This window comes from Cupressus sempervirens, chromosome 7, assembly GCF_028749045.1.
Source record: "Cupressus sempervirens isolate cs-2001-9-10 chromosome 7, ASM2874904v1, whole genome shotgun sequence".
Taxonomy (NCBI): domain Eukaryota; kingdom Viridiplantae; phylum Streptophyta; class Pinopsida; order Cupressales; family Cupressaceae; genus Cupressus; species Cupressus sempervirens.
Window position 1 is genome coordinate 165,675,179 of NC_143124.1, and position 72,089 is coordinate 165,747,267.

General features: G+C 35.1%; 2 protein-coding genes and 1 pseudogene across 2 annotated transcripts; 1 reads left to right on the plus strand and 2 right to left on the minus strand.

Annotated features, from left to right (window-relative positions):
- Positions 1–11,938: 11,938 nt before the first annotated feature.
- On the minus strand, positions 11,939–20,190 carry LOC149546037 (peter Pan-like protein pseudogene; annotated as a pseudogene).
- A 10,556-nt stretch (positions 20,191–30,746) lies between these two features.
- On the minus strand, positions 30,747–47,899 carry MTHSC70-2 (mitochondrial HSO70 2). The gene is made up of 5 exons (XM_089790962.1): positions 47,655–47,899; positions 33,447–33,523; positions 33,226–33,304; positions 32,507–33,073; positions 30,747–32,387 (listed from the first exon to the last, which is right to left on the minus strand). Exons 1-5 carry the CDS (start codon positions 47,733–47,735, stop codon positions 31,128–31,130), a joined length of 2,064 nt encoding a protein of 687 aa, XP_089647088.1. The 5' UTR covers positions 47,736–47,899; the 3' UTR covers positions 30,747–31,127.
- A 6,785-nt stretch (positions 47,900–54,684) lies between these two features.
- On the plus strand, positions 54,685–55,086 carry LOC149546039 (uncharacterized). Its single transcript, XM_089793883.1, has one exon. It carries the CDS (start codon positions 54,685–54,687, stop codon positions 55,084–55,086), a length of 402 nt encoding a protein of 133 aa, XP_089650009.1.
- Positions 55,087–72,089: the final 17,003 nt, after the last annotated feature.

The following is a 72,089-nucleotide window of genomic DNA, read 5'->3' on the forward strand; positions in this document are numbered from 1 at the left end:
AACTTGGTATAAACTAAATTCCTTATTTACCATGACTATACTCGGTAGACACTATTTTCCATTCAACTCAGTTAACACTGGCTTTGCTTGACCTGAGTTGTTAACTCGGTAGAAACCTTAAAGCTTGGCAAACAATGAACTACTCAGTTTGAACTGTAGTGCTTGGCAAACGCTGAATTGCTTGATCTAAACTGTAGTACTTGGAAAACACTATATACATAATCTAAATAAGTTTTGTCACTAATAAAAAACTTGACTGAATGTCAACACCTACTAGTATTGGGGGTGAATTAGTACAAACTTTTCTACCAGTTAATTAAGCCATCACAGAGTATATTCTTAACATCAGTTACCTTAACAATAATATAACAATAAAAATAGTTAAATAGAAGCATAAAAAATCATACAAAAATGCATACATCAAGTGACACAATTATTATGTATGTGGAAACCATTGATAAGAGGATAAAAACCATGATGGGAATAATATACCCACTAGCCCTTATCATGTATTTAAAGGGTTTCCTAGTTAACAGCTAGTATTGTTCCTTCTAGGAATGAAATATGTTATGAGTGCTTATAACCTGGTTAGAGGATCTACAAATCTCTTTCTAAGAGACACCTTGTTAGAGGATTTACAAAAGCTTGATATTGATAAGAGTGTATAAATAGATGCAATGGTAAGAAAGCAATCTAAGTGAGTGGTCTATAAAAAGCACTATATTGTCTTGTAGATTTCTACTGTGTATTCTTGAAGAGGTGTTGATCTTCTTCTTTACTCTTCTTTCTTCATGAGCTCTTCAGAATCACCTATGTCTCTCTCATTGTTTGGAATAGCTTGTCTATTATAATACTTCCCTCTTCGATGATTTTCTTCCCTAGCTTGCACTTCAAATGACAACACTAATACTCTCTTGGAAGTAGCAACAGCATTCAACTTCTCCAACCACCAACTTCAACTAGATCAACTAATTCACAAATGAAGTCTGGATGCCTTTATACACTCTACAATGTTAGGATGTAGTTACCCAAAACAAAATCTCACTCAATTTAAAATTTACAATTCATACCTGAATTATTCACAAAAAACCCATGACCCCTACTCGTAGGATATAGATTGGTAGCCCTATATGTCTATTTGTAGCACTATGTGTAGCCTATGTCCTTACATCCTTTTGTTACTTTAACATGTATCTCTGTCACATCAACTCTAACTGACCTTGTAACATCTTCAGCTTCATTGACTTGTTGCCAATCAATGACAACACATTGGTGTGCTAAGTGTTAACCTTGCCCATTTACAATATTCATGCCAATGAGACTTGTTAGTCCAACATGTTCTCATTAGTAAATTTTGAAAATTCACCTTACCAATAATATATTGGTAAAAGAAAGAAATTTCTAAATTAAGATAACTATAATGCAAGTACCTAGACCATAACTTCCAAAAATATATTTTTTTTTAAATTATAACATAATGATTCACATAGTCTACATAGATTGATTAAGAAAATCAAAAATTTTACCTATTAGTTTTAAGTAGATAAACACAATTTTTCTTAACCTAGTGGCCAATATGACAACAATTTTTTCATAGACCTTCATAGATCTCTTGTAGTATATATAAAGAGCCAATAATTCATAAAGATAATATTGGATGTTGGTAAATTCTTCAAAACTTACATTGGTTTAGGGTTAAATCCTTTAGCTAAGATAATATATTCTAGATGTTCTCACTTGGGATACTTTACAATTAATTGGTATTTCTAAAAGCGTTAGAATACTTGATCAAGGTAATTAAGATTCTTTTCATTTTTTCTTGCAAATGATAAATTTATCAAAGAATACGAAGAAAAAATCCTACTTTAAATTTTGGAATGTAGACGGAACATTATAAAAGCCAATTGATATAATAATAAAATTATAGTGCCCCTCACTAAATAATATAGTCTAGATGTTCTCATTTATTGTTCTATATACAATCAATTGGTATGTGTATAGGAGAGGAGAATTTCATCACGATAAAGTAGGCTATATTCCCAAGTTTACTTTTAGACGAGAAGTTTATCAAAGAGTTCAAACATTAACATCCTGAGGAATAGTCAAAAAAATATTTTCCACTAAATTTTGGACTGTAGAGAGGATATTATTAAGGTCAAATGACAAAAGAAAAATTTTAGTGTCCTTGGTGAGTGTAGAAAGTGAAGTTATAAACACCCTTTACATATAGGTAGATATGATGATAACTAGTTTATAAATCTATTTAGGAAAAGACAATCACCCTATAAAATCCATTGTCTCGTTTATAAAAAATTGAAAATTACCTTAATTATGTTTGACTAAAGTCAAAAAATAATAATGTGCTTATCATTTCTTGTACTATATGTTTAACTTCAATCTTCTACACAAAATTGTATTCAATGTAGCATTAAATTACCAAAATAAAAACAAATAAATAAATTGTATAAAAAAATATTGAGGGGGTAACCCATGTGTCTCTAAGAATATTGAGACATGTTTAATAATAAATTACTATGATATAGATGAGTGATTCAAGGCTTTGATATTTTGAATTTATAGAGAACACATCTAGTAGATAAATCCAAATAATATCTCCTTAAAAATTATTCAATCAACGAGAGATGATGATATTTGTTGTTCCTTTTTTAAACTTATGGAAGTGTAGTCTAGAACATTGTTTATGAATTGTATCTACATTTCTAGAAGAATTATCTCATGATAGATCTAAGTTATTTTTTTATAAATATTCACAAAAAAAAGGGTTAGGGGGTACAAGATCACCCCACAGAATTCACATGGCAAAGCTAGAAATCAAATGGTTATTCATTAAAAAAAAACATACGAACTGTCGTCAGGCGGCTAAAGCAATGCCAACTAAGGGAGGTGGATCATGTCGATCATTAAAACCCCATACATCATCAAGGTTGGAGGGTGGCTCAAGAGGATCCCACCTGTCATAGCAGCTGCATATTTCTCTTTATCTTCTTCTCTCTCCACCATTGGAGGCAAAATTATCAAGTCCAAGAGGGGGAATGACACTTGGGATTAGTACCAAAGGCAATCCAGCTAGAGGTAGTAGGAGAATCAAGAGGAGAAATCATGAATCAACCAAAGCCTCATCACGGAGAGGCAGTGCAACAGTGGCAGACATCTCATCCATCGCTAGGAGAGCAGCGGAGATCCTGGGAATGTAGCATCTACAAATTGTAAGTCAAAGAGCTACAACCCTAGTAGCAACCATGTGGTCGGGTTTGATCTACCAAAGTGGAATCTAATGGCTGATATCCCAATCACCACTAGGAGACCCATGAGTAGCCTGGGAATTTAGTGTCTATAAGCAAAGAGCTAAAGAGCTACAACCCTGGTAGCGACCACGAGGTGGAGTCTGATCCACCAAAGTGGAATTTGCCAACACCCAGGCGACCATACAAGGCATATTGGCCAAGTGATTAAGGAGCTCCTGTAGGTGGGCCACCTCAAGAGCCACCTTGTTGGATTGTACTTGAATCTACATCATGACATTATTACATATGCAATACTTAGAGTACATAGATGTATTTATATCAAGAAAGTTATGAGTGAAGAGAACTACATTTATATCCTTCCATAGTGTGAAAAAAATCTTCATCCTAAAAATGTGCCAAATGTGGGTATACTTAAGAAGGATTCAAAGGGAATCACCTAGTAGAACCATATGCTAAGAAGAGAGCTCTAACCTAAAAGGCTTGAAAAATCATGTATCTAGAGCCAATACTACTGAGCTCTATGACAAAACCAAAAGATGTGCAAGAAAGACTCTAGTTGCCCACAAAAAGGACAAGAGTCAGGAACACATAAATGCTTGAGTCGAGCACCCAGAGGCAATCCCTAGAAAAGGACACACCAAGAAAAGTGTGAAATCTTCTGCTCAATGATGGCATTCAAAAAAGTGTTGAACTTGTATCTCTGATTTCGCTACGAAGACTAGAGGTGCTAATGCTAGGTGAAAGAATCAACCGTAGGAAAGTGAGACACCAACCAAGGTATCCCATCTTGTGCTTGTAATTAACAAGAGTACAAGAATATCATTTTTGGCCTTTCCACCATAGTTTGATAGGTTGGACATCCAGCTTGTAAAGCATATAGGGTGGCAATGGAGAGACTAGTAGGTCAAAATTCTTTCAATCTGAATGAGACAGATAAAACTAGACCAACATATCCTCCTACAATCTGAGGCTCGTGACACTACTACATTTAGGCCCAAATTGAGAAGGCAAACCAACGCGATTACGATGACTATCCATCACCTGAGTGACAATACCATGAATTGGCTCCCATCGGATAGGCGTTGGACTTTTACTATCACAAATTGTGACAACAACGGCATTCATCGTAACTGTGACAGATAAAGGTGTCGTAACTTGGAACATGCAAGGGAAAGAGTTCATCTTCTTGCCCTCCCACTTGCGATAGTAGACTGTCACAATTATGATGGTATAAGCTATCAGTATGTCATTGGAATGATGGCTACTTGTTAAAGTTGTTCATCACAATTGTGACAGGCATGCTATGGAAGTGACAGTTATCTACTAGCGCATTCCATCGCAATTGTGATGGGGATATAATAGCAATGTTGTTAGTGTGACTACTATCTATCAGAACAAGCTGTCACAATTGCAATGGCTTATTGAATTATTAAATAAATAAATAAATAATTGGTGGAAAATGAATCCCAGCTACACGAGTTAAGATCCCTTTTTAAATGTGGATGGGAAAGGCTAAGGAAATTCAAGCTAATAGGCCTACACTATTTCAGTTCCATTATTTTCTTAAACTATCACATCAAACCTTAACCATCACTGATTATGGATAAACTCTCTTTTCTTTCCATGAGACAAATTTTGATGATTTCTTGGTAATGTGATCTTCTTGACACAACCTAACATGATCAGCATCTATGTCTGAAATGTTGATACAAAGATATGGCAGAATCTAGAATATGCATCTCTCTGATACGATATTAATTTTATTATCGTTAGTTAGTTGTCATGCAACCATGGGTTAATATTGAGATTCACTTGGTTTTGAGAATAGTTTAATATTCTCTACTAATTAGGGCCAACCATGTGAAGGTGGAAGCTCATTTGTCCGCCCCACCACCCCCCCCCCCCCCCCCCACCAACATCTAAATTCTCCATTAATAAATAAGATCTTTAAGAAATGATCAATCTTTAAGGTACAAAAAAAGGTTCCAGACCTACAAAAGTGACATCATTTTCCCATCTTTTGATGCATGTCTTTTTTCTGTTGCATGCAAAATAAGATTATGCCACTTTGAATTGAGAATGCACATGCAGTTGCGTTCTTTATGCATGGACAATAGAAGGAGCTGAAAAAACCTACCACATTTACATTTATTTAATAGGTCTATGCAAACCTCTAACAAAAATGCAAACTTGTTGAGTTTTTTTAGCTCCACTTGATGTCATATGCATATGAATTGAGATTGCATATTGAACTATGGCATTCTTCTACATTTCTTGAAACCAATAGATTGACATAGATAGTTGTCATACTATCATAGGTTAATGTTGAGATTCACTTAGTTTCAAGAATAGTTTAATATTCTCTACTAATCATGGCCAACCATGTGTAGGTGGAAGCTCATTTGGCCCCACCCACCCCCAACATCTAAATTCTTCATTAACATCTAAAATCTTTAAGAAATGATCAATCTTTAAAGTAAAAAAAAAGGTTCCAGGCCTGCAAAAGTGACATCATTTTCTCATCTTCTGGTGCATGTCATTTTTCTGGCACATCCAAAATAAGAATTTTCCACTTTGAATCAAAAATGCACATGCAGTTGTGTTCTATATGCATGGACAACAGGCTCAATTGAAAAAATATAGCACAATTACATTTATTTAATAGGTCTATTAATTCTTTAAAATTATAAACCATCATGAACATTAGAACTCTAGCTGTTATGGCCAACATCATGATGGTTTATAACTTAATATACCTAATTAAAGACCTCTAAAAAAAAATGCAAAACTATTGTGTTTTTCAGTTGCACCTGATGTCGTATGCATATGAATTGAGATTGCATATTGAACTATGGCCTCCTTTTGCATTGTCTAAAACTAAGAGATCCACATAGTTAGTTGTCATGCAATCATATAAGGTTAACATTGAGCTTCACTTGGTTTCGAGAATAGCTCAATATTATCTACTAAGTTGGGCCAACCACATGAAGCTGGAAGCTCATTTGCACCCCCAACCCCCAACATATAAGTTCTCTATCACCATTTAAAAATAAATAAAAAGGATCAATTTTTAAAGTACCTAGAATGTCCTCATCACCTCTTGCTACTCTTAGGGGAAGTCCATTGCACACAAGCAATTCATCATAATTCTTTACTGATTCTCATACATCTAACACGGGTACATCAAAGAATGTCCTCATCGCCTCCTGCATAAAATGAATCCAATATTGCAAAATGACCCCTAAGAAATAATAGTTCAAGTGAAATAAACACATGAAAAATGAGAGAGAAAGAGAGGAATATACTTACCAATTGGCGTTGCCATCGCATCTATGGCCATGCTAAATGTTGAGTGAGTTTTATTCTTACACTATTGTGCCAAGATCTCTTTGTTTATATACATACATACATGGACACACATATATGTGTGTATATATGTATATATACACATACATATGTATATATACATACATATACAAAAATCACAAGGGCATGGCAACAAAATACACCAATACAAGAGCACATGCATACATACATATATATACATACATACATACATATATACATACATACATACAGGTGTGTATGTATGTATAGAGAGAGAGAGATCTTTTTTAAGGTGCTAAGTGACTTACCTCAAGATCCTCCACAAAAATAATACAGACCAGGAAAAATGGGTAGATTTCGCAAGAAATTTTACAAAAACATATCATAGTGGATTTTTTAGAAAGAAACAAGTCATAACCTAGTTAAATGAGTCTAGTTGTTGATTAGCTAGGTTGATTACAAATTCCTATAGAACTGTCATTAGATTAAGTACAATAAAATGAACAAGATGCAGAGATCACAAGGGCATGGCAATGAGATGCAAAGATCACAACGGCATGGCAACGAGATGTAGCAATCACAAGGGCACAGCAATGAAATCCTAGATCTCCACTGATATATGCATACATACATATAGACATACATACATATAAATGTATGTATGTATGTATGTATGTATACAAAGAGATCTTTTGTAAGGTGCTTATTACATCTTAGCACAATGAAAAAATTGATCCAACTGCAAACATATTCTAGAATCCAAATAATAAAACAATAAAACTCACTCAACCCATGCTAAGTGACTTACCTCAAAATCTTGCACACAAGTAATGCAAAGTTAATGGGCAATATGTATATAATCTATATATGTAGGGGAAATATAATGCCTATTAACAATGACATTAACTCTGCCCATTTTTCTTGGTCTGTGTGTGTGTGTGTGTACATACATACATATACATGCATATATACATATATACATACATACATACATTTGCATCCCTTGCATGGCTTAGAGATAATGTCATTGTGGCAAAGGCTTTTGTAAGGGAATGAGCCTCGTGATTATGGCATTTACAAAAAACAAATGGGAAATGATTAATGTCATGTTTTCTTTTATCTTCTTTTTTTTTAATTTTATGTAGTCCTCCATATGGCCTATCATAATATATGTATTGTGTATGCATTTATTTTGTCATTCTAGTAGCAGTAGTAGATACTTGGGATCCTTGTAGGGCGAGCGTGCCAATACATGCATGATACATCCTTGGCTTCCATTGTTGGGCTAGTGTATGGAGCCTTATATCAAACCATTCATTATAAATTGAGGAATGCACTTCATGCTCGGTATTCAAGTGAAGCATCTACATATGCAATTTTATCACCTTGGAAAATTGTATTTGATCATGTTAGCTAGGAATAGCTTATTGTTCATTTTATTGTACCTAATCTGATGACAGTTCTATAAGAATTTGTAATCAACCCAGCTAATCAACAAGTAGACCCATTTAACTGGGTTATGGCTTGTATATATATGTATATATATATACATACATACATACATATATATAAATAATAGTAATATATGTATTGCATCTACATTTGATTTCCCATTGCTTATAAGAGTGTTTCAAGGTTGGGAACCACTTCAACATCCTTTGCATGGTTTAGAGGTAATGTCATTGTGGCAGAGGCTTCTGCAAGGGAACAAGCCTCGTGATTATGGCATTCACACAAAAGTAGAACTTTCTTCTTCAACTCCTTACACTCAACTCTTCACTAAAGTTATTCTTCAAGCAGTGAAAATAGCTTCTATAAATACCTACGAGCCAAGGGACCCTGAACCTATGCTACATTTTCTAAAGATATGGGAGGAGTTTTTATAACATTCTAGATCATATAGTGATGCCCAAATTAACAGCAGCGGTAGATATTTGGGATCCTTGTAGGGAGAATGTGCCAATACATGCATGGTTACATCCTTGGCTTCCATTGTTGGGCTAGTGTATAGAGTCTTTATATCAAACCATTCATTATAAATCAGGGAATGTGCTTCATGCTTGGCATTTAAGTGATGCATCTGCATATGCAATTTTATCACCTTGGAAAACTGTATTTGATCCTACTAGCTAGGAAGAATTGATTGTTTGTTTTATTGTACCTAATATGATGATAGTTCTATAGGAATTTGTAATCAACCCATCTAATTAGCAACTAGACCCATTTAACTAGGTTATGGCTTGTATATATACATACATACATACATATACATAAATAATAGTAATAAATGTATTGCATTTACATTTGCTTTGTCATTGCTTATAAGAGTGTTTCAAGGTTGGGAACCACTTCAACATCCTTTACATGGTTTAGGGGGAATGTCATTATGGCAAAGACTTGTCAAAGGGAATGAGCCTTTTGAGTTAACATAAAATTTCTTAAAATAGTTAAGTGCTACCTAACTATGTCCAAGGCGTCTGCACACTAGAGGCATACTCTGTCTACCAGACTATCTACGTACTCGTATCCATGAGATCAAGACCCTTGAACTACTCACTCTAATGAATACGTAGTTCTAGTTTCTAATTAGTTTGATGTAGTTGTATTCCTATAACCACTGGTGAGCTTCACTCACCTAATATATCTCTTTTCCATCATACACCCACTTGGGAAAATTAGGTGGTTTTCTATTATTACAATACTATAATACCCTAGTCTAACCTTTGTGTTGTAGTTTATAGTTTGTTGGTGTTTTGAAAAACTACAGTTCCAAATTACCCCGATGAGAATGAGATACATCTAGGTGCAGCTTCTTCCCATTTTCAACATACCCTTTCAAACATTGAGCCAACTATAAGGCTAGACACTTCTTCTTCTACAGGCTCTGCAAAACCTAGGTGAGTGTGCCTCAGATTCACTTATATGGTACTAATGCTAAAACATACACTTAAATCTTGATAAAGCAGATAAAAACCCTAAATATTCTAACACTTGTGAAAATACCTCAGACATGGAATAGCTAATAACCTAACCAAAGAACTTGATAAGCTAAGTGAGGGCATCACATTTCAATTCTTCAACATTAAAGAGAAAATACTTGATTAATGATGTTGATTTTAAGAAAAACATGACATGAACAACATAACACTCTAATCCTTCAAAATGATCAATGCCTTATCTTTTGGGAAGTCACACAAAACCCTTAACATGCATCCCTGTTCATTGACATATCCCATACATTAGGATTTCCTAATCTATCTATTCACCTTCTCAACCAGACATCTACATCTTTCTAAACCTCATAAGCAACCCATCCCTTCATGAGATCTCCAATCCTATGATGATAAATCAAGCATTTACATAACTCCTTGAGTCATAAGAAAAATAGATCAACATATACAACCAAAATATTGCAACTAAGTTTCATACTCTTTGCTTACAAAACACAAAAGACCACAAACAACATGAATGGGAGACAAGATATCAGAATGAAGACTAACTTGATGTTGTATTTTCATTCATTTCTTTGAAACAAATACAATAAGATGCATGAAATTTAAATCGAAAACAACCTAACAAATCAGATTTATCTATATTTTCATTTCTTGTTGCTCATTACAAGAGAAATTGTTGAAGAAAATGGTATCATAGTCATGAAAACATATCAAGAACTAGAACCCTAGTCTCACAGTCAAAAACTACCAACCCTTACAATGAATGAGAGAAAGAAGGATATAGAAGGAATGAATTCATGGATCTGCTCTACAAACACCATGTGTTCACTTGGAAAACTTCCCCAAGAAGTTAAAAATATCTCTCTAATCTCTTCCCACAACTGGTAAATCAAATCCTCACTCTGCCTCCCAAAAGCATAAAATATCTCGGATATTTGATGGAACAATAACTGCTTGCAAAAGACAAAAAATCTCTTTAAAGTTCCATCAAAAAGGATGCAAGTTGTGAAATACTAGAGGCAAAATACATCAATATACACCAAATCTCGAACATACTGAGCCTTCCAAACACATCAAGTGAATCATAACTGAATTTTGTAACTGAACTAATGAAATCATTACTTGCAACTAAGCACCCTATTGAAAACACAAAACCCCCTGTAATAGCTATCCCTTAATACCTATGTAAAAACTAGCTCCAAAAATGGATAGCTCATCTCTTGCCAATTCCAATGATATATTGGAGTCCATATTTTTGGCAAAAAAATGCCCCCTAGTAGTTGTTCAAAGTTTCAAGAACCAGGCTATGAACATAATTCAAAATGAAAAATTTAAATGTCCATATAGTCAAAACTATATAAAATCATTAAAACTTATTCAAATTTTCTCATATTTTGAAATTCTATGTGTTTAATATCTTTGATATTTTAATTTTTAAAATTATTTTCATTCCCCAATCTACATGTGCCACTTGTCCACTTCCAATTTGCCACCTCCATCCAAGTGCGCCCCACATGACATTATTCATTTGAATAATTTGAAATACTTGAAATACCTCCCACTCTCGCAATGTTTTTAATTTCTCGGGAGGTCGCCATGTTGCTACAGGTGAAATTTTCACATTTTTCAGTGGTGACATAGCAACCACGGGAATCTTCAAAGAAATCTAGCACCTTAATATCTCTGCAAGTCAAAACCCATTAGACTTCGCTTCCACCGGATTGGATGGGCTCCACCATACAAGCAACCTTTCAAAAGGTGTTGTCTTAAGGACAACTAGTCTATTGCATGCTCTTGTATTTAAACATTATAAACTTTCCCAGCATGGGAAATATGGGAGTAAAGGTTCAAAAGAAACTCCTCTTCTCTCTGCAAAAATTTAGACACCCCCAATGTGATTCTCCTCCCTTATACTTCTTCCAATGGCGTCTCCTTATGGATCTGGTGTTAGTTCCCTCTATTCTATATTATCTCTTAGTATCTTAATCTCTTCAGGTGTCTTTTTCACAAATTCATGGAAGATGATGTCTCCTAAACATAAGCCTTCGTCCACCTTCACAAGTTACAATGTCATCTGAGCTCCAATTTCCTAGAGCTTCACAAAACTTTGAGAGGATGCTCAATTTACTCTACCATAATCATTTGCAAGTTCAACTCTTGTTGCTTCATCTTCCACCTCACTTTCTGATTCATGTCACTCATGTCATTAAGTTTCGTTAAATCTGGAATATGATGGTCTGCACAAACTTTCCAATTCTACAAGAAACACCAACTGGTTGTAAAGTTATCGTATAATGTCGAAAGTCAATCAGCTTGCTCTATTTATTGTAGCTAAGTAATACTACTCTTTGACAAATTAGGTTCTTCACCAACTTCCTGGTGATACCACTCTTAATCATCTATGTCCTTATTATCATTTTCTTCACCCTCACCCTCACCCTCCTCAAATTCCATGGGAGCTTGAATTACCCTATTTGACTTTTGCTTCAATCCTTGCTTGGCAAGTTCTTTCTTATGAACATTTGCTTCTTGCTCAGCTTTCCTTTGTTTCTGCACTGAGAAAATGAAATCGTCGTTGCTATAAGCACCATTTTGTAGTGTGTTGAATTAGGTGGATTAGGGACTTTTAACATAGGCAAACTCCTAGGTTGGATGTGTGAGAAGTCACAAGTCAAAAATGAATGCAATGGATTTGAAATCAATTTTTTAAAACTCCCTCCACCGATGTGTGTTGTGATTTCTTTGCCAACAACTGAAGCAACATTCATTGGAGACATATTCATTCCCCTTATCAATGATTTTCACCAAAGTTAAATACCTCTAGTATTTGCATCCTCTTTTAGATTGCTTACAAAGAAACGTAAGGAAATAAAGGATGGTTTCAACAATTATCCATAGTATCGGTCAAGAGGAGATATTTTTTGGATGTAACTATGATATCATTTCAAATACAGAGTATGATTCAACCTTTGAAGATTGCCCAATTGCCTAATTTCTTTTATAGAGATTTATCTCCTTGATTGTCCAATTTAGGATAACGTTAAATTACAAGTTCCCTCAAAGAAGACAAATCTCTGAGAGAAGTCAACAAGCTAGTCAACAACCCATTTCCTATCCTCATATTTGTCAGTTGGTTGAGTTGACCGATGTTATTTGGTAGCTCCGTTAAACTGTTGAACTCCATATCAAGCTCTCTCAAGTACACATTATTTCCAATGTGACGAGGCAACTCTCCCAAGTTTGTACACCACCCAAACCCAAAAACATATTCAATCCCCATCATCTTAGCAATCTGATGCTGACTGGATTAATTTTCAGTCTGACTCAAAAAAATTCATTTTCAAACAATTGAAATTCCAAACTGATCCATAGAACTTCTGATACTGACTGGAATTAATTTCGAGCACTAATTGATCATTTGAAACTCATTTCACATCTTATCCACGAATTATCAATTTTGCGTCAGGAGGTCCTTTGATTGACTTTAAAAACTGACAAAAATAATTGATCGGGCTCTAAAATCAAACATAATGATTCTGTGTTCCACATTCTTACACCCTGCCAATTCTCGTCTCATGAAAAAATCTCAGTCAAAAGATATTGACTATCAAAGTTACCCTCTCAGAACTAACTGCAAGAAAACATGTTAGAAAATAGTAAATCATATTCTATTGTGGCTTCAAAAATTGGGTAGACAAATACTTGGAGAGACAAAAATTGGGGCATTGGTTCATTGTTAGGGCTCATGAGGATCAACTAGGTGCACTTGGTGAAAGGTCAAAGTAGGCTACTCAGATTTGCAGGACTAGAAACACTGGCAGAAAAGCAGTTTTTGCAAACAGAATGGACCTGGAAAAGTGTGCAGACGGATTCGTCAAGATTTAAAAATTGGCACACTTAAAGTATTTTTAGACTAGAATGCAAAGGTACAATCCATTCAATCTCACCTATCACGCATTCAAAGATAATTTGCATTTACCAACACTAGTAAAACATCATAAATTGCATTTGGAATCACGTTCGAAAACTGATTGAATGGATTCCTCATAAGCTCAAAAATTGAAACATAGAAAGTCTCTGACCTCTAGAATGTGACACAAAAGGAATTTTCTCATTTCAGTCAATTGGGTCAAAGTTATAACAAGTCAAACAGGACCTCCCAAAATTATGAATAATTTGCATCAGCATGACAACAATAAATTATCAACTTTGAGGGATTCAAAACCTAGTCAAAACATATCAAAATGACTCAAAATCTGAAACATAGGTTCTCTGGTATGGACACTAAACATTTCCAAAGTAGTGAATCATGAAACATAACTGGGTGCAAGATATTCAAATGCAAACACGGCCTCCTGTCGTTGTTTGACATAGGCAAAAATGCATATTTAGACATTGCTCAAAGCAGAACTTCACCAAATGACTTGGAATGGCAATTTATCATCATGGGACACATGGATATATTGAATGCAAGGTGTTAGAAACATTAAACACCTCTTAGGCCTCAAAAAGATAGTTGGGTACATATGCATCAAAAAGCGCTTATAGGGCTTGATTTTTAGGATGGTACTCAAAATCAGGGCTTCAATTTTGAGTCCCAACAATGGCTCTATCTAGGGATGCATGTCCCTTGCGAACATGGCAAGGATTCAGATATTTGGAAGAAGCAAACCACACACCTGATAGCCAAAAACTTCTCTCGAACAACTTTATTAAAAGCAAAACAACTACTCCTAAATTGTACAATCAATGGCCCCGGGCCACCAAACTTCAACAAAAAATTTTACCTCTATCATAAATCTAATTTTTATCTAAAATTTCATGAGGTAAGTTGGAAATATCATCTCTATCAGTTTCACCAATCAGATTAGCATTATGAATCAACTCACTTGCCAAAACTGAATCTACATCTTCACTTTCATAATGCATATAAAAACTAGATTCATTCTCTACAACTTCTTCATTATGAAAGTTCTGATCAACATGCTCAAAAATATCATACTCAAACTGAAACTTCTTTTCATCAAATGAATCACGCATGCTATCACTCTTCAATATGAAAGCTTCATACTCAACTTGGGGAAAAAGATCACACATACCTTAAAATTGTGTGTCCTTATGTATAACCAGATGGTATTCGAATGAGCAATTAGATTTATACTCACAAATGTCATCAACATCAGAATCTAAAACAAATCTGGTGTCCTCCAATGATTAGTTATCACATTAGAGTATTCATCATAAAACTTATTACAAGGTGCATGTTGATTTTCAATAACAACTTCGTCAAACAACTTGTTATCAACATCATGAGATGCAACATCATCATTTGCACTGTCACATTCGGAAGAAGATAAATTTGATCTCTTACAACAGTAGGATAATGTATCATCATTAAACTTGTCCTCAACTAAATCTGAACATTCCATGTATTTTTCAAAAAGCAAGTTGATAATTCCATGCAAAGCTCCTTTGTAGACATTATGACAAGTGATGCGCTGATCAACATCGAATTCTTCACCATATAATGGATTCGTGAAAACTTTGAAATCATTTCTAACATCATTGTCATGAACACTTTCACCATATGAACAAGAGAAATCAAAATCATCACATGAGGACACACAATCCTCTCCATCAATGAAGCATGTAGAATATAGATCAATATTACTTGCATTGTCTTCATTAAGGTGATTCAAATGTCTTGCAAACCAATCATCTTTTAGCTTATCAATAGGTGTTGATGCATTAACCTCAAAATTATTTGCATATTGTTGATTACTACTACATGCAACCTTATGACATTCATCCACACAACTAAGTAATTCATCATTATAAATGATCTTTTTGTCTTCATATTGTGTAGACGGCTCTTCTTCACAACTTTTAACCTCAAGCTGATTTGTATAATCATGAAATGGAACTTCACTTTCAGATTTAGAGAAAGAACTCATACCTTTACTTGCATAAGAGTACTTACTTCCATCATTGTTTTCTTCTTCCCAATTTGCATCGGATTCGTATGGAAATGAACATATACTATCATTGTCCTCTTCTTGACTCGAGTAACAACTCTCATCATTGTCTTCACATGATGCTTTTTCATAATATATTGGATTAGCAACTTTTCCTTCATCACTTAAAAATTTACTTTTAGCCTTTTCATGCTCATACTAAAATAAACATCTCGCAACTCCATGATTTATAACATTCTCAACATAATGCAATTTATCAATAGGAGAAGGAATGACTAAATTTATATCTTGTATGTATAACTCATCAAGTGAATCAACTCTGTCATCTACTGCTATAATACTAGAAACATGTGCATTCAATTCATCAAGAATAGACTCAACTACTTTTTGCAACAAAGAGACTTCATGTTCACGTATTTTTAATTCTGAATCTTCAACAAAAGTGTTTACAATAGTAGAGGTACATACTTGCTGATCTAAAATCAAACAATCTTATGACATTGATTTGTCCTTTGAACCTCATATTGCCAGCAAACACTTCTAGGGAAATGGCTACTAGTTAGTCTGTACTTTATGTTATTTTCAATCTCTATTGCTATCATGAATGCCTAATGCAAAGTCTTAGGTTTTTTATCTCTTAATAGATAACTCATCTTTTTATCAAATGCGCCAAGATAAACCACTAAACACACTTGATCATCCAGCTTACAATTTTTAGGAATCTCATTCAAAAAAATTGCCAATCTGATATTAAATTTAGGAACTAATTCATCATTCCTGATTTCTTCAAGAATTTTTTAAAAGAGTCAGAGATGCTTACTCTTTCCCCGAACTACTTCATGAAGGCTGAATGTAATTCGTCCCAAGATGAAATAGAACATGTCGACAGAAAGGAAAACCAATCTATAGCATCATCTTCTAAAGTTTGAACAAATAATTTCATGTGCACATCCTCATGAGCAATCTAGTAGTCACCCATCAAACCATAGATACCATCAAAGCATAATGGCATGTATCTCTTGGTAGAAAAAGATCTACAAACATCACTAACCAACTACATACTTCATGAAAGGAGACTTGCCATTCTTCAAAGCCTTGACACTCATCAACAATAATTCTAATTTGTAATTTGTAGCAAGCTTATAACCTTCTACCAAATGAATCTCTTCAAGAACTTCACAAAACTTTATACAAGCAGCTAAAACTTATTATAATAAAGTATATAAAACTTATCACACTATTCTTCTCCTCCTAGTGCTGAAAATCACTAGATGGAGAACACATATGTAAACCACTTTCTTTCATGACAAGAACAAAATCATGAGAAATAAAATACCTCAAGTGCTAATGTTGAAACCATTGATCTACTGGTTTGGCACTGGTGCTGACATAAACTTCCTCACAGCACATATGAAATCATTATAGAGTTGCCACCTCCTTGAAGAGGAAAATTAAATCACAGCAGTGATTTATTCTTGAAATAATTCTACTTACAACAGATACACACAACACCATAAATCTAAAACACACCTCTCTTTCCCAACAAACTAGATCTGCCCACAAATACTGAAAGCCTCTGATATTGAAATAAACCATGCACTGGCACAAAGATTTAGACTAGAGTCGCCACTCACACTTAGTGAGAAAAGATTTGAAACAATTTACCACTTGTAAATTCTGAACCAAACTTTCAATATAGGAGAAACTTTTAGATCAACAACACCTTGAAAAGAGAATACACTTCATAAATCAATTACTGACTCAACTTTCTCAACAGCACTCGCAAAAACTGAACTAGTTGAAGATATAACAGTCATAGAACACAATTTATATCCAATTCTCACAGCATACTATTGTCCATGAATAAAGCTTAACTAAGGTACATGACATTTGAGTAAGAAAACTAGAAGACACATCAAAAAACTCGCTATTGCAACTTTTTTCATGCACTTCTACTATATTGAATCTCTTTTTCTCAAATTCTCAAGGTTTGTCTACCATTCAAATTCAATACATCCCCAGTAGAGTCGCCATTTTGTTGATGTTTTGAAAAACTATAGTTCCAAATTACCCCGATGAGAATGAGATACATCTAGGGGCAGCTTCTTCCCATTTTCAACATACCCTTTCAAACACCAAGCCAACTATAAGGCTAGATCCTTCTTCTACTTCAAGCTCTGCAAAACCTAAGAGGATGTACCTCAGATTCACTTATATGGTACTAGTGCTTAAACATACACTTGAATCTTGATAAAGCATATAAAAACCCTAAATCTTCTAATACTATGCAAATATCTCAAACATGGAATAGCTAATAACATGACCAAAGAACTTGATAAGCTAAGTGAGGGCATCACATTTCAGTTCTTCAACATGAAAGGGAAAATACTTGATTAATGATGTTGATTTTCAGCAAGACATGACATGAACAATAACACTCTGATCCTTCAAAATGATCAGTGCCTTATCTATTGGGTAGTCATACAAAACCCTTAGCACACATCCCTGAAAGTCATTAACATATCCCATACATCAGGACTTCCTAATCTATCTATTCACCTTGTGAACTAGACATCTGCATCTTTCTAAACCTCATACTCAACCTATCCCTTCATGAGATCTGCAATCCTATGATGATAAATCAAGCATTTACATAACTCCTTGAGTCATAAGCAAAATAGATCAACATATACAACCAACATATTACAACTGAGTTTCATACTCTTTGTTTACAAAACACAAAAGACCACAAACAACATGAATGGGAGACAAGATATCATAATAAAGACTAACTTGTTGTTGCATTTTCATTCATTTCTTTGGAATAAATACAATAAGATGCATGAAATTGAAATGCAAAACTACCTAATAGATCAAAACTATCTGTATTCTCATTTCTTGTTGTTCATTACAAGAGAAATTGCTGAAAAAAAATGGTATCACGGTCATGAAAACATATCAAGAACTAGAACCCTGGTCTCACAGTCAAAAATTGCTAACTCTTACAATGAATGAGAGAAAGAAGGATACAGAAGGAATGAATTCCTGGACCTACTCTACAACTGCCATGTGTCCACTTGAAAAACTTCCCCAAGAAGTTAAACACATCTCTCTAATATCTCCCCACAACTGGTAAATCAAATCCTCACTCACTTTGCCTCCCAAAAGCATAAAATATCTCAGATATTTGATGGAACAATAACTGCTTGCAAAAGACAAAAATCTCTAAAAAGTTCCATCAAAAAACATTCAAATTGTGAAATACTATAGGCAAAATACATCAATATACACCAAATCTCGAATATACTGAGCCTTGCAAACATATGAAGTGTATCATAACTGAATTTTTAACTACATTGATGAAATCATTGCCTACAACTAAGCATCCTACTGAAAATACAAAGCCCACTTGTAACAGTTATCCCTTAATACATGTGTAAAAACTAGCTCCAAAAATGGACAGCATGTCTCTTGCCAATTCCAACGGTATATTGGAGTCCATATTTTGGGAAATAACCCCCCCTGGTAGCCATTCAAAGTTTCAGGCATCGAGCTATGAATAGAATTCAAAATGAAAAATTTTAATGTCTATATAGTCAAAACTATATAAAATCAATAAAATTTATTCAAATCTTTTCAACTTTTGAAATTCTATGCGTTGAATATCTCTAATATTTTAATTTTAAAATTTATTTTCATTCCCCAATCTACATGGACCACTTGTCCACTTTCAAATCACCACCTCCATCCAAGTGCGTCCCATATGACATCACTCATTTGAATAATTTGAAATACTTGAAATATCTCTCGCTCCCACAATGTTTTTAATTTCTGGGGAGGTCGCCATGTCGCTACCAGTGAAATTTTGACATTTTTCGATGGCGACATAGCGACCACTGGAATCTTCAAAAGAATTTGGCACCTTAATATCTCCGCAAGTCAAAACTTGTTTGACTTCACTTCCACCTGACTAGGCAGGCTCCACCATACGAGTTGCCTTTCAAAAGGTGTTGTCTTAAGGACAACTAGTCTATTGCATGCTCTTGTATTTAAACATTATAAACTTTCCCAGTGCGGGTCATGTGGGAGTAAAGGTTCAAAAGAAACTCCTCTTCTCTTTGCAAAAATTTAGACACCCCCAACCTGATTCTCCTCCTTTATACTTCTTTCAATGGCATCTTCTTATGGATCTAGTGCCATTCCATCTGTTCTATACTATCTCTTAGCATCTTAATCTCTTCAGGTGTCTTTTTCACAAATTCATGGAAGATGATGCCTCCTAAACATAAACCTTCTTCCACCTTCGCAAGTTTCAATGTCATTCGATCTCCAATTTCTTGGAGCTTCACAGAACTTTGAGAGGATGCTCGATTTACTTGACCACAATCATTTGCAAGTCCAACTCTTGCTGCTTCATCTTCCACCTCAGTTTCTAATCCATAGTTTGGCATGGGTAATAAATTCACTCATGTCATTGAGATTCCTTAAATTTGGAATCTGACAATTCTGCACAAACTTTCTAATCCTACGAGAAACACCAACAGGTTGTAAAGTTACCGCATAATGTCAAAAGTCAATTAGCTTGGTCTCTTTATTGTAACTAAGTAATACTATTCTTTCACAAATCAAGTTCTTCACCAACTTCTCGGCGATACCACTCTTAATCATCTATGTCCTTATTATCATTTTCTTCACCCTTGCCCTCACCCTCCTTAAATTCCATGGGAGCTTGACTTGCCCTATTTGAGTTTTGCTTCAATGCTTGCTTGGCAAGTTCTTTCCGATGAACATTTGCTTCTTGCTTAGCTTTCCTCTGTTTCCGCACTAAGAAAATGATTTTTTTGCTGCTGTGAGCACCATTTTGTCGTGTGTTGAATTAGGTGGATTAGGGACTTTTAAAATAGGCAGATTGCCAGGTTGGATGTGTGACAAGTCACAAGTCAAAAATGAATGCAATGGATTTGAAATCAATTTTTTAAAACTCCCTCCACTGATATGTGTTCTGATTCCTTTGCCAACAAATGAAGCACCATTTGTTAGAGACATATTCATTCCCCTTATCAATGATTTTCATCGAAGTTAAAATACCTCTAGTATTTGCATCCTCTTTTAGATTACTTACAAAGAAATGTAAGGAAATAAAGGATGGTTTCAACAATTCTCCATAGTATTGGCCGAGAGGAGATATTTTTTGGGTGTAACTATTATATCTTTTCAAATGCAGAGTATGATTCAACCTTTGAAGATTGCCCAATTGCCTAATTTCTTTTGTAGAGATTTATATCCTTGATTGTCCAATTTAGAATAATGTTAAAGTACAATTTCCCTTAAAGAAGACAAACCTCCGAGAGAAGTCAGAAAGCTAGTCAACAACACATTTTCTATCCTCATATTTATCAGCTGACTGAGTTGACCGATGCTATCTGGTAGCTCCTTTAAACTATTGAACTCCATATCAAGCTCTCTCAAGTACACACTATTTTTTATGTAACGAGGAAACTCTCCCTAGTTTGTACACCAACCGAACCCAAAAACATATTCAATCCCCATCATCTTAGAAATCTGATGCAGATTAGTCAAGCCCCCAAAGTGTGTTTGACTAAAAAAATTATTTTCAAAAAACTAAAATGCCAAACTGATCCATAGAAATTCTGATACTAACTGGAACTAATTTTGAGCACTAATTGATCATTTAAAACTCATTTAACATCTTATCCACAAACTATCAACTGATAAAAACAATTGACCGAGCAATGAAATCAAGCATACTAATTCTCTGTTTTGCATTCTTGCACCCTGCCAAATCTCATCTCATGATGAATTCTCAATCAAAAGATATTGACTATCAAAGTTGCCCTCTCAAAACTGCTTGCAAGAAAACATGTTAGAAAATAATAAATCACATTTTGTTTTGGTTTCGAAAACTAGGTAGACAGATACTTGGGGAGACAAAAATTGGGGTTCACTGTCCTGAGGACAATATGAATCTACAATTAGGGCTCATGAGGAATAACTGGGTGCATTTGGCAAACGCTCAGAGTAGGCTACTCAAATTTGCAGGACTGGAAACACTGGCAGAAAAGTTGTTTTGAAAATGGAATGGACATAGGAAAGTGTGCAAATGGATTCGTCAAGATTTGAAAATTGGCACACTTAAAGCATTTTCAGAGTGGAATGTGATGATACAATCCATTCGATCTCACCTATCATCAATTCAAAGCTATGACATCATGAACAGGGGTACCGAAAAATTTGTATTTACTGACACCAGTAAAACATCATAAATTGCATTTGAAATCACATTCAAAAACTAATCGAACGAATTCATCATAAGCTCAAAAATTGAAACATTGAAAGTCTCTGACCTCTAGAATGCGACATAAAAGAAATTTTCTCATTTCGGTAAACTAGGTCAAAGTTATAACAAGTCAAACAGAGCCTCCTAGAATTTTAAATAATTTACATCAGCATGACAAGAATAAATAATCAACTTTGAGGGATTCAAAACCTAGTCAAAACATATTGAAACAACTTGAAATCTAAAACATAGGTTCTATAGTATGGACACTAAACACTCCCAAAGCAAGGAGTCATGAAACATAACTATGCTCAAGATATTCAGATGCAAACACGGCCTCCTATCATTGTTTGACACTTGGGCAAAAATGTAGATTTGGACATTGCTCAAAACAAAACTTAACCAAATGACTTGGAATGGAAATTTATCATCATAGGACACATGGATATACTAAATGCAAGGTGTTAGAAACATTAAACACCTCTTAGGTCTCAAACAGACAGGGTACATATGCATCAAAAAGTGCTTATAGGGCTTGATTTTTAGGATGGAACTCAAAATCAGGGCTTCAATTTTGAGTCCCAACATAGTTAATGTATATATGTCCTAACTCACTCCTTATATATTTATGTTTAAAATCTTGTGACAATAATCAATGGGTCTAAATAGACTAGTCAAGTTAATGTTGAAACTCGGAGTTTAGCCTTCTATTTTCAAAAGCTAGATAAACTTGGTTGCATCTACTGAAATGTATTAAGATAAACTTATAGATTCTTCATCCTATAAGGGGACCCTTTATTAAAATGTAAAATTGGTTGAGTGTATAACTTTAGTGAAGAGTTGAGTGTAAGGAGCTACTACCCTAAACCTTTGCTACAAATTCTTGGGAGCCAAGGGAACCCAAACCTATCCTACATTTTTTGGAGACATGGGAGAAGTTACTACCGGCTTCAGTACTTCATAACATTTTGGATCATATAGTGATGCCCAAATTAACAACAGCAATAGATACTTTGGATCCTCACAAGGAGAGTGTGCTAATACATGCATAGTTACATCCTTGGGTTCCATTGTTGGGACGCACACATGATGGTCTTCATGTTTATGGCTTTGGAACTCTTGGTATCTATCTAGATTCTATAAAACAAGTGCTTGCATAATCTGGAGATAGATGGGTGATTGCATCATTGGAGCAGCTAGTAGAGATGCATTGTAATCGAATTGGAGGAAATCATTGATAAACCAAACATATGATGAAGATGAAACTTGAATGCTAAAATGCAGAAATGAAAGCTATTGAGGATCAAACACCTATGCCAGAGTTACAACACAATGTGAAGTTGATTTAAGATATAAACCAAAAAAAAAAAGGATATAAATCATTCCCCATTTGTTTTGATTGTGGAGAGTTGTGCGCGAAAGAGGGTGGAGAGCTCTAAATGTTGGTGGAGAGCTCTGAGCTTAAAGCGTTGGTCAAGATTTCATTTTTGTTCCCTTATGATTGTTGCATTTCGTTTTCGTGCCCTTGTTATTGCTGCATTTCATTGTCATGCCCTTGTGATCTCTACATTTCGTTGTCGTTCCCATGTGATCTTCGTGCCCTTTCTCTGCAATTTCATTGTTGTGTTGTGCCTTTGTGATCTCTCTGCCCTTTGCACTACAACATTTGGGATCAAATTACAATGACGGTGTAATTTGTAGTGATTTTCATGTTTGTTTTTTGTAATTTGTGGTGTAATTCAGGCCCAAATGTAGTAGTGTTTGCTCTATGATTTTCTTCAAGGAGAGAAGAGGTGCCTATGTAAATGTTTTTTTTCTTTTCCTTCTAAACATGTATCTCTTTATATTTTTCCCAACAGGTGATTAGAGAAGCTTCTCTTTATGTATATATACATACATATACACATGTGTGTGTCTATGTATGTATATATAAATATATATACATATACATACGTATATATATATATACATATATACATACATATACGAAGATCACAAGGGCACGGTAACAAGATGCAAAGATCACAAGGGCATGGCAACGAAATTCAGAGATGCAGAGAAGCATATATACATGTACACATACATACATATATACATACATACATACCTTGAAAAATGTATTTGATCTTTACTCAATGACCAAGAGATAATTAAGTCGAGAGGCTTTCTACAGTTGAAGCGTTCATCAATGTAAACTTTTTAGCATTTTGAAAAAAAGATGACAGTCATTTCAGTGTCATGTATATTAAGATGGTAGATAAATCATATTAATAATACTAAACATTAACATAATTCGATTTAATTAAATTTGTAACTGAAACAAGAACTAGCCATTTTTATCATTGTTGTTGATTATTATTGTGTTCCTATTACAAAAAGGTGATCCAAACAATCATATTGAATATTTAAAATATTTCATAATAAAGTTGTTATCAGAAAGAAAGAATCATAGTTGAAATATATTTAATAATAATACACTTGTCATAATACAGCTCTTATTCTATAGTATTTCTAGAGGAAAAATAAACAAAGGAAGCTTTATTGAATTCACCATTATTGATTTTTGACATTTACATGGACGGTTACAAGCTAGGTAGTTGGGTGTGAAAGGAATTGAAGCACCTCCACAATGGTAATTGAAGGGACAAATGCATAAAGATTCAACTGCTTGCTTGACTTTTTTTATTGTATATTTTGAGCAAAATTTTGAAGCACAAATGCAGGCATGGTAATGAAATCACATACCATAAATCTTGACCAGGCTTGCTATTTAATTTATTTCTTAATTTAAATCCTCCATGCATAGGACAATCCCTCTCAAAAAGGTAACGATTGCCTTCGCAATATTTAACTTAAGTTGAAGATTTGCTTCGATTTTGTGCCAAATATGAGTATTTTTGAGTTTAGACTGTTTGCAGAAAGCATATTAGTTTTTAATCACATTGCTTTGAGAGACAAAAACTTCATTTGCATGATGATAGTGAAGGATTTTTAAAGCATATTGCCATTAATTTTGGTTCTATAGTTTATTTTGTGCATCTAGCTCTCTCTCTTTGTCCCTTCTGATTTACTTTTGATTGAAATATGAATGCACTCTTTCTTCCCAAATACAATTTCCTAACATTGTGTAAAAATCAACATTATTTCACTTTTTTTAATCTAAATTTGTAAATCAACATTTTTTATCAATGGAAAAGTCATATCCTAAGATTACTTTATTCATTCATATGTATGTAATATTTAAAGAATGCGAATATGAATAGATTTTTGCATACTTAGTTTGGTATGAATAGTTTTGATTGGATGCAAGGATAACTGCTTGTGTGGATTCAAGACAGGAATGATTAATTATATTTAGCACAAGTACTATGCAAGTGTGTATGTATGCATGTAAAGCAGTTCACATAGTGAACTGATGTACATACATGCATGCACATGTGCATACAATTATCATAATCAATTATCCTTGAATCTGAACAAAGCAATAATATATGAACAAGAGATACATATTTAGAAGGGTGAAAAAAGAACATTATCATAGGTGCCTCTTCTCTCCTTGAAGAAAATCGCAGAGCAAGGGCACGGAGATCACAAGAGTACAGCACGGCAATGAAATGCAGCGGTCATAAGGGAACGGCAATAAAATCTTAATCTCTGCTTATCTACACCAATGTTTAGAGCTCTCCACCCTCTTTCACGCGTAGCTCTCCACAATTAATCAAAACAAATGGGGAATGATTAATGTCGTATTTTCTTTTCTTCTTTTTTTATGATCCATAATCCACAATCCACAAGATAAACTCTCTGTAAATATATACATACATACATAGACACATATACATACATACATACATACATACATACATATATATATGTATGTATGTATGTATATATGTATATATCTATGTATGTATATATGTATGTATGTATGTATGTATGTATGTACATACATACATGAAAACAACATTGTTGAAATGAATGCTGACATGAAAGTTATCAATGATCAAACACCTATGCCAAAGTTGCAAAACAATGTGAAGTTGATTTTAGATAAGGTAGAGGCAGATATTTAGAAGATTGATAATCAAAATTTGAGGCACAAGAGTGAAGGAGCGGCTTTAAAAAGAGGAGGAAGAGCGGCTTTAGAAAGAGGAGGAAGAGCAGCTTTAGAAAGAGATTGCACAACAGACACAACAGTTAGAAACAACTCCTTACACTCAACTCTTCACTGAAGTTATTTTTCAATTCCTTGCATATGCAATTTTATCACCTTGGAAAATTGTATTTGATATTGCTAGTTGGGAACAACTAATTGTTCATTTTATTGTACCTAATCTAATGACAGTTCTACAGGAATTTGTAGTCAACCCAGCTAATCAACAACTAGACCCATTTATCTGAGTTATGCCTAGTTTACTTTCTAAAAATATCTGCTATGATATGTTTTTGTAAAATTTCTCATGAACTCTGCCCTTTTTTCCTAGTCTGCATTATTTTTGTGGAGGATCTTGAGGTAAGTCGCTTAGTACGAGTTGAGTGAGTTTTACTGTTTTATTATTTGGATGCTGGAATATGTATCCAGCTGGATCAATTTTCTTACTGTGCTAAGATGTAATAAGCACCTTATAAAACATCTCTAAAGATACATGTTTAGAAGGAAATATAAAGAGATACCTATTAAGAAGGAAAAAAAAACCAACATTTACACAGCCCTTGAAGAAAATCACAGAGCAAGGGCATGAGGATCACAAAGGTACGGCATGGCAACAAAATTGTACAAGGGCACGGGAATGAACTTGCAAAGCAAGGGCATAGCAACGAAATGCAGAGATCACAGCAATGAAATCGCAAAGCAAGGGCACAGAAACAAAATACAAAGATCACAGCATTGAAATGCACCAATCACATGGGCACAGCAACGTTTAGAGATTTCCACCCTTGTTCGAAGTTCTCTACCCTCTTTCGTGCGTAGCTCTCCACAATCAAAACAAATAGGGAATGATTTATGTCGTGTTTTCTTCTTTTTTTTGGTTATACTCACGCAAGTGTAGCAATTACGACGCCAACATCGGTATTGTGATGACATCAAGGATAATTGCAAAACAAAACATGAAAAACACCACAAATTACACTAGTGTCACAAATTGTCATCGCATTTTGACCCCAAATGTTGCAAGTGTGGCAACTCTGGAAAAAAAAAATCTTTGAAGTCTTGATGTCATGTTTGAAAAACACTATGCACTAACAACCTAAATCTTGGCAAGGGGCACACCTTGAATTGCAAACAAAGGTGACCACCAAAGATTGTGTTTGGTTCATAAAGAGTCCATCCCTAAAGCAATCACCATCCCAGCAAAGCCATGACTTGATGGCTTCCCAAGCTTTCTAGATGCTTTTGACAATAAAAGAGCCCCATATTTACATTGGCTATGGTGTGATGAGAAGGGTTTGAAACCCAATCCCCTCCATGTAGGTTTGTTAACTAGGAATCTAGAGAAAATGCAATACCTCAGAAGGATTTTCCAAGCTTCATCTCCAATGAGGGACTGAATACCCATTTAGCACATAAAGCAATACCCTATTTCTGAGTGAAAATGAGGCCAACACCACAAGACTCCTTGGGAAAACAACAGTAATCGCACACAACTCTCTAAAATCAATGGTTGTCAACTCCATAAGCCCAAAGGAAATCTCTAAGGAGCTTTTCCAACTTGAGATAGGAGGCCTTGGAAGGAGCCCAACAAGAAGATAAATAAACATGAGTAGCAACTAAAGCCTTGGAACACGTCTAGTATTTTCTGACTAGAGAAAGAGGCTTGGTGAACCAATAATCCAATTTGTTAGAAATCTTTGGAAGCATAGTGTTCCAAAGATCTACATCTAAAGCTTGAAAAGAAAAGGGAATACCAATAAAGCGGAAAAAACCTCTCCTTGTTAGATCAATTTCCAATGATAGTAGGCATGCCAAGGTGGAGCTGGAAGAATTGACTGCCTATAGCACAAAGTTTTGTGTCATTGGATGGCAAACCCAAACACCAAACAGAAGGTCTCAAGACATTGAAGAGCATTCGAAGACATTTTCCTCGTTCTCAATTAGCGTGAGGAAAGAATCGTCAGCAAAGCACCCATTGACAAGCTCATAGGAGATTCGAGCAAGGCAATGCCCCTAACACAGACATTGGAGATGGCATTAGCAAACAAATATCCAAACTCTTCAACAACAAGAACATACAAAGCAGAAGCTAGAGGACATCCCAAACATAAAGAGACCAAAGGCCTCAAATTGCTTTCATTGATGGTGATGCAAGTAGAAGCATCCCCAAAGAGCGTTATGGTGATGCAAGTAGAAGCATCCCTGAAGAGTGTTTCCACAAATTGGAGGATAACTAGCCCAAATCCTAAAGCTTGAAGCATATTAAGAATGAAAGATCATTCAATACAATCATAAGCTTTGGCAAAATCAATCTTGAGAAAGAGAGCTTGTTGCTTAGATCTACGAGCCCATTCCATATCCTCCCAAACAAAAATAATGTTGTCGAGGATGTATCTGGATATGATGAAACCAGCCTACTCAAGGCAAACAATCAAAGGCTAAAGATGGCGAATTTTGAGTGTCAAGGTTATAGTTATGATCTTGTAGGAGACATTCAACAAATTGGATAGATCCAAGTTCTAATAACAATTATGCCACTAAAACCACATCACAATCTCCACATAGGAGGGAAAATATATGAGAGTTGAAATTATACTTGATGCTTACAATTTAGAAATTCCTACATTTCTTCATGTAGGCTATTGGTCCCCTATAAACTATCATGAAATGAAAATTATAACATGAATTTACACAAAATCTTCTCGTTTAGCAACTCGAGGCCCTTCGAAATTGTCTACGCTTCGTAAATCAGTAAGTGTTTGCTTTTTAAGCAACCTGAAGTCAAAGTGTTTGCTTTTTAAGCAACCATTAACTTACATTAATTAGGTTGTCGTCATTAAAGCAAAAGATTGTGTCACGCTGCGTGTGGAAATTTAATCACGGTGGTGATCTAACATAAGCTCACCATCCACCATCGTAGTCATATCTAGTTTCTTGAAGACATCAAAAGGATATGAATGTATCCACATACATAAAATACACTTTATATTTCATGTATTTGTGCGAATTTATGCATAGTTGTAGCATTAAAAGTTTGATCCAGCATCAAAGTTCACGCAAGGATTTAATTCAAGCCAAGGAGATGAAAGGAGTATTAGAGGTCAGGTGAATGTTGGAGGTGTATATATATGATAAGTAAAAAAAAAAATCGATCAATTTCCTAACACAAAGTTTGTCAACATTTTCTCGAGTATTTGACATTATAAGAAAGAAGAGAGCAAAATATTTCTTTTATCCTACTAAACCATATTTAAGCCCACACTTATTTCATATAATCGTTTTAGTGTTGATTAATTCTTTGGAGAATAAGATGTAAAAGGCCAAATTAAACCAGGATACCTAGAAGAAATATGGACAAGTGGGGGAAAAAAAATTCAATCTAAAACAATGCTCGTATCTTTATCTTTCATATATACACACATATATACATACATGCATGCATGTGATTATTATTTCTTCAACTATGAGAGAACTAGTATAGCTTACTGTGATCATAACAAGTTCTAACAAATTGAATATTACAATTCCATACTACATTTATCCACACATCATATTCTAATATTTATACCAAGCAACAGAATTTGCAACTACCATAATTTCACAAGTTCTTATTATAACTCACTTTACCTTGCACACCAAGATTATTTTAAATGCATGTGAGCAATAATTCGTAACACCCTTGCCGTCCCTTGGTGTGAATATAGGGAAAAATAACATCAGATAAATTGGAAACGGAATTGTATGCCTGAGCATGTTTTTCGGTCTGCATACTAATATCTAGGTCTTGTTGCACATTCTCACCTGTACGAGACATATCCCAGCACGTTTTTAGGTCTTGCATACTACGATCTAGGTCTTGTTGCACATTCTCACCTACGTACGAGAAATATCCCACTTCCACTTACTCGTGAAATAATCACGGATTGACCATACCTCCACGAAAGTCTGAACAAATATATGCTTTAATCACTCGAAAGCAGAACAGAAGAATGATATGAAAGACATTTCAATGCTCAGTGTTGAATGCAAATTTGAAATTTGGATATCTTACTAAAACAATTTAAATGTCATTAATGAAAATTTGTAACATAATCTAATGTATGATTTAATAAGGTACATATTCACCATGTTCATCCTAGCTTTGAAAGCGTACCGGACAGAACCCATAATTCACACAAAAAATGGCTAATATCAAAAAATGGCTAATATCTAGATAAATTTAGCAAGTAGACGTATTTGCTGATACAATGCCCAACACCTGAAATAAGAAATAGCCTTTTCCCGGACGAAAATTTCAACAATTTTCTTCATCTGGAAAGGAAGGCCTAAAACTACAAATCAAGAGCCGCTATCATAAGATATTCCTAATATTACTATTATAAAAACCAAGGATTGTGAGGTTTTCCTTTGATTCTTGAGCTCAATGGGAAGAGATTGGTTTAGTGCAAACATCTACCATTCATATTCTACAGCCAAATACTAAGCTTTTATTATACAGATCAAATTAATGTATTTTCATATTATGATTGCTCATAATATCTGGTTGCCTATTAGCAGAATGTAATATCAACATAGTTTAAAGACACGAGATCTCAGACCTATACTGCCAAGTAAATATAACGAGAAACAGATCCATTCAACACAAAGTTCTCCCATGTGCCTATTTATCGGCTCATGTAAAAAGCCTTCAAATTTTTGAGAAGATAAATACAAAAAAAAATTTAAAAGAATGAAATTTAATGATAGCAACAAAACATATTCATATGACCCGCGTTTCTCACATAACCATATAATCAATTATATCCAAAATCTCAAAATGAATAATATTGGATTATGATTTTAGGATTTATCTATCACCTTATTGCTATATTCAAATGCTATTTGAATTTTAGCTTTAAAAAACAAATAAGAGTTCTCACTTCTGTACCACTGAGGGCATTAATGACATGAATCGGCAATGGCATTACTTCTACAGAAACAATATATAGGAAGTGGATATCTAAACTGTAACTTAACATTTCGTGGAAAATTGTTATAGGATTTAACCTCGTGAAAATTTCTACAGAAAGCACATCTAATATTCACTTATGAAAACTCTAAATTACCACTGTAGGAATTACATTCCCTGAATGTGGCAGACTCCTGATTGTTACCTCACTTCTTAACCTCTTCATATTCAGCCTCGGGAGCGTCCGGCCCTTGAGAGCCACCTTCAGAACCACCTTGTGAACCAGGAGATGACCCACCCGATTGTTGGTTGATATGCTGGCCTATTTTCAAAGATGCTTTAGTTGCTGCATCCGTTTTTGCGGTGATCTCATCAACATTATCATTAGACATTGCCTTCTTTAGATCAGCTACAGCTGACTCTATTTCAGAGACTACTTCTGAAGGAATTTTATCCCTGTGGTCACTCAAACTCTTCTCTACACTGTAAATTGTGTTGTCTGCACTGTTCCTAGCATCGATTAGTTTCTTCTTTTCCTGATCTTTCTGAGCATGTAACTCAGCCTCTCTAACCATCTTTTGAATCTCATCTTCCGACAGTCCTCCAGATGACTTGATTGTAATGGCCTGCTCTTTATTAGTGGCTTTATCTTTTGCACTCACAGTAACAATGCCATTAGCATCTATGTCAAACGTGACTTCAATTTGGGGCACACCCCTGGGAGCTGGAGGAATACCAACTAGCTCAAACTCCCCTAAAAGTTTGTTGTCTGAAGCCATCTCACGCTCACCTTGCAATACCCTGACTCCTACCTGAGTCTGACCATCTGCAGCAGTCGAAAAGACCTGACTTTTCTTGGTTGGAATTGTTGTATTTCTGCTAATGAGCCTTGTAAAAACTCCACCAAGAGTTTCGATTCCTAGGGATAGAGGTGTGACATCCAAGAGTAACAGTTCCTTTACATCACCACGGAGTATACCACCTTGAATAGCAGCTCCCATAGCAACAGCCTCATCTGGGTTAACACCTTTGCTTGGCTGTTTGCCAAAGATCTCAGAAACAACTTCTTGAACCTTTGGAACTCTTGTCATTCCTCCTACGAGCAGCACTTCATCCACTTCTTTTATTGAGATGCCTGCATCTTTTAGGCAACTCTTGCAAGGTTCTCTGGTTCGCTCAATAAGGTGATTAACCAAATTCTCAAATTTTGATCGAGTTAAAGTAATATTCAAGTGCTTGGCCCCAGATGCATCTGCTGTGATGAAAGGCAGATTAATATCCGTCTGTGAAGAGGAAGAAAGCTCTACCTTAGCTTTCTCTGCAGCCTCGCGGAGCCTTTGCAAGGCTAACCTGTCCTTGGACAAGTCAATGCCTTCAGATCTCTTAAATTCAGCAACCAAAAAGTCGAGTAGAGTGTTATCAAAGTCTTCTCCACCTAAGAATGTATCACCATTGGTAGCTTTCACCTGCAGTAAATAACATATGTAAATCTACAACAGAAAATATTCCACATGCTTGTAAAATTAAATTGACAATGCCCAAACAAAAGCACAACAGCTGTAATATTGCATGCATAGTAGCTGACCTCAAAAACACCACTTGAAATTTCCAGGATTGACACGTCAAAAGTTCCTCCACCCAAATCAAAAACAGCAATCAAACCTTCTTTGTTGTTCATTCCATATGAAAGTGCAGCTGCTGTTGGCTCATTGATAATTCTCTTCACATCCAACCCAGCAATTTTTCCAGCATCTTTGGTTGCCTGTCGCTGGGCATCATTGAAGTAAGCTGGAACTGTAACAACTGCACTTGAGACAGACTTACCAAGATAAGCTTCTGCAGTTTCTTTCATTTTCGTCAAAACAAATGCCCCAATCTGACTAGGGGAGTATTGTTGCCCGTTTACTTCAACCCATGCATCACCATTGGTTGCTCTAACAATTTTGTATGGAACCATCTTCATCTCTTTCTGTGTTTGGGGATCATCAAAGCGTCTTCCTATCAATCGCTTTGTTCCAAACACAGTATTTGTAGGATTCGTGACAGCTTGACGCTTAGCAGGAGTGCCTACAAGAAGCTCTCCTTTCTGATTAAAGGCCACTACAGATGGTGTTGTTCGTGCACCTTCTGAATTCTCTATTACTTTGGGAGTCTTCAGTCATCCAATTAATAATTCAAACAATAAAATTAAGTCAGAAATGGTAATAAAATTAAATCAGAAGTTGCAAACAAAAGCACTGGATTCAATAGGACTACTTCTCAACTATATCACCTAAGAGGAGAGTCAAGCTTGGAACAGCTAACCTTTCCTTCCATAACAGCAACACATGAATTTGTTGTCCCCAGATCAATACCAATAACATCATTGCCAGCTGGCTTAGAGCTGCAGATAGTAAAGGTAAAAAAATACTAAACTTAGCACTTACAAATTTACAATCCAAGAGAAAACAGCAAAAGTATACAACGGGAAAAATAACAATAGAAAATTATCCTTGAATTTGCTAAAAGAAATCATTAGTGCAAACCTAAAAGCTCTTGCTCCCCTTGCCCATCTCTGTAGCAGAGCAGCCTCAGGGTTTGAAAACTTGAGACTCTGAGTGGCCTGCACAAAAACCAGAATCTTATCTTAAGGATCATGACAACAAATTCCAAGTCGAACATCTCCCCCACATAATGTATTCATGCCAAATAGAGTTTCTACTTCATAGTATCACACACCATAAATTTGGTTTTCATAATTGTCTATCATGATGTTTCCATTTATATTATGCATATATAAATACATTAATACTTATAGTACTGCGTAAAATAAGAATATGGTAGGCATCACTAAATGGATGTATAGATATTGTATCTTCATTGACATTCTATAATGGCCACTTATCTGATGGTGGATATTGTAATTGATAATCAAAACACATCATTCAGATTATGCTAATCAGTGATGTTCAAAGGTATTGTTAATATTGCAATCATATTAGTGTTTACAATGTGCAACTTGGATAATATGCTATATTTTTTATGTTCCAAATGCATAGATGTCATAAATTTAATTGCCGAAGGATTGAGCTAAACCAACTAGGCAGAGGAGAGATCTATTTCAAAAAGAAATCAAATGGTGTCTAATGACAGTACACAAGCACCTCAACGGAGAAGTAAACCAAGAAGCCAAGTGTTCACAGTCAAAATCGCAGGAGTAACCACATTGCATAAGTACCAAGACATAGCCTAAGAATAATAAATCTTGAGGGAATGAGTTTAGACAATGGAAGAATTTTGTGAACATAGAAATAGGCAAAAGCACCAGCTTGAGTGCAACATCAGAAGAAAATCCAATCAAGTGAAGTCAGCAGTTCCATGGTTCAGAAAGTCCAAGGAATAAAATAATTTCAATAAAAGAAACCCTGGAGAATTATTATGAAAAATCTGTGTACCGCTTAATTCTGCCAATAAGATTCAAGGAGAAATCTCAGATATATATATATCAAGAAGAATCAACCAATTATTACTGCTGAAACCATAAGCATACAAGTGCAGAAATTGAAAATCATCATAAAAAGAGAAATGAAAGGCTTTAATAAGGTAGATGTAGATAATCATGTGTTTGCCATCTATACGAAGCCAATGACAGGAATACTTTTTTGGATAAAACTAACAATCAGAAATGAAAGGCTTTAATAAGGTAGATGTAGATAATTATGTGTTTGCCATCTACACGAAGCCAATGACAGGAATACTTCATTGGATAAAACTACCAATCTGTTTAACCACTGTCAACTGGTTGTGGCCAAAAAAACCCAGAGAATTATTATGAAAAATCTGTGTACCGCTTAATTCTGCCAATGAAATTCAAGGAGAAATCTCAGAAATAAATATATATATCAAGAAGAATCAACCAATTATTACTGCTGAAACCATAAACATTCAAGTGCAGATATTGAAAATCATCACAAAAAGAGAAATGAAAGGTTTTAATAAGGTAGATGTAGATAATAGGGCCTGGTAGTATTTAAACAAATTAATGTGATTCTAGCAAATGGAATCATGTGTTTGTCATCTACATGAAGCAAATGACAGGAATACTTCATCGGATAAAACTACCAATTTGTTTAACCACTGTCAACTGGTTGTGGCCAAGAAGCAGAGAGTGGATCTCCACGCCTAGTTGTAGGGAGAGAGTTATAACTCAGACAGTCGTTATGGTTGTAACTGGTTATATTCATTGTGGTGGGCCATGTCAATTTTAGCCAAATTCCCTCACTTTCATGTGCTTGGAATCATTAGGGAAGCCATAGCCCTCCAGGAAGTGGTTGTAGACCTCCCACCCTGTGGATGTGAGTCTCACTTTAGTTTGGATGTTGACTTTAATTAGTGACACAAATAGATTTGAGTTGAGCTAACAAGTGTTAGGTTCCAGAATGTCTGAGAAGAGGGTTCTATACTTTGCTTGAGTTGGCAGAAATCAAGCTTGGTGCATGGATTGACTTATGTCAAAAACCAGCGATATCTACAAACTTATGGTCTACATGTATTAATTATGTTTATGATGCTTAACTAATATCAAGGTGCATAGAACTTGTAGCCATAAAATTCATTGTCTGAATAAAATTTGATTGCCATGCCTTCGTATGTCTGGAGATACAAGTGATAGATAAAAAGTTCACTACTACCTAAAGCGCTGGAGGGGGCATCAGGAGGCACAAGATGCTTGGTCAGAGAACAATCTGTTAGAATATATATTCCACCAATATAATTAAGAGGGGTTGGAGGTGAATCAGTTATCCAACTATTATCACTATTATCAACCTTAAACAAGCTTAACCATATGAGCAATATAATCACAAACCACAACAAGATACTCATACACGATAACACCAGATATGTTAACTAGGGAAACCCTTGATCAGAGGGAAAACCTCAGTGGGGATGGTACCCACAAAATGATGTACTAATATAAATATTCATTGTTAGAGGATGGACCCTGTTAGGAATCTATGAATACATTCAATACATATGAGTCCCTATGTTAGGAGACTTTGAATCCCTATTAGGAGATTCCAACCTGGTTAGGAGTTCAAACAACCCTATTAGGAGTTGTGGAAGACAATTGGACCGACTACCCAAACAACTTCAAGGATAAGACCAATGAACCCACTGTCCAAATGATCTTTGTATTATTCCTTGCAGAATAATAGAATGAAATGTACTTCATCTTTGTCCTGTTAACCGAACCTCTGCTCCTCCTAATCTTGTACCCAGATCACAAATCTCGGATCCAATAATCCCTTGGATTGCTTACTCACATTCACCAAACCCTCTACTCTTTTTTGCACTTCACACTTCATACAATGATCACAACACTCATACTCTTATTACAAACAAGGAAAACATCTTTCCTTTATATCATATCTTCAAAATAATTCCTTGAGTAGGCCTTGAGGCTTTCCCAATTAATTATTCTAAGATAATTAATTAATTAAAAGTACAATAGCACTATCGACTCACAGTCTATACAAAACTTCACACATGCAATACTAGGGCTTGCGCACTTGCTGACGTCACCAACAAATTGTCCTCTATCCCCCCTTATTGCGCATCTTCTCATTACATCTCAAATAAAAGATATCAAACAAACATCAAGAACCGCTTTCCTACTACTTTGTCTCTGCACTGCTCTCAGGAAATCAAGTACAATATCTGCACATCTTCAACTTAGACTCTGAACACTGAACCACGTCATCAAAACACTGTGCTAAACATGTCCATGACCGCGCGTCACCAAACAATCAAACCACTGTCCATACGACTAAGATCTTTGTCTACTACTCAGCCAGCCTTTACAGAAACCATACTATGTTGACATCAATAACAAACACAAGTCATGAATGCAACATGTCAATACTTTCCACTGCTTATTATACTCCCCCAAAGTAGTATCATCGGCATTCATGCTAACACAATCTTCATATTCTTGTTCAAAACAGTAAAATAAATGTACTGAAAGAAACTAAATAAATTATGAAAAAATTGCTAGGAGATAAAGTTGATAGTGTAATCTTGACAAAGTACAAGCAGCATTCATGTCCAACTATAATAATACATTAAGGGATCTGATCAGCTCTTCGGGTACTTCAATTTCAATAATATGTGATGAGTAATCCAATTTTATTTTATTTTCCTGGAAGTGTACAGACTATTAATCTGCAAACCAAGGCCAACCCTTACTACTATTTGGTCTCATAGTATTCCTATTTAATTGTAACTGGATTCCTTGTTTCTAGCTAGTCTTTGAATTAAATTGACTCACAAGTTTGAAGCTATCTTGAAATGTTCTAATGAATGAAGCTAACTTGGTGCAATTCTCCTCAATTACCAGTTAAAACCCCTAGACCAACCAGATCAGGTCTGCTCTGGCCCAGATCCAATTCACATGGGATATGTACAAGGTCTGTCCATATCCTAGTATGCTCATATGGGGTGACTGTAATCAATTTCAGAGCTTTTTCATGCTAATGCTACAAATTTCAACTTTTTTCTTACTATAAAGACCAATTTCACTGATCATTATTTGTGGGATGAATCTGCCCCGTGTCTTGGTAAATTTCCTTTACCCTAGATTAACACACTTGAAATTCTGTAACTTCAGGTTTTCTTTAATAACTCTACTTCAATGAGCATCTTCAGAACCCGGACATTCATTTGCAAGAGATTGTCCTTCATTTCACCCATAATGGGCTAAAACACTCGTATTAGGAATCAACTACATCTGGATCATTTTGAGTTGAGTGTTTGCTACCACTTCCAACTGGATGAATTGAAAACCCACGTTCATAAATTCAATATTGTATTAAGATCATGATTAAGAAATTGAAAAATAATAGTTACATTACATGCATTAATATTTATTACTGACTAATTTTATTTTTTATAACTTAATTATTATATTGTAATATCATACATTAATTTTACAAATTATAATATATATCAATATTAGCTTTCTTAAATTCTTTCTATAATTTGATTAAATTATGATATACTATTGGAATTGTATAACATTTAGACATATTAAATATATGAATGTTACTTACACACAAACAGATACATATGCATACATACATATATATTATATATAGACATATATCTACACACACACACACACACACACACACACACATATAATATGGATTCCAAGACATCATACTCAACCTAGAAACATAGTAACTCCCTTTAAAAAGCTCAAATTTTGTAGTTATAAGATTGGATTTTCTTGTACTAGAAGATCATATTGGCAATATAACTCTGCAGTCTCAATCTCAAAGTTTTCACCACAAAATGAAGCCACCCCTAAAAGTTTGTGACTTGCTTATACATTGACAATTTACATTATTGATACCTAGGTGAAGCCATCAATCAAATTATGGCTCAAAATGCTTATAGCTGTCATTACAGTTTAAGAATTGATGCCATGATTAAAGGAATCCCTTAAACTTGTTCAACTTTGAGCAAATAGCCTTAATGCTGTCAAATATTTCTTGATAGGCTCCAACTCCCAATAGCGGTCTGGATCACATGCCTAAATCTCCTTTACTTGTCCAGTGCACCTTAAATTTAGTGTGTGCAGAAACCTGGCACCACATCCATGGCCATTATTTAGAAGCCACCTGAAGAGCACACGATTATACTAGGGGAGGGTATGAATCAGTGAAACGAATATATTTCCCATTGTAAACTTCATCCATCACAATAGCATCTATTACTATAATTAAATATATCATGCACATAAGAACAGAATAACACAATATTTTACGTAAAAATCCAAATGGAAGAAAACCATGACCATTCTCAGTCACTATACTTGAATCTCATTTAAAAATCTGCTCAGGTTTACTTTGTATCCCTGCTCTGATGTGTCTTAATAATCATGCACATATGAACACAATAACAGAATATTTATGTAATATTCTGAGACGTAATTTTTAACCAACGTGTGACTGAATATATGAGATGTAATTTTGTTAAACAGTTCTCAGACCTCCTGTAACAGTTCTATTACCACTGTATGTAGGTACTACCAAATTCTGAGCACTAAAAATCCAAACCACTTGAAGTATTTGAATACAATTATTATGAAGAAAACTCAGAACAGTTACACCAGTATAAATCAATGTTTCCTGAAGCTAAATTTTGGAGTATAATAACATTAGAAACCAACCCAAACAATCATTCTGAGATTACAAATTTGGTAGTACTAAACATTGCATACCTAACAATATGTAAAGAAGACCATACGTAAGCTGTAAGCAACAGTCAACCACGTTTCAATATGAAAGGCAGAATGGGGTTGTGAACAGACCCGTATAACCATGGATTTAGACCTCTGTTGTTTGCGCTGGCTGAGACACCCCATATGTTTATGATGCCCAGCTCCTATGCAAAGCCGACTGTCCTTAACTCAGCCTGAGAATGGAATATACGTCTGTTTGTAGCTAACTCGACTGGCGTGGTGACTGCCCGACCCTTGTTCAGATGCCTGACTGGTGCCAACTCAACAGGCCACCCTTCACGCAAGATACTCTCACAGTTGGATTTCCGACTGCATAATAATCCCTGAGTTTCACCTTTCAGCAAAACGTTAAGTGCCCAGCCACTATGATATATTCCTTGCAACGTATGAATAGAAGTGTTACGCCTTTGGAAGCTCTGAAATTTCGTGCAGACTAGGAGAGTTCATAAACTCTCAGAACTTAGTGCCCAAATCCGACTGTCCGTGTATTCTGTTCAATCTGCCTGTACAGCCTTCTTGGCAATTTTCTATCACTGTAGACCCACTACGTTTTACTCTTCATAAATAAACAAATGCACTTACTTCATTTGCCGATTATCCTGCCCAATACCACTGCAATACTCGAATGAAGGAAGCTGGGGTAGTGTCCAACTCCATAGAATTTTTCCCAGACTTAGAGGAGTTTCGTCCTCACAGTCTTAAACCACTCACATTAAAGCAACCAGAACTTAAAAGCTTTCTTTTCATAAAAACTTGTGTGTTCTCTAATCCCAAAACAAACTCTCATTTATAACCTCGAAGTAAGGGAAAACACAAGGAGCAAAGAATGTGGGATTAGAACTTCATTTTCGTCTTGTAGTCACTTAAAGCCATTTTATAAAGTAAATAGCTTTATAACATTAATATGACTTAATTCCACGCACTTTATAAAGTTCTGAAGAAAATTAAATTAAATTTCTATTGTGACTGGTAGGCATCCTGTTAGATAATGTCATTAATCTATCCGGATGTGGAGATAGACTAAATTGGTGCCCAAAATACTAGTGCCAAAAAGGGGACATGACAATTTAAGTGGTAATCTGAATGGAAGAAAACCACAAATCACTATATACTTCAAATCTCCTTAAAAAATCTGCTCAAGTTCACCTTATTCACTCAAAAATCTGCTCATGTTTGATTCAAAAGGACTGTCTAGAATGCTTCTTTAATTTGTCCCAGTATCTTCTACAAGTCTTCTCCAATACTCCATAGATCTGCTCATTCAAACTTCATTGATCTTTTTATTGGAAGATATGACTCATTATTTTATTCTCAATAACTCTTTCACATCTCTTATATCTCTGCACTTGGTCTGCCTTGAATAGGAATGATATTCAATTTTAATTGCTATAGTGATAATCTATTGAACTATAATGCAATGATATCAATGACAAAATACCAACAATCTCAACAGAGCATCTTTGACACCAATGGCAACATTTCCATCACCCATCATCGCCTTCAAAAGGTCCCCTTCGTCTTTTCAGAGACCCGGCCCATGGTTTTCGTGGTTGAGTCATATCAAACAATCATGATTGTGGAGTTCAATTAATCAAACAACTCATGGGAGTGTGAGAGTTATTGCAACTTCAATTTGTTCAATGGAATTTAATTCAATGGCAAGCAAAATTATTTGGTATCAAACATTCCATTTATCAAAGCCAAGCACTTTACCTTATCTAGAAGACCACATGTTCTATTCTTTTTCACTCAAGTCCCAAGTTGTATTTTGCTGCTAGCACACAATAATTTATGAAACATCCATGTGTACCATGTAACCCTTCTTAAAGGCCTGTAACAAAACGATGCAGCAAACAATTTTAGTTACTAATTGCATTATCTTTTTTGACTCAATTAGATCTGACCAATCTGTAACCTTTCTAAACAGTCAGTAAGTCTCCCTTGATGCAAAGACAGCTGTAAAACTTCCGATTAGTCTTTGACTGCCATAGAAACTTAAAACTTCAAAACTCTTAGGGACTGCAAGTATCTTTAGATCTCCTGTGGCATTCTACAATCGCACAGCTCACAATGTATGCATGCATTGAGCTCTCGAAGGCCAGTCACTATGCCATCTAACAATCACTATCCTATTGCTTGTGCACAAGAAAACCAAAAGAACCAGATACCTAATGACAGCTTTGAAATATTCATTGAAAATTTCTTACTGCCACCCTTTACTATGCCATCTAACAATCACTATCCTATTGCTTGTGCACAAGAAAACCAAAAGAACCAGATACCTAATGATTCAGCTTTAAAATTTTCATTGAAAATTTCTTACTGCCACCCTTTACCCTTCCAAGAGCTATTGATATCCTAGCCACTCAAGCAATCCTGCCAACCTCGAGACCTATTGATATCCTAGCCACTCCAGAAATCCTCACAACCTCAAAACCTCATGAGCTCTAACAGCTTTTAAAGCTCCAACGGTCATGAGACCACTTAGCATCTAACAATCCTTGGAAATCCCTCCCATTTATCACAAGCACTATATTATTTATGATCTCACAACAACAGCCCTTCAATATATACCAATGCGAATAATTGTCACTCATTACTCTCTTTCAAGCTCAAGCTATAAACTGATCACCTCCTACCAATTCAGCATTTTTATACGACTCTTGTGTGAGCTAAAACCTTAAAGAACAAATCACATATAGCCACTCTTGAGGATGTTACATCATTCTAACACAAAAGACGTAAAAAACTTAAGAAGTAGAAAAAAGTCTTTTAAGCCTACTGTCAATGTTATAGTTTTGAAGAATAATAGTACATACAACCAATGGATTTCTTTGCAAACAATTGCTAAATGTACTGCACCACGAAAACTTGATTTTTTAAAAGAGCTTGGGTATGACAGCAAATTCAATAGCATCTTATTCAAGGATAAAGCTCAGGTACAGCCTAGGACAGATACATATGATTAATAATACCCATACAACTGTACCCAGATACAACAGATGATGTCTGGAGTATCCGGTACAAGCTTTTATGCTATAAAAATAAACATGGGCCAATAAAGATAATGAAAAAGATGTTATGAACAAACATATCATATACAATATAATAAATACACAGATCAGTGTTGAATAACAAAAAAGAGATGCCAGTTGTGCTAATTGTGCTAATAACTAGATGTATGTATGTATGTATGTATGTATGTATGTATGTATAAGTTTGCCATTATATCAATTATATTGATGAATAGACATGTCCCCTCCTGTTGGTTTATTCCTCATACAAATGCAAGAGGACACTGCCATTTGGAAAGTACATACCAAACAGTATGGCAGTGCAAACACATTAGAAGCGATCCTTAGATCATCAACGCGATATCAGAGCTAACTGCAACTGTAACTAAATGCATCATCAATAGATTGAAGTCTAGAGAATTAGCACATAGTAACCAAACTTACAATAAATGAAAATCAGGTAGTCGGATTGTATGAATGGCAACTGCAATTATAGCGTATCAAAATGTTGCTAATTCAGATAGATGATTGCCAATGTCTTCTCATTTAATGAGCATAATTCATATGCTATATTTGTCTCAATGCAATGTCGACAGTCGTGGCAAGATGGCTTACTTTGACATTCTGCAGAGCAGGGTAGAAACCAGGTTAGACTTGTTGAGTTCCTTAACGGCTCATGCAAGAGTGGTGATATCATTCAACAGAACCGAGAATCAGTTCACAGGCGAGAAGCATCAAATCATAGACTCAAGGAAGCTTGTCGAGAGTTACATTGTGTGGAGCACTACCATGTATATTTTTCTTTTGAACTCAATCTGAAATAGTATGCTATGATCTCTTGCGTGGACCTCTTTTTTGGTGGTGACTTCTTACATTATGGTCTTCTATATCTTCATCCCTTTGGAGTGATAAATTTATGGGCATCATATAGCTACCAATTAGATCATTGCTATGAGTTTGTTGTGACATGAATAGCTTGCACTCATCGCTGTGGCAGAGACAATTTACTTTCAGTATATCCAAGATCTCAAACCATTGGCTATCATACAGGGGTCTTGTCAGTATCATTAACTGTCACTTATTGCACATATTGATTCTACATTAAAAAAACACAAAAACTCCCGTTCGAGATCCAATTGAAGATCCCAACTCTGTGAGATCTCTGCAGTATCGGAATATATTATTGTTGTCTAAGTCATGTGTATCAAGAAATCCTGGAACAATTTAACCATTGCAAGTGATTGATAAATTCAGTTTGTCAGTCAAGATTGGTTTGTGGCCATTGGAAGCTCTTTGGGAGCTGCTTACATCTTGCTGAAGCATACATGCGTGAAGCTCTATTCTGAGATTCGGCCTCTTCATGTGTAAAGCTCTCTTTTGAGATAACCCATAGGCTCTGTATGCCATTTTCTGGTTGTGCTCTTGGAGATAAGGAGGAGGCAATGGGAGATAGGGGTTAACAAATACATCCAAAGCAAATGGTTGTGCTCAAGAGAAGTTGTCAAAATAAAATCAATGGTGATTAGGAAGTAATCAGCGATTAAAAATGGATTCTTAGGTGATCAATAAATTGTAGCAGTCAAGAGGATAGTGATTCATGAATATATGTCATGACTATGTGATTTTAATGGGCCTACCCCCTGCGTACATATGAGGAGTGACGACTTCCAAATGATGTCACTTGTATTTGCAGAAGTTATTGAAAGGTGATGATCTTACAATTACTTAATTTTCTATTATGATGGATATTTGATGTCTATGCAGATCATGCTAGATTATACTTTGCATGGTGGAAGTTTATATGGTGCGCATTATGAGAATGTGTGTGCAAATACCTTGTAAACATTTTTTTTGAGTACGTGGTAAATGTTATGCAAATTGATGTTCTAAAGGCCATTACACAGAGTATATGGTGAATATCATATGACTTAATGTTCTGGGGGCCATTACTCGCCATACGTGGTGAATATCATACAACTTGATGTTCTGGATGCCATTACCCACAGCACTTGGTGAATATCTTGCATCTCATTTGCGAGGCCATTACTCAAAGATTATCTTCAATGAATATGATATGTTGATACTATGGAAACCAATACTCAAATTGTGATATCAAAATGGTGAGTATCATATGTTGAAGTTCTATAGACCATTGCCTTATTGAGTACATGGTGAATATCAAGTGTTGATATTCTGGATACCATTACTTAAGTTTTGGTGAATATCACATGTTGATATTCTGAAGGCAATGCTAATATTGTTGATATCATATGTGATATCAAAATAGTGGATATCTTCTAATCAAAGACATCTTTAAACTTTGTCATACCTAATATCACCAATGTATTACGTATCTTGTATTTATCCTCCCTAGCCAAGAGGGTGTGTTGATATTTCAGTAGCTTCAATAGGATAAACCTATGAAATCAAAAAAATAGTATTATATATATATATATATATATATATATATATATATATATATATATGTTTGTCATTATATTAATTATATTGATGAATAGACATATCACGTATATATTTGCCATTATATTGATTATATTGATGAATAGACATGTCTCATGAGGGACATGTCTCTTCTCTTGGTTTATTCCTCCTATATTTATACAAGAGGACGCTGCCATTTAGAAAGTACATAGCAAACATTATAGCAATGCAAATACTTTTGCACCAATCCTTAGAACACCAAAATTGACAAATACCCCTAGTTACAGTATAAAAAGAGTGAGCTCCTTGAGCTATTATAAAAGCTTGAGTTAAATTATAAGATATTCACAAGAAAAAAAATACATTTGTAATTTACTTTTATCCATACAGAAAAGAGAGCTTGATTTAATCAAAACCAACGCTCAAACTCCCTACATCACCGATTCTCATCACAGACAAATAGAAAGAGCCTCCCTGGCTATCATACATATGCCTACTAACACAAACTTATGTAAGCCTAAACATAACATATTTATAAGTTAAATAATAACGAAGTTCAACCCGATCTCAGCAATCTTTTTAATGCATTGAAACTACATTTCTTTCTAGTCACCATACTGATCATAATATCTTTTTCTTATGCAATCTATGGTTTCTAGCTTTCATAGTTTCAAAACTAGTCAATAATGGAAAATATTAGAATAGTAACAAAGTTAACCAGATATGAACAAATTGTGTAACACATCTGCAAATTTGTCTAATCACAAAATTGATCACAATGTTGGCATCCTTCTTGCTGTCTAGGCTATGTTTTCTAGCTTGCACATTTTCAAAACTCCAACGACAATGATAAATCTTCAATGTAAATTAATGATCACAGATAACAATTTTTATATTATTTCCCTGTTCTATTTTTTGTGATCAAGCATGTTTTTGTATGCTGTACACCAGCATTTCTAATCTGCAGACATTATCAAGCTACAAAAACATTTTTGTTTTAATAGATGGTACAGTATATAAATGTATCTGACATCCTTAGGCGTGCTCTTGATAATTTAAAAATAAATAGATAAACAAAAGAAAGAAAAATCTCACCCAGCCCACTTTACAAACCTCTGCCAACCCAGCTTACTTCTTTTTGTTGGTTCAAATTATTATATCCTACATTTACTTCAAAACTGTTTTATTTCAATTTTGTAAATGAAATTAATTAATACTAATGTTAATATCCATTTAAACTACTAAACAGATTTGTTCTCGCATGTATAGGTAAGTAGATAATTAAGAAAAGACGTGGACTATATGTTACATAAATAGGTAAGTAGATAGCTAAGAAGAAGCTAGGCACTATTTATTTAACATTTCCCCCAAAAACAGTTTTATTTTCAACTTAACAAGTTATTGATTTTCACCATCAGTAAATAGATATTTTATTTTCAATGTTAATAAAATGAAAAACAAAACCAACAAGTGCAAGAATTATATTTCAACTTAACAAGTTATTGATTTTCACCATCAGAAAAATAGATATTTTATTTTCAATGTTAATAAAATGAAAAACAAAACCAACAAATGCAAGAATTATATAATAACTTCTATAGAATGCTTAATTTAGTCTTTTTTTTTGTTTTTGCTATTTTGTATTTTCCTTGGAAAGATATCATTCATAATATGTTTCTTAAAATACAATCAATTGGCGTCATCGGTAATACATTTATTATTAGACATCAATTAATTGATCCATAACTAGCTAACATATTTAGAGAATTTCTAATTACAGTACCACAACATGAGACTCCTCACTGCCATTGCAAAATGCCTCCTGGTATGAAAAAAAATGATACAAGAAATTTAGAGCAACAATCACTAAAAAGTACTAGTCGTGTGGCCTTTCCCTGGAAACCAGTTTATGAGAGAGAACCACAGCTATTTGTGAGAAACAAATACTCATTTCCGTTATCATCAGAGAAATATGAATCATAGGCCTCTGGTCACAAAACCTCCCTGAAATCAGATTATTTCAATCCCTGAGAATAACTGCAAACTCCTGTACCTGTGACCCAAAAATTTATTTCATGTAGAATAAATTATGTTGTATTTCTTGAATCCAGCTTCGGTACTATTTTACATGGTGAATTGTACTTAATTGCGACCCCAAGAGCTTAAGAATTTTGTCTTCCTCTCGACATAAAAGGAATGAATGATACAGATTATATATTTACATAACAATCTCATTAACTAATATTTGTCTCAGCATACAACCAAAAATATAGATATTACCATCAAAAGAGCTTAAATTATCAAATGTATACTCCAGACTAAACTACAAAAGACAACAGCAAGTACATGAATCAAATATTTCATAACGAATTCAAAAAGAGGGAGAGCACACAAGAAAAAAATGGAGTATATTAACTCCCGAAAGATACAATAAAACAGATGGTCAAAATTAATTCAGTTTAACTAAAAGCCAACCAAAAGAGCAATATTATCGGCCCTCACGTGAAGACTGGTTGGTCTGGCTGTTGGACGGACACGCATTCGACGACGCTTCAAGGTCCCATGCTGTTTCTTACGCAGCCCAGATATTAAAAACAAAAAGAGAGAAGGAGAAGAGAGAGAGCAGTATTCTCGCATATACTCGGTAACTATTTAAGAAAAAAGTCAGGTGTAATAACTTCAAACATTTTAAACATAAAACAGGTATGAGTTGCAATTGTCTGCCCTAAGATACACTTACATTTAAGAAGCCCATAAAACGAATACGCACCCTCTCCAACATGTAGGTTCGCTTTAATCATTTGGGTTCTCGTTGTGTTTTATATTGAATGTTTCGTTTGACCTATACTACTCTTGCATATTATTTTGAGTAAAACAACAATCTTTATTTGAAAGATGCCCAGAGACGTCATATTAAGACATTTCCTCCAAACCCTAGAAATGCTTTACGACAAGTATTAGCCAGTACTAAATGTTTCATCTCTGAAACCAACCTGATGAATAGCTTTTGAGACAACAGTCTTCGAGCTAGAGCTCCTGGCGATCCTTGACACCAAGAACGAACCCAGCGCCATTATTTCACCTTCCACCAAAACCCAGACTATGATCTGCGCTTAAAATCTACTTGACCTAGGTATCCTGCTACAGAAATTATATTGAGTTAGCGGACCGAAGAACGAGTTGTTGGATCCTCTCGTGTTAAAACCCTTACAAAGCCCTCGTTGGAAACCCTTTTGTTCGTTGATCTGGCAATATGGAAGCCTATTATACCGGTTGGACCGGCTAAAACCGACTACGGCGGTCATCTTTAATCGAAGATTGGCGAAGCTTCTAAGCCTAGCCCTCGAGAATTTGTGGGCGATATAGTATTTCGAAGTAACGATGGAAAATCCAAAATCTTCTTGTATATTATTTTTACGTTAAATTACACCCACTAAATTGTGAAGTTGTTGTCACTCATCAAATCTTCAAGAGGCGCCGTGGCCACCAAGAAAGGTTTCAAAGTGGGAGGTAGGTGTTTTTTCCTTGGCCACAACGCAAGTCTAAAATAATAGAGATCTTATGAGGGAGCTCTTTATATTTGGGAATAGAATGGAATGGAAGCTTTAAAGGCTCCGTTTGGTTGCTTGCATAGGAATAGAAAATTAGAATATAAGAATGGAAATGGGGAATGGAAATAGAAATGGGCAATTCCAATCATGTTTGGTGCACTTGGAATTCGACTGGGAATGTGTTAATCCATTGTTTGGTTGTACAAAAATGGAATAGGAATAAGGTTAAGTTTTGTATTTTTAAAAATATTTTTCATAAAAAAAAAATTAATTTTTTTTTTTCATTAATTCATTTTCATTTATTTAAACAAATAGATATAATTTTTAAAAATATTATTTAAAAAAATTTAACAAAAAAAATTCAAAAAGTAAAAAGTAAAAAAAAAAATTCAAAAAAAAAAAATTTAATGGAAAATCGAAATGGGAATGGAAATGGCCTATTCCAATAACAGATATTTTTTAGCATAGACATATACTCATTTTAGAGGCAAAATTGGAATATGTCTTCCTATTCCCAATTCCGATTAAGCTTACCAAACAGCGAATATAAAACATATTCTAATTTCGTTTTCCTATTCCACTCATATTCCAGCAACCAAACGAGGCCTAAAAGTTTTTATAAAATTTAGTCGATTTGAAAGTCTTTAAATGAGAATGATAATTAATAATATTATATTAATATGAAATATTTGTCAGGAGTGATTCAAATGTAAACATTGTGTAAGTTGATATATTAACATTTTAGTCTATACTTCTATATTATTATTGTATAATATTATGGTACAAAGTTAGGCAAGAGCCTACAACACAATGGTAAATGAGATCTTGGGTTTGAGTCTACTCGAGCTTAAATATAATAATAATTAATATCCATAAATAATAACAATAAATAAATAATAAATACTCTAGGCTTCTAATGTTTGCTGATCAAAAAAAACTATGGTACAAAGTATGTGTTGAAGTAGTTTTTATCATTGATTTGAATTGATGTTGTTGTTATTTTCTGTAGTACAACTTAGGACGAAATGTAATTATATAATAAGCATGCAATTTTTTTTGCAATGAGCTTGTTTAGCAAATTTGCGAATAATACTTGTAATGTTTGTGAATATGAAATTAGTGTAATTTTTAAGTGTTAATATTTGTAGGTTTTTGCTCTTTTTAATTAGAAGTGTTTATATTTTGTATACATGCCAAGTTAATGAACATTGATTTAATATCAATGCATTTGTTGTAGTCATCATAATAAAATTTTGCAAATATACCTTTTTGAAATGGCATTGTTCATTATTGTCCAATGTAAAGTGAAATATATTTATGGCTAAGTACAAGATTATGTAGAAGCCAAAATGTTAGAGTGATATTTTGTATTGCTTTGAATTGAATAAACATCATATTAGTCACTATGATGTCAAACATTTATGAAAATATGTATTACAATGGGTTGTTGTAGCCAATGCTTGAAGAATATAGCTACAAAGAGTAGTTTTTTTATACATATAGAATCCATTTTTTATACAATTTGTGCAGCATTGGGACTTTGGAGGAGACATGAGAGTTGTGAAAGGTAGGGGTAATGATAGGAAGAAAGAAGTAGCTCGATCTAGAAAAAACCAAGAAAGATCGAGAGATCTTGATGGAGAAGGAAAAGGTAAATGGTTTGCAAATCAAGGCAAGCATGTGTTGGTAACTACAATGCATAATTGAGGAGATTAACAAAGCCTATGAAGCAGCAAAAACAATGCAAGAGCTTGAGAGAAAGACAGAGGAATAACTTTGGTTTTTCTTTTCTTGTCTTTTGGACTATTAGATTGATGTAGTTTTTTGGCTAACTAGTTTGTCAATATGTTGTATTGGCCTTTTGGTTGGCCTTCGTTTTCTAGTTGGGCTTTAACTGCTTATTATCAGCCTTTGGCTTTTTGTCTGTCTGTTGAACTGGCCCTTTGGTTGGCCTTCTTTTTCTGGCTGGTCTTTAACTGCTTATTGTTAGCCTTATGATATGTTTTAACTCTCGCATTTCAAGATCCTTGTAAAACCTATTTTTCTTATCAAAAACTACAATGCATAATTATTGACAAGCTTTGTGCGTAAGGTTTCTAATGATATTATCAAGCTGCAAATTCAGAGATCAAGAGAGAGAGAGAGAGTGTGTGTGTATGTCATTTCATCAAAGGAGTTGAATCACACATTTATTTTGGCATGTGAATGTGAATTAAGCATTCCTTTTTCAAGAGGGTGAGAGTTAAAATCTATTATCATAATAGCTACACAAATTGATCATTCGTAATATCAAATTGGGTAGTACCTTGTTGTCAAACAAAGCATCCATAGGATTGAGGGTGATATTGTTTCAATTTCCACATGGAATCACTCTACTACTAGTTAGGAGTTCATAGCCATGTTGGAGTTACCTGCATTGCCTATGTTTTCTTGACCTTTCATTTTTTGGTTATCTTATAGAATTGTATACATTAAAGGCATTTCCATATTGGAAACCAAGGTTTTTTCAAGGAATGATCTTCTATTTTTTCACTTAGTATGATTGTGTAGATAAATGACACATTGACTCATATGAGTATTTATTGTGTAGTTATCAAAAAATATAATGAATGAGGTCACTTCCTTTTGATGAGACATGTAATAAGTCTACTGGTGTGATATTAGAGTTAGTAGGTTGACAATTTTAAACAAAACCTTATGTCGTAAACTGTTGGAAATAATCAAGACTAGCTTGGTTACTGAGAGGGGAGGGGTGAATCAGTAACCTCAAAAACTTTAAATTAATTCAACACTTAATCCATTCATCATTCATTCATCTAATCTACTACATGCATGAGAAAAGACAGACATTCATAACACATGAACACAAAATTTTGGTGACCCGGAAACCTTCCAAATAGAAAGTAAAACTAGGGTGGGGATGATACCTATAAAACTTCACTACTGCAATATAAAGTTGGCCTATTGGGGCTTACATTGACCACTTCTGATGATCTGCCCTATTAAGAGAAATTTAGACTGCTAGATCCACCTTGTTAGAGGTTTTACAAATGTACAGTGAAGTATGCACTCTGTTAAGAGATTTAAACAAAGATTGTTAAGTCTACCCTGTTAACGGATTTAGAAAATTGATTCGCCTATCAGGATGAAACAATAGATCTAACTTACAACTTGATTGCTAATTAGATCCTTGAAGTACATATCACCTCTTGTGATTGATATAACTTTACTACTCCTTGTAGACCTTGTTGAATACTCTGCTCTACTATTAATTCGCATTCACTTTTCTCAAAACATTACATATTCATTCCTTGATACTCACATCCATACATTGCAAATGATACAATACATTACATATATACCATTCCAATATTTACAAATACAAGGTCAGCTAAAACATAAGCAAACAAAATATAACTGAGTTGGCCAAATAGTAGAAACTTGGGTTCTGAATAGCTGACTTAGTGACCTTCTGATACTCGACGTCCACTGCATTACTTGGCATCGTCATGCACTCGATAAAAGTAGAGGCTCGGTCCATACTAATCACATAACATAGCTTCAAACTCAGTAACCATTGGAGACTCGGTAGATACTAAATCCTTCGTTTACCTTGCATTGACTCGATAAACAGTATACATCCATCATTCACTAGACACTAGCTTCTCGTCACACAAACTGATGACTCTATAGACACTGTGAAGCTCGATGTGAACTGCTTAACTACTGAACTTACTTGGCAACCATTGAATGCTTGGTGTAAACTATAGACTGAGTGATGAGCTTGGTAATCATTCAGAATTGAATAAGTGTTGTCACTAATGACAAATACATCATAATGCCAATAGTAAGCAACATGAGAAAGGCCACATATTTGTGAACATAACAAGGTGGAAGGATCCATCGTGAATATTGTAAAGACAATCAAATACAAAATTTGAGTATGGCACATGAGAATTGTGTTTGTGGCTAAGTTTTCCCAGTGTACGAGGATTTGTTCCATCAATTGATTTGACAAAACACTAAAATTTTGAGCATGTCAGATGACTTGGTAAACTATAGTTGCAGGAAATATTTCACTAATTAATCTTTCATTTTGCACCCTTCTTTTGAGAATAACTTGTATGTTACTTTGTAAAAGGTTTCGGGTCCTTTAAGACCTATTTTTACTTAGTCAAAACTTGTGTGCAATTTTTGAGATAGAGTGTAAAAAATGTTCAAATGAAAAGACAAGAAGGAAAGAATCCAAGAGAGAATTGTGAAGAAATTATTGTCATAAATGCATAAGCTTGAAAGTGATTGCAAGATCAACACAAGGAGACAACAGACTTTTGAAGGGGAAAAAATGAGGGAAAATCCCATGTGAACTATATGAATGAGGCAAATACCTAAAGAATAAGAGAGATAAGGGGAGAGAGAGAGAGAGAGAGAGAGAGAGAGAGAGAGAGAGAGAGAGAGCCATAAGCTCATTGTAGACACTACATAGTGTGTGTATTGTATATGAAGAATGAGAGAGGAGCATCTCTTATACAGGGATGAGAAAAGAGTTATTTAGTAACTTGTAAGTGACTGAATGCCACATCCACAAGTGTATGTGCATAAAGTGTCATAATCAATCTTAAACAGAATATTTTTTTTTCCTAAAAAAAAATTACAAAAAAGGCATGTCCTTGCATGTGGACAAGAGGACAAACAAGTGTTGTGTCCTTACACTTGGACTAGAGGACAAAAAGTTACATAGGGGATACCTTGGTTTATCCCAATTAAATTAATAAATACAACTAAGGAAATATTACTAATTATAATGCCCCCTTTAATCTTTACTTTGGGAGATTACAACAAGGGGTATCAAACCCAATTTACAAAAAATTACAACTTGATCTTCAATATAAGAAAGAAATTGGAATGTCTTAAATTGTACAAGAGGTCGTCTATACATTCATATTTGTAGAGCCAAGAGAAATGGATAGGTCGTTTGAATGTGTTTAAGAGGAAGTATATATTTCCATCTTCAAGTGAATTCATGTTGCATAGGAGTCGTAATAAAACAATGATGTGTTGTATGTGCCTTGATGGATCACCTGAAAAAATAGAAACAAGAAACAAGGAGAATTTTATCTTATATTCAAGTTAACAATTTTTTTGAAATGTTAAAATTATAATAAAACTATCATAGAATAAATCAAGATAGAGTGATAAAAATAAATGTAACTTGTCACCATAAAGAAATGGAGTTGACATCGAGATAAATTGTACGCTTAAAATATTAAAAAAGTTAGATATGAAAGGATTTATCAATGCTCTTGTGAAAGTAATATATTTATATACAAATGACCATAGACAAGGCCAACTAATTTCACATGCATAAACATTGCATCAATCAAATGGATATAGATAGTCTACCAAAGAATTATCCTAGTACAAGTTAATGGGGGCACCCTTCACAACCAACATGACTCACGATCTAAGCAATGAAGTACGCAGAGCACTATCACGTTAGTATGTTTAGTACAGAAATATGAGAAAGACAAAGATAACTCAGTAAACATTTGACTCAAGCACCAAATGAATTCAAGATCCTAATTTGTCAAACAAGTTTACCGAAATTAGTAACAACATGTTGCCTTCAAGGATGGATCAAATCAACTAAAACTAAAGGGAAAGTCTATGAATAGCATCCTCTTCGTTAGGAACAAAATGGAGAAACTCTATATAAATATCATCCTTCCAAAGTAGAACAAATAGATCAAATGGAGGGAAACTTCATATAAATATCGTCCTTTCAAAGTGGAACAAATAGATCAAAAGGAGGGAAACTCCATATAAATATCATCCTTTCAAAGTGGAACAAATAAGTCAAAATAGAGGGAAACTCCATATAAAGTAAGTGCACACTATTATAGGATGGAGGGATACTCTATGGACTGAATAGGATAACTATAAGTTAGTTATAATTGATGAGTCCTTCATAATATGAGTTAGGTATAACTAAAGGGCCCTCTATAATTAACCTTGAAAAATTGGCTACTCATGGAGCTTACACAAAATCCAATAGAATTCATATAAATCAATAGTATGAAATCATAAAATGCCAAGGTAGGCATAAAAAGATTGCACAAAAAACATTAAACTGAAACAATGTGCAAATAAACAATAGAACATAACGGTGTCAAGGCATCGGGAGGGAATGTGAATTTGAATCATGCGGGATCTGCACGAGGACTGCGATCACTGTCAGCTGGTGATTCCTTTGTTTCAGGTGATGTTAAGGATGGAGGCACGTTGGAGGAGGTAGGCTTTTGGAGGACTTGAGAGGAGGGCCCAAGATAATTACAAAATGGTTGAGCATGTTTGGAGCATGACCTACAGGCAAATTAAGCTTTCTGCCAGTTAAAGATACGTCAACAAAGGATAAAGGTAAGTTTTCCATTGAAATCCCTAACTAGATCATTGATAAAAAAACATTTTGAGCATGGATATTACACTGGTTGGGAGGTTTATTGGGGCTAGACCCAACATTGATGATGTAAGGAGTTTTGTGCGCAAGAAATGGAGCTTGAAAGGTCAAGTTGATGTCTCTGCGATGGCTAAAGGGTGTCTCTCTTTTTGTTTTTCCTATGATGAGGACAAACAGGACAACCTTTGCAGTAGTCCTTGGGTGATGGGGAGGCATACCTTGGTTCTCCAGAAACAGTCTCCTAATCTTTATGTTATGCATGACTCTGCTATTCAAGCCCCAATTTGGGTTCGTTTATCAGGCCTCCCCTTAGAGTTTTGGGTGGAAGATGTTTTTCAGGGCATAGCGAATACCTTTGGTGAGCTCCTTTCCTTAGATCCAGTGACAGTGTCTCAGAAAAAGGATGAACTATGCTAGATTATGTGTTGGAGTTACACAAGGTGTGGATTGTTACCCTTATAATGGTTTTTGACAATTGAGTACCAACACACTTAATCACATGCTACACCATGTAAGTCGAGTACACCATGTAAGTCGAGCCACAACATAAGCCGAGTCAGGAAGGTATTCAGGTGCCGAGTGATCTTCAGGTGCCGAGCAACTTTCAGATGCTGAGTGAAGATCAGGTGCCGAGTAAAGTTTAGATGCTGAGTAAAGTTTAGATGCCGAGCAAAGTTTAGATGCCGAGTGAAGAACAGATGCCGAGTGATATCAAGTGTCGAGTAGCATAAAGTGTTGAGTGATACAATTTTGTGTAAGTGCCGAGTAATCCAAAAAATAGCATGTGTCGAGCATCAGGAATGCTTCAGGAGCCGAGTAAGTCAGGATATCAGCATAGGAATCTGTACTTGCACATATTATGATGTAAATCATTTTTATAGCCGACATGAGGTAAATCTCGAAGGATTTAATGATAAGATCAAATCTTGTATCCTTCCTATGCAATCTACATGCAGCCAATAACAAAAATGATAAAAGCATGCAACCAATAGAAGAACTGCAAACAATAAGCGAAAAATGAAGATTGAATATGGATCGTAGATCCATACCTAACCCTAAATCCTCAAAATTCTTTATAAGTAAGATGAAATTTCATTTGTAAATATATATGATAATGAGTGGATGGACGAGGGTATGAAAGGAAATCTATTTTCAGAAGCGAAAGTTATCAGATCACAAAGGATCAAGATCAGACAAAGCGGAACAGAGCCTGCATTCAGCAATCAAGGATTGTAATCAGTTAGGTTTATTGTGCCTAATACTTTCTAGCAATTGTATTAGAATAAAAATCCTATGGTGATAGGTTAGCTTAACAGCTATTTCAATAAATCCTTTAACTAGGTGATAAAATCCTTTAACAGGGTAACACTTCATGTTAAGTGTTTGAAAGCCTCTAACCAGGTCACTATTGACACAGTGTAAAGCCTTTAACAAGGCAGGCCTTTAACAGGGTAGACCATCAGAAGTGGTTAAATAATATTGCTGCAGTAATTTTTGTGGGTATCATCCGCACCCCAGTTTTACCTTATTATTCCTGGAGGGTTTCTGGGTTACCAAATTCCAGTGTTAAGTGTTATTGATGCATGTGTTTAGCTTCATGTTTACCTAATGTACTTACATGCATGCAATTTACTTTCACCTAAAAGTTTTATTGGATAAAGTGTGGTACTTCTGATTCACCCCCCCCCCCCCCCCCCTCAAAAGTACTCTTTCCATATTTGAATATTCCAACAGTGGATATGCCTGAATCTATCTCGTTAAAGTCCAAACTGGATATATGAGATCAACACATTGAATTTGAATCATTCTCCTTTGATTGCTTTCACTGTAAGAAATTTGGGCATTGGGCCAAAAAATGTCCCTCTTAAAGAGAAAAGCCTAAAATGAAAAAACAAGTGTGGCAATGGAAGGTTATGAATAGGGATGATGGATCTTCAAAGGGTGATGGGGTTACTCCATATGGGACCACTACATCAAAGGAACAACATAAGGATGTAGTGATTGATAAGACAAGTGGAGGGGCAACAGGTGATGGGGGCTAGCAGTTGGGACCTCCCCTTCAGAAGTAACAAGTCAGTATTTGTGATGTGGAGGCTAGTTTTTTTGGGCAGGATCCATCAGAAGTTATGGAGAGAGGCTTGGAGATTAATGCTCAGAAAGGACAGAGATATCCATTAGAGATGGCTTGAAGAAGACCCTAGTTGATAAGGATGGTATTCCTAAGGACGGGGAGGTTGGTCATTCTAGGCAGGTTTCATCGAAGTTTATGGGGAGTGACTTGGAGATTTATGCTCAGGACATGTTGAATAACTCTAAAAGTGATAGCCTAAAGAAGACCCTAGCTCATAAGGATGGTATTCCTAAGGATGGGATGGATCTTGTTGGTGAGGGGACCTAATTGGTGTCTGTTCCACGTTTAAGTCTTGTTGTCAAGGAACCGTTAAAGAAAGGAAACTTTGTCAAAGGAGAAGTTGAGGACTTGCTTTCTATTTCTCAAGATGAGGAAGCTCGGTGGGAAGATGAAAAAACCAAAGGCATAAATAAGGGCAGGAAAAAAGAAGGGGAGAAGGCACCTTCTAAGAACATGAAGAAAGGTCCCAAGTCAAAAGGGGAGATCTCACAGAGTAGGTTAGAAAGCCCTTCTTCTAAGTCTCTTGGGACTACTCATAAGAATTGGTGATGTTGGGTTTTCCCTTTCTCCGGTTGGTAGACCTTCTAACCAGCAGAAGAGAATAGATGAGACCATCAGGAGCATTGTTGATGGTAGTCAGAGAACCATCCTGGAAGCAAAATATTTCCATAAATTATGAAGATAATCTTGTGGAATATTTGAGGGTTAAACAACCCTCACAAACAAGACATATTGAAGAATATGATCAGAGATAATAGGCCAGATATATTGGTTATTCAAGAAACTAAGATGCTTAAAGATAAGGTGGAATGTCTTCCAATTTTTAAGAGTGGAAAGATTATTGGTAATGATTCAGAGGGAGCTTCAAGTGGTTTGGTTGTTTTTTGGTTTAATAGATGGTTCAAGGGGAGATTATCTCCTAAAACTCTAATTTTATGAATATTAGATTCAAAAATTTTAAATATGACTTTAACTGGGTCCTCATTACTGTCTATGCTCCCAACTCTAAATGGGGTAGGAAGGCATTATGGACTGAAATATCTAATAAGAGAAAGTTTTTTGTTGATGAGAATTGGATTGTTATTGGGGACTTCAATACTCTGCTAAAAGAAAATGAAAAATGGGGGGGGGGGAACCAAACTAATTTGGACAATAGAATTGATTAAATGGATTTTATTGATCAGCATCTTCTTCATGATATTGATTTACATGGGATTGAGTTTACCTAGACTAACAAAAGGTCTAGTAAGGATCTAATACAAGTCAGATTGGATCATGCTCTCATTAGCAATGACTAGCTCCTAAAGTATAAATGTAACCTTAGTGCTCAAGTGAGGGTGGGTTTAGATCATTACCCTATTTTTTTGGTTGCTAATAAGATTAATTTTCATAAGAACTTCCCATTTAGGTTTGAAAAAATGTGGACTCTCCATCCAGGCTCTGAGTCTCTAATTAAGGAGTGGTGGGATATTCAAGTTGAAGGCACAACAATGTTTAAAGTTGTTGCTAAACTGAAGAATGTTAAGAAAATGATTAAGATATGGAACAAAAATACTTTTGGTAATATCTTTGAGAACAAAAAAAAGATCGTGGAGGAACTTAAGGACATTCAAGCTAGGATTCAGACTTAGGGTTATGAGACCTTTTCTAGGGAAGAGGAAAGTGGTAAATTGGTTGAACTGCATGATATCATCTCTAAAGAGGAAATGTTTTGGAGGCAACACTCTAGAAAGGTCTTTTTAAAGGAAGGTGATCATAATACTAAGTACTTTCATGTGACAACTCTCAAGCACAGGATGGCCAATAGGATTTTTAGACTCAACATGGATGAGGGACCTACTAATAATGAAGAGATCATCAAAAGGAAGGTGGTGGACTTCTTTAAAACTTTGTTACAAGAATCCAATCTGGATCTAGAGAAGCAGGATTTGTTTCTGGAGTGCATTCCTTCTTGTGTCTTTAAGGATTAGAACATGTTTCTCACATCTATTCCTTTAACTGATGAGATTTATAAGGCTAATTTTTCCTTTGAAGGAGACAAAGCCCTTGGTCCTAATGGATTCCTACTCTTGTTCTTTCATAAGTACTAGCATATTATTGGGGCAAATATTTATAATGGTGTGAAGCAATTTTTTGGGTCCAGGAACATCCTTAAAGAGCTGAATGGTACCTTCCTTGCTCTTATTCCTAAAAAGTCAGAGGCTGATAGCATGGACCTGTTCAGGCCCATTAGTCTATGTAACTCATCTTATAAGATCATTTCCAAGGTTCTTACACTGAAGATTCTATCACTTCTTCCTCACATTATTTCTAGACAGCAAAATGGGTTTGTTCCTGGTAGATAGCTTGTGGATTCCATTATTACTATGCATGAAAAATATCCATTATCTCTTAGTGTCTAAGAAGGAAAGTTTTTTGCTTAAGCTTGACCTTTCTAAAGCTTATGATAGAGTGGATTGGCACTTTCTTCTCCATGTTCTAGAAGCTTTTGGTTTTAATAAGAGATTTCAGGATCTAATCTTTATGTTGGTGTCATTGGTGTATTTTTCGATGCTTGTGAATGGCTCCCCCTCCTCTTTTTTCAAGGCTTTTAGGGGCCTCGGACAAGGTGACCCTATTTCTCCTATTCTATTTATCATTTTGGTTGAATGTTTGGGAAGATTTGTCGATTTTATGGTTCGTAAAGGGGATTTTGTGGGCCTCAATCCTTCCTCCTTGGCTCTAATGTATTCTCATCAACAATTTGTTGATGATTCTATTGTTATGGGAGAAGCTTCAGTGAAGAATGCTAGGAGTATTGAGAAGGCTTTGGTGGATTATGGTAATGCTACTAGTCAAATTATTAATTGGAATAAAAGTCTGATTTATTTTGTGAATGTTGGTGTGGAAAGGCAATTGAAGATAAAAAAAGATTATTATTTGCGAGATTGGTTCTTTACTCGATTCTTACCTAGGATTACCTTTGGGGTTATCTCCTCCTAACAGTCTTTGGAACTCTTTGATTGAAAAAATCCATTCGAAACTTGTGGGCTGGAAAGGTTCCCTGCTTAGTCAGGCAGGTAAGGTTGTTGTTCTAAAATCTATTTTGCAAAGTGTCTCGCTTTATGCTATGAGTCTTTTTAAAATTCCTAGAAAATATGCTCTTGCTATTGAAAAGATCTAGAAAACTTTCTCGTGGATGAGAATGGAGAATAAAAAAAGACTCTCTCTCATTGCTTGGGAAAATGTTTGTGTGTCTCACAAGAAGGGAGGACTTGGTTTACAAAGGGTTACTTCTATGAATGATTTTTTAATGGCAAAATTGTTATGGAGATGGCATAAAGAGAATGGGGAATGGAAGAATATTTGGAATGATAAATACAACTTTGATAATTTTGACATTTACCATTTCCTTAACAGTAATGTGGATCAAGGGGGATCTATGATCTGGAATTTTTTTAAGAAACTTAAAAATATTATTAGAAAAAGGATTAAATAGAAGGTTGGTAATGGTAGGAGAGTTCTTTTTTGAGAAGATGTATGGATTTTGGATTACCCCTTGCGTGATGACCCAAGATGGAATAGGTATATGGAGCTTTGTAAGACCCAGATTGGAACTCTTGTGACGGACTACTGGAAAGAGAATGAATGGATGGACCTTTATAGAGTGGACCCCAATTTGGTTGAACTAAGGAAGTGCTTAAATGTGTTCTTCTTAAATCAAAATGAGGATGAGCTGATATGGATAAATGATCCTAGTGGTGTTTTTTCATTTGCTTCAGCCTATGCTGATTCCTTTGATAACTATGAAGAACCGTGTTGGGCTAAGGTGTGGATGAAGAGTATGACACCCAAAGTCAATATTTTCTTTTGGATCCTTTTGCAGAATAAAGTTCTCACTCTGGATAATCTTAAAAAGAGAGGGATTATCATTATTAATAGATGTGTTCTCTGCAAGAATGATGGGGAATCAATTGATCATATTACCTTGCATTGTCCTTTTTCTAAGAAGATTTGGGATAAAATCTTCTGCTTACTGAATGTCGAATGGGTCTTCCCTTCCACTATTCAATTGTTCTTTAATAGTTGGAAGGCTGCTTCAAAGAATACTCTAATTGGCAAACTATGGAATTTCATTCTGTCGTACGTTGGATGGGGTATTCCGAAGGAGCGTAGTGATAGAATTTTTAGAGACGTGGAATCCAATCTGACTCAAGTTTTCCATAAGATAAAGATTCTTTTGATAGAGAATATTAAAACTATGGGATTTGAATAGCAATTTTGAAATGAATGGGAAACTAGTATTCTTCTCAACTGGAATTTGAAAAGCATGACTATGGGTGATTAGAGACCTAATCCTAGAGAATTAGCAAGATGGGATTGTCCTCCTAACAATTGGTTTAAGATAAACTTTGAAGGGGCCTCGAAAGGAAACCCAGGCAAAACAGGGTGTGGTATTGTGATCAGAAATTCCAACGGAGATAATATGGGAAGTTTGGCTATACCAATTGGTAATCAAACTAATCATGTTGTTGAAGCCTCGACTACTCTTCATGGTCTTATTTTTGCAAAAAAGCTGAACATGAATAAAATTTGGTTGGAAGGGGATTCACTCAATATTATTAATTGTCTTAACAAAAAAACTATACCCTCATGGACAATTAGCAATATAACTTATGAGGCTATTCAAATTATCAATTCCTTTGAAACTTGTGTTGTTTCCCATAATTTCAGAGAGGCTAATGGGACGACTGACTGGGCAGCGAATGTGGCATGTAAAAATGATCACACTATCATTTGGGAAATTCATGACCCCTTACCTCTGGATGCTCGATAACTTTTTCATTATGATAAATGGAGGTCACTACAAAAGGTTTTTTAATAATGATAGTGTCAATACAGGGGTATGATGTGGAGTTAAGTGGCTGCGGGCTTTGTGCTTTTAGTTCTAATGATTTTTGCTATGCTTTGCACGGATTCTGGGTCTTTTGTGCCATTGTTATCCTTGTTTTATATGAGACTTTTTTCATTTGGGGGTTGCAGACGAAGAAGCTTTGGATTTTTGGTGTTTGGAAAATGGGAGGAAAGAGGAAACAAGTTGAACCAGTGAGCTGTATGGAGTGGATGAAGAAGGAGGAGGTGTGGGATATTTTGAGGAGGGGTAATTTTACTAGGTTCATGGAGAGGCTAAAAGGCAATAATTGGACCATCATGCAACAGTTTATAAAAACTTGGAAGGAGGGTTCGATGATGGTGGTCAATCAACGTATGGAGATTTCGAAGGAGGTGATTGCTGAGGCTACAGGCTTGGAGCTTGACAGTATCAATTTCCACAGGGAGCAAAAATTGTCAGATAGAGCTATTAAGGAATTTGTTGATTCTAAGCTTAAGAAGAGCTATCTGGTCACAATTGGTAAGTCTTATATCAACCCGACCTCTATCTCTCGCCCTTGGCAGTTTGTTTTATTTTTGATTATGGAGTATTTAACCTTGGATGGGAGATTCACGAAATGTTATGGATATCATTTTATGTTGGCCAACCACTTTAGGCACAGTGTCAAAATCAATTTTCCTTACTATTTGAAGCAGTCTCTTAGTATCTCTGTACAAGCTATCCAAAAAGACCCAAATGGTGAACATGTTTACCACGAGGGTCTCATGGTTCTTATTATGAATGTTTTAAAATCTAAGAGAATTGTGAGGAACAGAGGTCTTATAAAGGATGTTGATTATGAAACAGAAGGGAGCATTCAGGAGAAGGGTTATGACTCTAAAACCCAAGATGAAGCCGAAGGGGGTGAGGTGAATTTAAACAAGGGCACGGGGAGTAGGTCTAAGAAGAAGAAAAGAGTGGTTGGTCACTCTGATTCTGAGAAGGAGAGTGATTTTGTGGAGGATTTGGTGAGGGATTATAGAAAGAAAAGTGAGAACAAGGGAAAGAAGATTAAGGACAGTCTGGTGGTGAGGGCTTCTTCCCCCTTGGATGATGAGACCTTGGCCCATAGATTGGAAAAGAAAATATATCCTTCAAGACGCCTGGAGAAGCAATTTGGGTATAAAGGTGAGTCTAGTGATGAGGATCTTTAGGAGCAGGGGATCCACCTGGATTATGAGGAGAAGTATGAAGGTACTCCAGGGTCTTTGAAAGGGTTGCATGGAAACCCTGGTGCTATTATGAATGAAATTGGGGTCATTAAAAGTCAAATGCAGGTGCTGGGTAGGGATATGCTAGACTTAAGGAAGCTTGTTGAGCATGCCAGCAAACTTGCTCGTGGTGAGCGCACTCTTGGTCAACATATAGATAGATTAATGGAGGTGGTTGGGAGTGCTAAAGATGTCAAAAGCATAATGCAAAAGATTTCGCAATTGGAGGCTAAGAATAGGGCAATGGACAAAGATTTTAATGCTAACCAGGGGAAGGTCACCATGATGGAAGCCAAGATGAGCAACCTGCAGAAACTGATAAAACAAATGGCTAAGAATGTGAGTACCTTGTTGAAGAAATTGGAAATGGACAAAGGCCAGTATTCCCCTCAGGCTGTTGATAGCCAAGGGCCTAGCAAATGCACTAGGGCTCACTCGAAGAAGATCGAAGACACGAGCAAGAAGGACAAGGTGAAGGTAGTGGCTAAAAACATGTAGATTCTGGCGGATCAGGTGCTGGACCTGATCAAGGCTACTTAGTTAGTTCTTTGTTATCTCTTTTGCTATCTTTTTGTTGTCTTTTTGTTGTCTTTGTGCTATCTTTTTGCTATCTCTTTTACCAGTTCTCTCTATGACCTCTTCTCTGTTCTTTTTGGAGGTTTGTTTCGTGTTTGCTTCTCATTGCTCTATTTGTTTCTAGAATGACTATTGTAAAAAAGTTTTGGGTCCTTTAAAACCTTATTTTACTTAATCAAAACAATAGAACATAACAAAATTGAAGGCAATAATCTATGATAACTCATAATCCCAAATAATTGAGCTATATGTAGTGATATCAAGTAGAACTACATTAAGGTGTGCAATGGTAGTTAAATGATTTTTATTTTAGTTATTGTAATATGGAACACATTTACTATACAAGAATAAAGTAATCATCACAATTACAATAACTTGTATATTTATCTAGGCATATATGTGTGCACCCATATATACTCAAATACATACATACATACATACATACATACATACATACATACATACATACATACATACATACATACATACATATATATATATATATATATATATATATATATATATATATATATATATATATAGAGAGAGAGAGAGAGAGAGAGAGAGAGAGAGAGAGAGCAATTGTAAACAAAAGGTGTAATGGATTTCTGGACTAAGGAGCTAGAAAGTATCGCTCCCCATTTGATACATATCTTGGAAAAAATAATTTAAAAGGTTACTAAGAAAACATTACCCCTTCACTTAAATAATAATTTTGAAAAAAGAAATGACAATTTTAAAAACTTAAATGATAAAAAGCTTTTAGTCTACTTAACCAAAATTTAATATTGAAAAGGGAATTATATCACTAATTTTATTTTGAACTGACTAAAAGAAGAGGAAAATCGTGTGATAGGATTTTGAGATTTAACAAAGACATGGTTAAATTTACAAGAGTAATCAAACAAAAACTATTTCAAATGAATTTTAGAAAAAAAAAAAACCTCTTATTAAATTAAAAAAGTTATAAGATTTGAAAATTAATTATGTTATTTTAAAGATTAAAGTTAACACTAAAAACTTAATAATCATAAGTACTGTGATTAAATATGTTTAAAAACTTTAAAAATTTATTAAGTTTTCTTTAAAATAAAGGTAAAAAAATGAACTATAATTATTTAAGGCTAAAGTGTACTAGAAACAAGAGTATAGTTGCTCTAACTTAATAAAAGATTTAAGATTTTCAAAAACAAAACAAATGAAATTAAATTAACAAAAAAAATTTAAAACATTTTTTTTAATATAGTTGTAGCAATAACATAATGTCTAACGATTTGTCATAAGTAGAAATAATAATATTTAAAAAAATAATAGTTTTTTAAACTAACAAAAATTTCAAGAATAAAGGCAAGAGCTTACAACACATTGGTAAATTGCAAGCCTCTTATCGAGAGGTCTTGGGTTCGAATCTACTCAAGATTAACACATAATAATAATTATTCTAACAATAATAATTAAATGAATAATAAATAATATAGGCTTCGACCGATTACCTATAAAAAATAAATTCAAAAACAAAACAAAAAAACTTTAATATAATTAGAGCAATAAAAAAAGTAGTTATAATAATTTAAATAATTATTGTTTATGAATTATAATTAATTAAATTAATTTTTTTGTATTATTTATTAATTATAATTATAATTATTTTGATCGGTAAAAGGCCGAAACCCTGTATATTATATTTATTTTTAAAATGGTACAAGAGTTCAAAGTCCCCATTCAAACGAGCACTAGTAGGAAAGAACAGAGAAGAAAACCTCTAGTCTTGCCTAAGACAAAGTCATATATTATTACATATGATATAAAGGACACACCCTAGTTTACAAATTTAAATGAAGGGTATACCCTTCTACATTTTCAAATATTTTGTTTTAAACTCGAGATTCCTTGATTGTATATAAATGCACTTCCTCCATGCTCTGACTGAGGCTCTTTCTTTCAATTTCCTCTTGAATCTTGCTTCTCGAATCTTTATAATGGTTTGAGACATATTTAAATAGTGATTTCTTTCTTATTTCTCTGCAACTTTAGACCATTTCTTTCTCTCTTTTCAAAGCGACCCTTGTTATCACTGCAATTTTGTAATTCTAATTATGCATTTCCCATTTTTTTTTGTAAAAGAGGTTATCCCCTCTTCAAGCAATTTATGGGACATGTATTTCTCACCTCTATGAGATCTTCGTAGTTGTCTTCTCTTTCATGTAACATCTAAAACTACAAGGATGTATTTTTTGGGCTTTGTAAAAGAGGGTATACCCTCTTTAAGACCTTTTTAGGGTATCTATACTCAAACAAAACTTTGGTCTCAAGCTACACTGAGGGTTTTCTTAACCCCATTCTTTTTCCCCCGATGTCTGCACTTCAATGGGGTATTTGTAAATATTTTGAAATTAATTAAAATGGGCATTTGCCTCTCATTGATGAAAAAAAATCACTTAATAAATAATATTAGTTTCATTATTAATTTTTGGTCGGTAATCAATTTTGATTGGAGATTTGAACTTGTGAGGCCACATTCTTAAGGAAACTCATCCTCATTTTTTATCAACACTCTATTTTTGTCATCCTTTTGCAACCATTTCTAACACCTCATATCTCCCAACCCACATGGTCAGTGACTCATCTTGAATCTCGCTGCCATCATCACCTTATCACTCTGAATACACCTCACATCTCCCATCCGTGGGTTGTGGCCTTGAACCGACATTAGAAACTCCTTATCTCTCCAAGTCTGAATGACCCCTTATCTCTCTAAGTTTCCTCATCCCTCCAACTGATCGGGACCCCTTATCACTCCTGTTAGAAATAATAAAATCGAAATGAACTAAAATTAAAGAATTATATAATAATCCAAGAGAGTTTGTGATGAATGTAATTACCATCATTTATAAGAACTTCCCAAGATCAACACAAAAGAGGAGACAAGGATTTTGAAAGGGGAAAGCAAAGAAAACCCCTTGTCAATTATATGAATGAGGCAAATGCTTAAGAATGAAGAAAGAGAGAGAAGGAGATAATGGGGAGCCATAATGCTCATTACATGAACTACATCGTGATTGTGTGTTTAGAATGAGAGAGAAGCATCTCTTATAAAGAGATGAGAAGAGGAGTTATTTGTAACTCCCAAGTGAATGATTGCCACATTCATAAGTGTGTGCTTGACAAGTGTCATAATCCTCTTAAGGAGGAATAAACTATTTTCCTTAATAAACGAATTACAAAAAAGACTTGTCCTCACATGTGGACTAGAGGATAAAAAACTTAAGGGATACCTTGGTTTATCCCATTTAATAGATACAACCAAGGAAAGATTATAAATTCTAACAACTCCAAATAGGCACTGAAAAAACCCCACACCTTATCCTTCTATTCTTTAGCACAACCAACATGCGAAATCAGTGGCAATTCCAATAGAGCAAGTAGTAGGCTCAAACAACAAACCTCATATTTGTGAGGCTTGTGAATTACTATCATGTTGCAGGATCATCCCCAATATTAGTTTCATTATTAAAGCCTAAGTAAGAATTCATCAAATACTGTGTTGATAATGATGACAAGAATAATGGAGTGCATCAAAGTAATTTTGGAATTTTATCAAAATTTTGAATTGTAAAAAGAGATCAATTGATTTTGCAAACGAGATGTTCGAAAAATATATTTTATTAAGTATAAACTTTAAAATATGACATTTATACAATAGATTTTTTTTTTTTTTAACAAAAAAAAGTATTATGTTTTGATTGGTGGAAATAATTCATTTTAATCACTAATTAACATGAGAATTCTCTAAAATGACACAATACTACTTAACCCATTGACAAGTATTAATAATACTGAAATTAATAATAAAAAATCATATGTAAACAAAATATTTTTCAAAAAAATATCAAATATAATTTAAATTTATGAAAAATATTCATTATAAAATATTAAAATAAAATAAAATTTAATTATAAAAAGGTTTACCTACAAAAGGTTTGTTGTTTAACTTACAACAAGATAAAGGATCAAATTTTCAATCTTTTTTTTTTTATGAATAGTCCCTTCTTTATTAATAAACTATTAAAGTTACATATTCACAAAAAAGGGGTCAAGGATACAAGATCACCTCGCAAAAGTTCACAGGACAAAGCCAGAAACACTTAACAACTAATCGTTAAAAAATAAATAAACACTGCCCTTAAGTGGCTAGAGCACCACTAGTCGAGGGAGGAGGATCATGTATGTCATAAAAACCCCAATTGTTTGTGGGGTTGGAATATGGTTCAGGAGGAGCCCACCCATTGTCAACAACAACAAAAGCTTATTCTTTTTCTTCTCCCTTTGCCCGAGAGGCAAAATTACCAGGTCTAGGCAGGGGAATGACCACTTGGGGTCAAAAGTCGGAGGAGCTAGCCAACCAGTAGAAGCAAGAGTAGTAGGAGTAGCAGCTAGGGACTACCTTGACCCACACCATGAAGAGGCAGAGCGATGATGCTAAACATCCCAGCTGTTAGGAGAGCAACATGGGGCCTAGGACTGAGGCGTTTGTGAGTAGTAGTTTGAGGAGCTACACCTGTAGCTGTGACCATGGGGTGGAGTCTGATTTGTTGAAGTGGAATTCGATAGCACCCAAGCAACCGTACATGGAGCATTGCCCCAATGATTGAGAAAATCCTACAAGTGGGCCACCTTGTTGGCCTATACTTGAATCTTAATCAATACATTATTGCAAATGCAAGATTTAGTATGTAAGGACACATAAAGAAAAAATGATCTCCACTCTTAAAGCATGCCAAATCTAAGAAAATTTGAAGGGTATCCTAGTGGAATCCCCAAGCAAGGCCATGTACCAAGAAAATGACTCTTGCATGAAGGGCTTGAAAAAGTCATGTATCCATAGCCAATATTGTTGAGCTTTGCGACAAAATCAAAAGATGTGCAAAAAAGACTTGAGTTGTTCTCAAAAAGGACATTGCAAGTATGAAATACCCAAATGCTTGAGTTGAGGCCCTAGAGGCAAGCCTCATAAAAGAACACACCAATCAAAGTGTGCAATCTTCAGCTCAGTGATGGTTTTCCAAATAACCTTAACCTGTATTTATAATTTTGTTGTGTGGATTGAAGATGCCAGTGGTGGTTGAGACACTCAACCATGGGCAAGTGAGGCACCAACCACAAGTATTCTATTCTAGGCTTGTAATTGACAAGACGAGTACATAGATACCACTTCCAATCCTTCCACCAAGGCTTGATAGATTGAATACCTAGCTTGTGAAGCAAATAAGGGGGAATAACAGAGAGTAGTAAATCAAAATTTTGACAATCTAGATGAGTCAAATGATACTGAACCTGTATATCTTCCCAAGATCTCAAACTCATGGTGATTCTAGATAAAAGATCTTTGGGCATCCTAACTCTATGTTTGTGAAAATGTAGAGCACTGACACCTTTAATCTTGGCAAGTGACACACCCTCGAGAGAAAACAAGGGTGACCACCATAAATTATGATGATTCATGGAGAGCCCATCTCTAAATCCATTGCTAGCCCAATGAAGCCACAACTCGATAGCTTCCCAAACTTTCCAAATGCTTTTGACCACGAAAGAGCCTTGAATATGATATGGTTTGAGGTGATGAGAAGGGTCTTAAACCCTATCCCCTTCTACACCGACCTATTGATAGGAAACCTAGAGGAGATGCAATGTCAAAGAAGGATTTTTCAAGCTTTATCCCCTGAAAGGGCTCTAAGAACCTACTTGAAAAATAAGGCAATGCCTTATTTTGGGTGGAAATAAGGCCCATGCTACCAAACTCTTTGGGTAAGCAACAATATTCCCAAGCAACTTGGTGGGAACCGTGGTTTTCCTCATCTAAAGTGTAGAGAAAGTCTTTGAGGAGCTTTTCCAACTTAGCATATGAAGCTTTGGAGGGGGCCCAACAAGAAGAGTAAACATGGGTAGTAGCTAAAACTTTGGAGAAACTTTGAAACTTGATAGCAAGCGAGAGAGGCTTAGTAAGCTAGTAATCTAGTTATTTAGAAATTTTGTCAACCACGACATTCTAGAGATCAACCCCCAAGGCCTGGAGAGTAAAGGGAATACCCAAACACCAAAAAATTCTCCATGTTGGATCCATCTCCACTAGAATTGAGCAAGCCACGATGGAGTAGGAAGGAAAGACTATCTGTAGCAAAGAGTCTTGTGTCATTGAATGGCAGACCCAAAAGCCAAGCAAAAGGTGTCCAAACATTGAAGCGCATTAATGACATTCTCTTCAACCTCAGGGTGAGGAATGAGTTATTAGAAAAATGTCCATTGACCAGTCAACATAGGGTCTCTAGAAGAGAGATGCCACGAACCCAACTAACCGAGATGGAGTGAGCCAACATGCAACCAAACCCTTCAGTTGCCAACACGTAAAAGGTAGGAGCTAGAGGAAAACCCTGACAAATGGATCTAAAAAGACAAAAGGCCTAAGATTTTCTACCAGTGATGGTGATACATGTAGAAGCTTTACCAAAGAGCATCTCCATTAACTAGAGAAAAATTGGGCCAAAGCCGAGGGTAGGAAGCATAGCTAGAATGAAAAGCCATTCTATGTTATCACAAGCTTTAGCAAAATCAATTTTGAGAAAAAGAGCTTGTTTCTTAGACCAGTGGTCCCATTCGATACCTTCCCAAATAACAATGATGTTGTCTAGGATAAAACAAGATATGATAAAACCAGTCTACTCTAGGTGAACAATCAATGGTAGAAGATGTCAAATCTTGAGCACCAGTGCTTTGGCTATAATTTTATAGGAGACGTTCAACTGGGTGATGGGTCGCCAATTACAAATGTCCTCAGGATCTCTAGTTTTAGGTATGAAATTAGTGTTGCCCTTGTTGATAATATTGCCTAGAGATTTAGAATAATATGCTTCCTGGTACACCTTATGAAGATTAGGCCCAATAGAATCCCAAAAGGCTTTGTAGAATTCATAGGGGAACCCAGTGCACCCAAGGGCATTGTCATCTGCCATGGAAAAGATAATCTTGTTGAGGTCACTAAGGGTGAGCAATTACTCACATAAGGCATGTCGCTCAACTAAGAGATAGTTAGGAGTAAGAACAATGCATTTATTCAAGGCCTACTCACGCTTAAGCATAAAATCCTGAGTAGTGAAGACCTTCTCATAATGATGAACAAAGGCTTGAAGAATGCCAGGAAGGTTGGAAAAAACTTGTTGCCCTTTCTTGATTCTTTTAATCCCTGCAAAGGTATGACGAGCTCTAAGAGCTTGGAAAATTTATTTTGAAGCCTAGTTACCAACTTGGAGCCAGTGAAGGCAAGCTTTAATTTGGGCTCCCCTGGTAGCATAAGTGTCAATAATTTGCTTTTGGAGGTGAAGATTGGCAAGCCAAAGTTATAGGTTTGAATCAAATGGATTCAAGGCCAAAGCATCAGAAGTTGCACATAGATCTTTGGTGGTGGTGGCTTCGTATGAGTGCCTATGGTATAGAACAAGCTACCTATTGTAGATCCAAAGAAATCTTGTTATATGGTTAATGATGTCATACCACCACTATATCCACCCAAATTGAGTGTGAGGTTGAGGATCTAAGTTCCAAACACACAAAATATGAGCCATAGTGGGTTCATGACTTTGCAATGACGTGTTGAGAAATAAAATGAGTTTTAGAAGGATACCTTTGAGTTATTTTCCAGGTAACAGTAAAGAGAATGGGGAAATGATCTGACAAAGTCACATGTAGTAGAGGAATGATAGGTAATTCCCTTTCTACAAAAAAAAAGAAAAAAAAAGCCCATAAATCATCACATAGTCGAGCCTTTTAAAAGTCTTGTTAGAGACGACTCTAAAATTAGACCAAGTATGCCAAGTCCCACTAGCACAATGATGGTAGGAATTGGGATAAAAAGGCCTAATTTATATTTCGCATGTAGTGCTAGGCTTCTCATTCTCTAATTGTCCAAAAAAATGGCAGAGCTCCTTCTTTATCAGAAGCCAACTCGACCATATTAAAGTCCCCACACACAACCCAAGTAGCAGGTGGCAAAGAATTTTCCATCTAATGCTAAAGTTGGGATCTCTCAACATCATCATCGGGAGCATAAACATTAACAATCTCAAAAGAATGATTGTGGAAGGACAACAAAATCCACACAATCCTATGCATAGGGTCGGAACCATGAGCAATAGTAGAAGAAATCAAATGAGGTGAGAGAAGATAAACTACACTACCTCAACCAACTTCATGCTAGGATGAAAAAACAATTTTTTTTGGCCAAATGACACAACAAGCAACATTAAGAAAAAAACCTAAAATCCTAAACAAGGATTCTTGAGATTAACTACAAACTAATGACCCAAACCTCATCAAATGCATAAGAATGGAAGCCCTACATGTCATGGAAGCCTGGTGAATTTTTTGGTTCATCCTATGGTGGGATTCAAGATCTGAGGTGAAGCTTAACCTTAGAGTTATTAAAGATTTACAAATTGGTGGGAGTGGATTGGTGAAGTAGGGGAATGGGAGAAGCATTCTGTAATGCCCCGCCAAGGGATCCAAAAGAATTAACCTAAAGTTTTACTAAGTTTGCCAA

Coding starts and splice junctions, on each gene's coding strand:
- LOC149546039 (XM_089793883.1), top strand. CDS start 54,685: ATGGATATTACACTGGTTGGGAGGTTTATTGGGGCTAGACCCAACATT.
- MTHSC70-2 (XM_089790962.1), bottom strand. CDS start 47,735: ATGGCGCTGGGTTCGTTCTTGGTGTCAAGGATCGCCAGGAGCTCTAGC. Junction 33,305..33,446: donor AGGGGAGCAAGAGCTTTTAG/GTTTGCACTAAT, acceptor TACTATCTGCAG/CTCTAAGCCAGCTGGCAATG. Junction 32,388..32,506: donor TTTCAAGTGGTGTTTTTGAG/GTCAGCTACTAT, acceptor TATTTACTGCAG/GTGAAAGCTACCAATGGTGA.